Source organism: Adiantum capillus-veneris, chromosome 16 (genome assembly GCF_014529385.1).
Source record: "Adiantum capillus-veneris isolate H3 chromosome 16, ASM1452938v2, whole genome shotgun sequence".
Classification (NCBI taxonomy): Eukaryota; Viridiplantae; Streptophyta; class Polypodiopsida; order Polypodiales; family Pteridaceae; genus Adiantum; species Adiantum capillus-veneris.
Window position 1 is genome coordinate 49,358,020 of NC_140946.1, and position 72,089 is coordinate 49,430,108.

At 43.1% G+C, this 72,089-nt stretch overlaps 2 protein-coding genes across 3 annotated transcripts; both read right to left on the reverse strand.

Annotated features, from left to right (window-relative positions):
- Positions 1-9,191: 9,191 nt before the first annotated feature.
- LOC147439017 (uncharacterized) lies at positions 9,192-43,753 on the reverse strand. Of its 2 annotated transcripts, XM_086484974.1 has the most exons (5): positions 43,227-43,753; positions 42,930-43,073; positions 10,674-10,803; positions 10,324-10,462; positions 9,192-9,733 (listed from the first exon to the last, which is right to left on the reverse strand). In XM_086484974.1, the coding sequence occupies exons 1-5, from the start codon at positions 43,608-43,610 to the stop codon at positions 9,697-9,699; spliced, it is 834 nt and encodes a 277-aa protein (XP_086341100.1). In that variant the 5' UTR covers positions 43,611-43,753; the 3' UTR covers positions 9,192-9,696. The 2 variants fall into 2 exon arrangements, with proteins under 2 accessions (XP_086341100.1, XP_086341101.1); XM_086484975.1 differs by lacking the exon at positions 42,930-43,073.
- Positions 35,398-38,379, reverse strand: LOC147439018 (uncharacterized). The gene is made up of 4 exons (XM_086484973.1): positions 37,668-38,379; positions 36,966-37,573; positions 36,498-36,864; positions 35,398-36,331 (listed from the first exon to the last, which is right to left on the reverse strand). The coding sequence occupies exons 1-4, from the start codon at positions 38,265-38,267 to the stop codon at positions 36,119-36,121; spliced, it is 1,788 nt and encodes a 595-aa protein (XP_086341099.1). The 5' UTR covers positions 38,268-38,379; the 3' UTR covers positions 35,398-36,118.
- Positions 43,754-72,089: the final 28,336 nt, after the last annotated feature.

Sequence of the window (72,089 nt, forward strand, 5' to 3'; positions counted from 1 at the left end):
TCTAATTAGTTGCTTCCTTTTGATGGCCTTGCTTGCTTCGGTGGCTTTCAATGTTGTAGTAATCATCTGGCTTATAGCCCATCATCAATTTTGTACAAAATTAAGCAAATGTCAGAGTACTAACTCTAACAAATAAAAGTAAGATATAGAGGATTAACACATGCCAATTTTGATACCAAAAGTATTCGAGCAAGGGAGATCAACAAGGGAGAAAATCATAACGACAAAAGGAGAATAACTACAACTTGAGAGTTTATTGTGCAAAGGGCTCTCATAAAGGGTGGTGATATCACGGGGTAAAGGGTCTCAAAATATATCTGGTGCATGTCATTGAATCCTTTGTGGAATCTTCACATAGACATGATACTTTGATGGCTTTTGTTGAGCAAAGAGTCCTTGTGGCTAGGGGGAATGCACACACTAGGGGTATAGTCTTGGCTTACCACAATATAAATACGTGCATTTTGATATTTTGTGAAATTTGATAAAACAAACTTGGCCTTGGACTCCGTGTGCATGAAATAGATTCTTTCAAAAAACCTTGGCACATCTACAAATGAAAGGTTTTAGAGGGACATTTACCACTACAGGGAAGAACAATTAATGTATACTAAGTATGGACTTCGATAAGACATGTCATCTCTTTGGACTCATATGTTGGAGAGGGGGAATGGGAACACACCTGAAAACACAACACAGATGCCTCTCTATAGCCCGGGGTACTCACAACACCCCCATCCACTAGAAATCACCATCAGAACTGCACAACTCGGCAAGCACATCACTGTTTGCATGCAGACTAACACACACGCTTTACACCATCAACTAACAGCATACCACACCAATTTTGTTTGACTCCATTTATTTTACAACACAGACCTCTCTCTCTTTTTCTCTCACACACACAAATGGCCCGGGGGGGCACACATCCTCACACACACTGGCACCAAACACTTTGAGAAGAGCAAAGACAAGAAGGGGGGAAAGGGGGAAGAAACGGCACAGAATTCGGCTATGGTTTACTCCAATTATGACCAAAACATTTCTTACAAAACACCATAAGACCTGCTACCATTGGCTCCATTGGCACGAGCTCCAAAAATTTGATTTTGGCAGCCCTCGTTGGCGCACTTTGGGTCTTGGAGTCCTTCTCCTGCCTCACTGCAGAAGCTCACCAAGAGCTCCCCACCTTGCAGCTCTCCTTCTCCCAAAAAAGTCCAAAAAGACCTCCTTCAGTGAGTCCTTCTCCTACCTCACTATACGGGCGTGGGCAACCACCCTTTTTTTGTCGACCCTTTTTTTATTTTTGGCTCACTTTCTTGCATGAACATCCATAACTTGCACATCGTTGCTCCGTTTAAGGAGCCGTCTAGACCAGATCACATAGCACTTCAAGCTCCACATCCCAAAGCAAAAATCTAGCATTTTTAACACCTTTATTTACCATCCCATCTGGCCCATTTTGGAGCCCTTTTGGCCTATGAAATCACATCAGGCATACATTTCATCTACCACTTGCCTGCCTAGGTCCTTCACACATGCTTTAGCCCTTTGTCATGCACCTGTTAGCATACATAACCACTGCTTATGCCCTCTGCTATGGTCAACACACTTTGGCTGCACCAATGGCTCTTCGTATTCTCTAAAATAGAAATTGAAAATTACATACATCTCCACCTTTACAACCTCTATGCTAGGGATTTTTTAACCATAGGTTACTCAACCATATAATCTTTATACCTAGATGAATCAAGGATAAGCCTATATTCACCATGACTTAAGATATATGCTTTGGCATTGAAGGCATCTGGGTGTGTCTCCTTTGTTGAAGACGGTCAACAGTAAGAAGAATTGCTGACACAATTATATATTGATCAGGTTTGCACAACAATTTTCAATCAAGATCAGTCATCATTCATATGGTTCAATTGGTGAGACATGTAGGTCCGGCACTTCATCCATCACATGCAATGACAGTCATAACTGGATGCCATATGTATTCTACAGATTATATGGGTTTCTTGTAATGCCTATGGTGGATAGACCAATGAGGCATTCATGGTGGTAGTGAGAGTTTCATAATAATTAGGAGCAAACAAATTAGTGAGAGTGCACTCGATGAAAATAGACTTGCTTGATTGATTAGGATGAAAGAGCAAATTACAAGCTAAGCATTATGGCCTTATATAGGCTCAGAGTGAAGGTGTCATTTAATGCTAGAAAGTCATGTTCATCATGTGGGAAAAGGGTCAAATACCATGTGGATATAGTGAATAACATGTGACTATAAAGAAGCATATGATTAGGGAATATGCATACATACAAATAAAGGTGCATGGTTATGCTTGGCTTTAGGGGTTGTTCACGTATCGAGTGTAAGCTACATCTTACCCCAATAGAGACCTTGATAAGATGAAGCTTACACAAAGGATCATGGATTCTAATAAGGGAGACGAACATGGATTCTAATAAGGGAGACTAACATGGATTACATCAGATAACTTCATGGAGCTCATAAAGTGGAATTTGATGCAAGAGAGGGTAGGTCTTACCTCAAAAATTTGGGTTTGGGACAGTGTCTAAAACTCATTACAATACATCCTCGTAATAGAAAGTTTTGATATCCCCTTCTTCTTCTTCCACAATGTGTACTTTACCTTTGGAATCTCTAGGATTCTTTTGGTTCCTAGCAGTATCTTTGAGGAAACACCGGTTGGGTGCATGTCCTTTCTTGTTGCAATGAGGGCACACCTTTATGCGAAAGCAATCTTGTGATTTGTGAGCGAAGTCATCTTGTGATTAGATGATGAATTCATCTTCAAGTTTCGTGATGATGATTCCAAGTGCTTGCTCATCTTTGGCTTGTTGTTGAGCATTCAAGGTTTGTGTCGAGGCTTCCCCTCAACTGGATGGCGGTTTTACAATGCTCCAAATATAATTTTTCATAAGCACCCCCTTGACCTTTGTCTGCCAAGTGTGAAATGCGGCTCCGTTGAACTTGTTGATGTTTTTGTGGACAATGTGTGTAGGGAGGTCTTACCAATCAATTTGGCAGTGTCTTATCCCTTTCGACAACTTTGCAATGATTGCAAAGCCTAATAGCTTAAATAGTGCATACACAACGGTTAATGGTTATATTGACAATTGAGGGGATAACTTAGTCATTAAGACAAGTTGGATCCTTTGAACGTGTAAGGCCTTGGGTTTGTGAAAGGTGTTCAAAATCTCAATGAGGCAAGTTTTTAAATTTTTAATGCATGCTTAAAGCCCTTGGCTGCTTTGCGACGTTGTGAAGAAGGGCTTATAAGGGGCATCGAGTGCTTTTCAGGTCTTGGAGCAAAAGCTCAAGGCAATAGGTGCATACACAAGATCAAGTGGGAAGGGGGGACTAGTGGAGATGAAGCGGGCAAGTCGAAAAGCTATTTCGAGCAGCACGGGTAGGTTCGAACAAGTCTGCAGTATTTTGGGTAGGCTGCAGGCAATCGGGTAGTCAGGGGGTCTCTTTTAAGCAATGTGACTCAAAAGGGGAGGGTCCCACATGGCTTTTGGGGATCCTTTTTTTCCTTTTTGACTTCAACACATTGTTAATGAGTGTACACACACACACACACACACACACACACACACATAGACTTGCCCAGATCTAATGATAGAGATTATAAGAATAAAGTTACACTAATCTGATCCTAAAAGATTCATAGCTAGATTTTATGCATAGAGAGAGAGAGAGCTCTAAATCTAGCTTAGGGATCTAATTATCGTAATTAGGAGATATTAATTACTTACAAGTTGCGATACCACTTGTAATGCCCTTCGTGGATAGACCAACGAGGAATTCATGGTAGTGAGAGTTTCAGAATAATTAAGAGCAAACAAATTAGTGAGGGTGCACTCCATGAAAATAGACGTGCTTGATTGATTAGGATGAAAGAGCAAATTACAAGCTAAGCATTATGGCCTTATATAGGCTCAGACTAAAAGGTGGCATTTAAGGCTAGAAAGTGGGAAAAGGGTCAAATACCATGTGGCTATAGTGAATAGCATGTGATTATAAAGAAGCATATGATTAGGGAAATCTAAGTAGTGGGATGCATACATGCACGTAATGGTGTATGGTTGGTATGCTTGGTTTTAGGGGTTGGTCACGTATCAAGTGTAAGCTAAATGGCTTACCCCAACATTTCTTGATTTCCATTATAAATGGTTTCTCAACATCAACTAGAACTTTCTTGCTTCATTAATCTCTTGAGAGGAGATTATTGAAGCACTTTTTTTATGCAGGACAAGGACCACTATGTAGCTATGATTCACATCATTCTTTGTTTTTTCCCCAAACTTGAGCAATGAATAAATTAACCTAAGAAGAGATTAAAGCATTGAGATCTTGTATAGAGACTACACACATCAATTCACTCTTTTTTTTCACCAAACTTGAGCACATTCGTATATTATATGCAATGGTTTGATACGGAAGATGTCATCAAGCTTTGCCGCACTAATCCATATATCCATCTTGGCCATTTTCCAAATTACACATCGCGCATCCAAAGACACTACATCCTTGAGCATTCAATCACAAGAAGGTTTTTCCTAATCCCTACTTGAATTTCAAAGTACCGATCGCGAATAGGGCATGCCACCTTGTAGATGAAGGCTAAGAGAATGTCGGCGAGGATATTCCTAGGAAAAGCCCCTGACATCTCACGAGAGAAAGGGAAGGCACGGTTGACGGTATATTTGATCACCAATCAATTGATGTTCTACATTGTGTAAATCCCCATTTGACTACAAAACCAAGCCCATCCATAATCCCAAAAATGTTGCCCCTATCACTTTGGCTATGTGCTCATAAATGAAGGTAGTGACCGACTCGGACTCCTATATCCATGTCTCAAAAGGAGTATGTCCACGTCTCAAAACATGTGAGTTAAATTATGTAATAGGACTCCCCAATAGTGTCTTGTACTTCCACACAAGCAAACTATTTAAACACACACCATGAGGGAGACTAGCTAGTACTCTCCATTATGTTATGCCCGTATGAGCTTCCATGTGGGAGGGGACAAGAGGTTAGGAATTTCGTGAAAACTCATGGTTATACTCGCATAAATATGCCCTTTTTCTTGTCAAACTGTCAGTTCAGGATCACTAGAACATATTCTTGGTTAATGGTTAGATTGCTCTTATTAATTCATACCTTTTGTGATCTTAAAGTGATTAAGTTTCCTAGTGTTGTTATGTTGTTGGGGCAAGGTTATGTTTGATGACTATGGTATCACCATAGTGTCTTGATGAGTTGATAATGATTTGCCAATTTATAGTTTCAAATTTTGGATTGGAGGTCGATATGTTGTATATAGGAAGTGGTGTCTATTATCTAGGTTTACCCATCGAAGTGTGATTCTCCTCATCCATAAGGGAGTGTCTAGATGGGTGGCCCAATTGATCCTTGAATAGTTTTGAGGCTCCACTAGACAAATAGTCGCATATTTTCTTGCTTAATGTTTTTATTGTGTTAAAATGCTTTTATTTATTTTTCATTGAACTATAATTAAAATACTATGACTCCTTGAAAGAGTCATCTTGATATTTCATTGAGGGTTAGTATAGCTATGTTTTGAGCGATCACGCAGATCCTCCTTTAACGAGTAGATTACCATGGGAAGTAAGAATATCTACTCCATTTTAGTTTGATTTTTAAATGTCGTCTACTTTGCTTTTGAAGGAGAAAAAAATGTTGTCTGAAATTGTCTCTAAAATTACGGACTTTATTAAACTCTCTTTCATTCACCTTTATGATTTAAATGTGACATAATGGCAATATATGAGGCAATTTTCTCGAGGCTATTTAATGCGGTGCAATTTTTTTCCTCTTCTTCATATTACTCGGTCTATATATTACCATGATGTGCATTTTCTACCTTGGAAACCAAAATCTACAACCTTTTCCTCTTTGATGGACACCTAGTCTGATTCAATGCTAGCCAATGCCACTCAAGGACGCCTAAAATTTTTCCTCTTCACTGGGATGTAGTCCATAATGTTTTGACACCCAAGTAGAAGGCTTTGACTTGATACTCAAATCTAGCATCCTTGGATGTTTGGACGTCAATATATTTGGTGGAGTCATTTTGTCATTTCAATTTGACTTCCTCGGATCCTACGCATAGCATTTTGAATGCAACTAGGTTGGGCTCATTCAACACTGAGCTCAACTTGCTTGCACCCTTGAAATCAAGAGGTTTGAATTTTCTTGTAATGTTGTTCGATTTGGCAAGTGTCTCCATTGCGCAGAAGATTCAATCATCTTGCAATAGCAATTTGGCAAGTTTGACTATACCATCCATGTCTTCTTGAAATCCAATAGTGCAAGTCTAACCGTAGGCATGTTACCAAAAAGGTAACCAAAGCAAACTTCTTATTATGATAGGCAACTTGTTTTAAAATATGCCATTCTTGGATCATTAAAATTGCTCGCTTACATTGCTTAGCATGTTTATGAAGAAGTCCATGACTCACCCATAGTTATCAAGACTCAAGATGCATACCAAAAATCCAATTCCACTCTAATAGTTTTAGTATCGAGCAATAAAGAATTTACAAAGGCATTGAAAGATTAAACAATCACCAAAGACACATATTCACGGACATAATCCAAAAAATACATATTCAATCTGGCAAGCCAATCCATGTTTTTCTCACAGGAGGAGCACGAGCTAGAAAAACTTTCACCTTACTACTCCTAGTTGAAGGACTAATACGGATTTAGACCTAGAGTGATGCCCCCACCTAGAATATAACTAATTGCATACACAAGGGAAGCGGCTTACAACATAGAATGCACCACAATGCACTCTCTGCTCCACTTAACTTTTATAAGTATCTCAAAAAAATCGAGCGTTAGATGTACTTTCACTCTTGTATTTCAATCTCCAACTTGCTATCTTCAACAAGGCTTCTGATTGGTGTTTTTTTTTAAATCAATGGGTGACTTGTTACGAGCCATCAAGCGCACCCACAATAAGCCTTTCATGGTTTGGATATCATTCTATGTGGCGATTTATGACAAGCAAGCCTAGTATATATTTTGAAGACAACAAACTCTCCTTGAAACATTTTCTCCATCATATTGGCAAGAGTATCTAAAGTGCTATGCTCACAATTTTGAAATGCCAAAGGGACTTGAATTGAGTCAAATCTTAAAGATACGCCTTAAGTGATCTCAAATACATCAATGATAAGTAGGCATCCAAAAACCGTCAATATATATCCTGCTCTAATGAACAGAAAGACACTGAAAAATTCAAAATGATAATTAGTATCGCCCAAACTCTAACCGTCAATATATATCCTGCTCTAATGAACACAAAGACACTGAAAAATTCAAAATGTTTAAAGAGATACCTCATTTTTTTAAATTGTTTTGACAAACATAATAGTTTGTGCAATTAATTAAAGCATAGAAATCCCTATAAACCCCAAACTAATAACAAATTTACGCGAATCATTGAAGTGAAAGACGGGTATCATTGTCGAGATCTGTGCAAGCAACCTAAACATCCTAGACAATTTCGTTAATGATGCTAAAGAGGAGCAAACACAATTCTTTGGATTCGCTTCCCAAATCCTAATATAGGGAGCAAAATGCTATGGAAATCAAACACTTTACATGCCTCAAATTTCAAGAGCATGGACCGTGATTGTACAAGTAGTTAGTTCCAAGTGGGGAAAAAATTACCTAAGTATCATTTCAAGATCACAATTCGCAATCCAGGTTGTTGCACACAATATCTTACACTAAACATCCTTGTCGGTAAGGCTTGCCCTTTCTTGTATTTAAAACCCACGTAACTTATACCCCATAGGTTAGAACCTCAAGATATTTTCCAAGTGTCCACAATCCAAGACTCCACCATAGAACACATTTGGATCTAACTCTACAAATTTAGAACACATTATGGGCACCATCTATCTATGTTGGTCCAAGCACTCCACAACATACGTTTGATTCCATCTCTAAGGAACCGAGCTTATTTTGTAGGCCACCATGAACCCTCACCTAGTTTCAATATCTATTGTAGCCCTTTCTCCGTGGCATATCCTCCCTCCCCTTGTCTTCATCAACTTGGCTGAGCATCTTTTCTGACAGCTTTTTGGGGGCCACTTTGCGCAGGTGGATGGATGTTGTGAGATCTTGCGTCCTAGGTGACTTTCAATAGACTCCTTGACAATCATCCTATCCATTGTCGCTTCAGTGGCATCACATCTTTGTCTACTTTGAGGTGGTGATTTTTCAAGGCAACTTCTCACATCCTTGAAGAAATTTTTTTCCCCTACCTGCCTATTCCTACTTTTGATCCATTTCAAAGTTGTAGTAATCATCTAACTTACAGCCCGATGTCAATTTTGTACAAAATTAAGCAAAGATTAGAGTAGAACTAATTCTAATGAATAAAAGTAAGACGTGGAAGCTTAAGAGATGTCAACCTCTTATGAACTTTGATACCAAAAGTATTGGAGCTAGGGGGATCAACAAGGGAGCAATTCATAAAGAAAAACTGAGAATAACTACAACATGAGAGTTGAAGGGTGCATGTCATCAAATCCTATGTGAATCTTCGCATAGACATGATACTTGGATGGCTTTTGTTGAGCAAAGAGTCCTTGTGGCTAGGGGCAAATGCGCACACTAGGGGCATAAGCTTGGCTTACCACAACACAGATATATGTGGTTTGATTTTTGGCTTTGAAGATTAAAAACCATCCACTTTGTTCTGCTACATGGCTTGGACCCCATGAACTTTGGGCATACTTAAGAAAGACCTTCACAATTGTATGTTTGTGCCTTGGGATTACTCCCATTATGTCGTCCATATTTTTACCGATGCTGTAATGACTTAATGATGTATAGGTTTGAGGTGACACCTGGTTTTCTTGTGGAAGAGAGAGGGGCAACTACTCCATGGGACCAATCCATGCTGATTATGAGGCCTATGATTCAAATGCTGCTCCAACCAAGACACCACCTAAAGATGTTGAGGTATGACTGACGTGTTACTAAATGTTGAGATTTTGTTTCACCTAATCTACTTTTTATTATTCTTCAGCTGGTTTATGGTAAAGTGCAATGCACATTTCAATCTTTGGACCCTTTCAATGACTACGAAGATCACAGGAGCTCGATCAGGAAATGAACAAAATACGGATCTGCTTCATCAGCGTTGGCAAATCAAGGTACAATGAGCATAAGCCTGGTGCTTCTTCCAAGCTAACCACTCCAGCAAACAAACACAGGTTCACATAATACAAACAAATGCAGCTCCCTTTACAATAAGTATTTCTTCTCATGCCAATTCAACTAGGTCTACAAATTATAGCAGCCCTGGATTTTCATATCGGCATCTTGAGCTATATCAATTCGACAAGAGTTTTGCTGCAAGAAGACAACAGTGTCATTCACCTTGAGCATGCCTAGTTAACTGGTAGTCAGTTGAAAACAGGTCCACTCTGCGCTTGACTGTGTAGTAGTATTCATGCAAGCTCTCTGCCTCAGCTAAGGACACTCTCTAGATCAATGGACATAATGAGAGCCAAAAGCTTCTGATCTTATTTGTGGCAGACTTCAAAGAGGATCCAAGTATCGTATTTGACACTAGTGTTTGTGGTAATCTGATCGTGCACATGGCTACGGATCCGTTAATGCTTCTTCTGAAAAAGAACCCCGTCATTCACCCTGCAGATAAAACAAACCAGCCACGGTCAAGATGGCTGATGCAAGCACAAATGCTACACGAGCCACACATGCCTTCATGTGCTTCAGATTCATTGGATAATATAAAAGCACAAGAAACAACAAAACAAGGGAAAGACTGAGCAAACATGCAAAGCAGTAGTAGAGCCAATATGCCTAGGCAAGAAGGAAAGTTGTGGATCCAAAACATACACCACACAACTTCTCCGATCCTTACAAAAATGGTGCTTCCATATTATTTAGCCCGTAACTTGATAATGGCGAACCCATCTTATTTAGCCCTAGACTTGATATTATCCAAGCTGAAATGCTAATCCATGAGAATGGAATGCTCGGTTAATGAACATAGAAAAGAGACCCCTCCTTGAATCTAACATCGGTTCAAACAAAATTGCACTCTTTATACACCAATAGTTCCCGTGCAAAATGTAGGATGAGCCTTAATATATTGATAAATTGCTACCGTAGAAAGCATGTGAAAGATAGGTCTATACATGTTATACATCTGGCATGCAACAGTTCCACTATCACATCAACCAACAATAAAATACCCAGAGAGAGGTGAGTAATACCTGCTCACATATGACCAGCCATGCAGCTGCAAACTTTCAAGAGATAGAGAGAAGTTGGATATATTCGTTGTTTCCAAAATCCACAAGAAGAAACCTTTGTCCCTTAGCAGCCTATCTAATTGCCAAAACTTCCTTTCATCTACACAGAAACATCGAGCTAATTAAGAATTTGAAGCGTTAATGTTTCCTCATGTAAGTTGTGTATCTGTAAAGACAAATAAATCTAACAATGGAGTTTTGTTAGGAGCCCACTTTGTCTATACATGATCCATCTTCAAAGCTTTTAAAAAATTTCTGTAAGAATCTGTAGTGTAAACTGGAACCATGCATGTAAATTGCTAAAGCATTACCGTTAATGAATTCGAGCATGCTGCACTTCTCACAGATTATCAAATCAAAAATTGCCGGCATATCTAGAGCTTCCATACGAGGAGAATGTGATGAGAACTTCACAGGTCCCTGCCCAAGAAGACTCCTTTCCTGGATAAAAAACAACCAAACTCTCTTTGTCTCTCCCATTTACAATGTAATTTCTTGTATTGTCCCTCCCTTAATAGTTTAAATCCTGTTACACCTGAACCATATGGCATCCTGCCTAGGTTTAGGTCATCTTTTACTATCTTTTTCCTAAATATATACCTTCATAAGATCAGAATAATTTGAACTTACGAATTACAGGAGAGGATAAAACACTTACAAAAATACAAAAGCAAGGGACTCAAGAAAGCATAAAAAGGAAAAACTAAATCACTTTATTTGTTACTAAATAAAACTAGATGAAAGAAAACCATTATTCACTTAAAAATTCTTTTAGAGAAGGCATGAACAAAATAAAATAACAAAGCTTACTTGACTGAAACTTGAAACAAGTACTCACTTTAAACTAACAAGAATAAGACATGAGAAAGACTTAATCCTAGAAATTAAACTCAACACAATAACTTCTAAAAGAAGAAATTCGTAATCCTAATGTAGGCTAAATACTAGAGTTAAATACTACTATGAACCTACCTAGAAGATAACCAAAGAACTACGAAGTTCAAAACTTGACAATATGTGAACTTAACATCGTTGTTTGTCCAAACAAGAAGAGTATGATTATCACCTTTATCATGCATAGCCTAGACAACAACTATGGCATCCCTACTCACGTCATCAATGCCCAAGAGTAGGAGCGGGTTTGTATAGAGTTCATTCATGATTTTTACGTACTCTATAAAACCAGCAAACTGATTTTCTATCATCCTCTAGAGGTGGTCGACATACTAAGACATGATAAGCTTAGCATGTGTCAAGTAAGAGCTCCCCATTTTTATTGGATTTACTATTGATTGCCTTGACCATTTCAAAGGAAGAAACAAATATTTTTCATGAGACTTTTGAATGAGTATCCTTTCTCAAAGAGTAGAGAAATGAGATGGCACGACAGAACTAGAAAAGCACATTTACTTTTAGTCTAAATAGTTGAGAGCAAATGACACTGTATTTAGCAAAAAGAGAGATGTTCAAAGAAATGTGAAGCATACAGATGATACTTAGATTGGCATACTCTGGTTCAAGGCGTTTATCACAGATATCTACTTCCAAATCCGAGTTTGAAACATCTTAAAAGTCTAAAAAGGCACGACAATCACTATTTGTGGTACAATTAAGTTCATAAAATTCCTCAGGATAAATTCCTCCACCTAGAGAACTTGAATTCAAGTACATAAGATCTTGAACAGAAGAAAAGTCAGGAACAAAAAGATCATCTACAAAACATCTTACATTGCATAACTTGTGCAAAAATATTGGGCAACAGTTAGCAAGGACAAGACGCTCCATAAAATCAAACTCATACGTAAAAAGATAGAAATTGGCAAGAAAAAAAGCACAATTGGAGCCCATAGGGATACCATTTGTTTGCTTCAAAAGAGAGTCACCGACGGTTATATATAAATTATTCAAAAGAAAATCCAGACAAGTTATGATGTCAATGTCATCTACAATCTTGGTGAATCTCTTTCTCCCTTTGTTTCACTACATTCTTATTTTTAAAACATTAAAAGTCCGAGTGCAAGGCTGTCTTTTCTACTAGCAACGCATTATACCTATCCTTCTCAAACTTGTAATCTAAAACTTTTGAGACAAGAGACTTGACTCTCAATTTAAATTCCTCAAAATTCAACTTCGTAACATAAAGGAGATGATTTCTCAATTATGCTTCTTGAAGAGTTCAAAAACCTTATATGTATCACACATATGATGGCTATAACTTTTGGTCATATATTTGGGCTTTTGTATCTAGATGTTAATACTATACTTCACTTTCGGACGTCCATTCATTTCATTTCATCTCTCTCTCTCTCTCTCTCTCTCTCTCTCTCTCTCTCTCTCTCTCTCTCTCTCTCTCTCTCTCTCTCTCTCAATAAAAGCGGGGCTTTAACCCTTTGCAATACATAAAAATCGACCAGGTCCATATACAAGAAATATGGGAAATACCCTGAAAGATGTACAATGAGATCATGGGGAAAAATCCCCATAACAAAGCACAGGAAACATTTGGGTATAGAGATACTCTAATCAGGTGGTGAAATGCAGTTATCTGGATAGTGATCAAGTCTACACAAATCTGCCCAAAGCTCTATCCAGCGATGTTATAACCGGCCTATACAACGTAGAGGGCGGTACTATTTCAATTACCTGTTAACTTTACACAGAGCACTGAGAAGGGAAGAGAACACAGTTGCGTCCAGCGACTAGAATGTCACTGCGCACACGAGACCGACACCCTGTAGGCCCCAAAGACGGGCGCCCCTTTCGGTATTTCTTTATTCAAATTAAAGTAGACGATCCGACCACTTCCCACAAGCTTTCACAAAGCTGTCCAAACCTAGCGAGGGCTGAAAATGCAGCTTTTCGACCTGATTTTGGCAACATAACGGCGCAAAAACCCCTGTAGGTCAAAAACACCTGTCTAGGACGGATTCCCTCGATATCTGGAAGCTTTCTGGTGAGCTGTCACAGAAATTCAGCGGGCTGTAATTCTCTGTTTTTCACTGCCGGGAGCCCAAAAGCCTGTACACCCATCCCAAGGCTCTCACGAGGCTCCCCCGATGTTCCCTTGCAGTTTAGATGCGAAACCCTAAACCTGCAGAAAAACACAGCAGGCTGTAATTCCCTGTTTCGGATCGTTTTTAGCGGAGCGAACACGCCTACGCGTGTCCCAAGGGCTCCCGCACGCAATGGGACAGTTCCCTTGTGAATTGGACGAGTTTTCACGCGAGAAAACTCTCCAAACTCGCAATCTTTCGTGATGGAACTGTACGTACCTGTGGGGGATTAGCAATTAGCTAATCCGGTTCCTGTTCAGAAGGCTCTTGCCTTGGCAAACGCGCATAAACCCCCAGAACTATACATAGGTCAAATGAGAAGCCCACTAGTGGGGCATAACATACTGTACGTACGGGAGAAAGAGAGCAGTATGTAGCGTGCGGGGCATCACTCCCGTCACCATACTGTGCATTCCATAGCTTCTATACCTGCTACAATCCACTTGAGGCTGAAAATGGCGCCCCCTTTGTTGATATGCAGCTCGTTTTTGCCTCCCAGAGTGGCAGAATCGCTCACAGGCTGACACGTCGCCCAGTTTCCGAGTTTGGGCTTTCCCTGCTGAAAATATCTCAATTGGTGCGTCAGTTGACTTGGCAACAGAGCAATAAAATATTCCCCTTGTCATTCCAGAGCTAATGACACGAACACATTTTCTAGTCAAAAATAGCAGTTCCCTAAATTTTAGGAGATGCTTCCATGGCGTCCCTATCGGTCTCCTGACCATCATTGAAGACTACCATTTGACCAACATCTACAATGTGGGTTAATTTACTGGCCCCTTTCAACTTATAAAGTTGCAGTGACTTGACGAGTGGCCCAAATTCCAGTTTGGCGCACACGAGCTTCCATACTCATCAGAATTCAGTGCTAACTGGCCCGGGCAGTCCCTGTCTGACCGACCTAGATCCCCGATGTGAGAAACCCATTTGGCTGCAGCCGTTTCACACTGGCCATGCAATGTCCACTTGCACCTTTTCAAGGGTTTTGGGACAAACAAGTAAAAATAAAATAAATATATCTAATACTTATTTACGGAAGGCAACAGGAAAAACACACCTCCTGGTGACACACCCCACCCTTGAAATACTGCAAGCGACCTCGCTTGCATGCCAGTAATACATGCAGATATCTCCTAATATCACATATATTCTATGATGGGAATCCAAGATATACATGCTTCCGGAAATGTAGCGTTGGACGATTAAACAATCCCACCAACCTGGCTACGACACATATATCAAGCATAGAAGTCTTCTAGTGTACTCTTGAGCACAAACTTCTCTAGCTAAATTCTGTATGGAAAGAGTAGATACAATTGCTTAACTACTCTCTTGAGCATCATGAACCATGCTCTTGCCTTGCTCCAAAAAGGCTGCATCAAGTCACTGTGGGTTCCATTTGAAAGGCTTCAAGATACAATTGCAATAGCTGAGGTGAATCAAGCAATTCAGACTCTTCCATCCATTTGGCATCTAATGATGGATAGTTCTTGAACTTCACCAAATAGCGTCTTGCAACCTTTCCTCTAACCTTTCTTTCTTTATGTGCCAATATCTGTTCAGGAACAAGGATTTCATCCAATTCTTCCACTTCGGGTTGTTCCTCATCAAGCATATTCTCTGGCACATCACCAACAAAGGGCCTTAGAAGGCTGACATGAAAAGCATTATGTATTTTCCAGCCTTCTGGTAGCTTTAACCTGTAAGCTACATCACTGATCTTTTCTGAAATCTGAAAAGGACCATAATATCGCATACTGAGCTTAGGAAACAAGCGTTCCTTGCCTTTCCTTTTCCTTAACCTGGCCTTTTCAAAGCACAAAAGTACCCAATCACCAAGTGAAAATACAAGTTCACGACGGTGACGATCAGCAGCTTTCTTTTGCTTAGCCTGAGTCTTCTCAAGAGCAATCTTTATCTTCTTGTATGTTTCATCCATATCTTGCACATACTTGTCTGCCTCAAATATCTTGTCCTTAGTCTGCAAAATGGGCGGGACTTTCTTTCCTCCTTCCACTATCTCAAATGGTGCCTTACCTGTTGACGTATGCACAGTGTTATTGTAAGCATATTCAACCAATGGGAGATGGTGTTCCCAAGTTGCCTTGTGCTCTGAGACATAACATTTGAGCAGGTCCAAGACAATAGAATTTGCCTCTTCTGACTGTCCATCAGTTTGCGGATGAAACGAAGAAGAGAACTTGAGCGTAGTGCCCATGTTCTCAAACCATGCCTTCCAGAAAAGACTCGTCATACGTGGATCCCTGTCACTGACAATTGACTGAGGCATCCCATGATATTTAAAGATATTGCTCATGAATATCTTGACGATGTGTTCTGGCTTTATCTTCTTCCTAACAGGAATGAAATGGGCCTGCTTACTGAACCTACAAATGATAGTCCAAATCCCATCATTTCCTGTTTGCGTCCTTGGAAGATCAAAGATAAAGTCCATTGCTATACTTTCCCATGGCCTATCAGGGATCGGCAATGGCTGCAACAATCCCGGTTGCTTTTGTCTGTCAAATTTGACTTTTTGGCATACTAAGCATGATCTTACAAATGTGTCAACATCTTGACGCAAAGCTGGCCAATAGAAGAATGCCTCAACCCCTTTCACTGTCGCATCAATTCCACGATGCCCAGCATAAGGTGGAGTATGACTTTCCATCAAAATCTTTGGCCGTAACTGTTTAGTAACGCATAACTTTCCATGCATCATGAGAAAGTCATTCTTAAGCATATAGTGCTCATGATGTTGCCCATCAACAAGCTGGTCATAGATCCTTGCAAAATTTGAATCTTCAGCATATTGTCTTCATTTCGTCTAGTTCACAATGGTACGGAATTGACACTGCTGAAATTTGGGGCTTGACCTTGGTTCAACAATGCGGTCCCCCATTGAAGCGCATTCCCTTTCAAGAAAGTGGCAGCCTTGCGTATCTTTGAAGATTCCGTGAAGTTGCCTCCAGAATAAGCTGCATCGAACTGCTGTATGAAGGTCAAAGCCTTTAATTGGTCCTCAGTTCCTCTGAAAGTTTCAAACTTCACTCCCTGCCCACCTTCCTTGTAATCCTTAGGCTGACTCAAAGGAGCCACATTATCATAAACAGGTGCCTGTAACAGTGGTGCTCCATGAGTGTTCATTCCAGCACTCGCATCAACTGTTTTCCCTGTCATATCTGCATTTTGTACGTATGGCTGCGAAAAACCAGCCATACCAAATTGTGTTCCAGGCACTCGAAACTAGCCATAGGCACCCTGAAAACCAGGTTGGACACCCATGTTCGCGTACATAGGGTTACCCATGCCTGTTTGCATTGTCCCGAACACATTCCTTGGCATATAACCTGTGGAAGGTCCAGCCATAGCTTGAAACACTGAACCACCTCCAAAATAACCAGGATAAGTATTAGGTAATGGAAGGGTCTGACGCATAGCCTGTTCATTGCTCCCTTGACCATTCACAAACGGTTCCTGTCCAGCTAAAGCAAGTTGCTTTGGATCATTGGACACCGCTAGTTGCTCAACCACATGGGCTTTCCCTCGAGCATCATGAGTCCTCTGCGCATTGGAAATCTCCTTTTCCTGCAACGGCTCAGTCATGCCCTGTGTAGGAGGCTGAAAACCCTGTGTCGGAGCCTGTAAGAATTCCTGCATCCTTCGGTTGTTAGCCAACTACTGAAACATGTCCATGCAACAACGCAGTTGAGTTCTAAACAACCTGTCCTCTTCTTGAAGAGTTGAAGGAATTTTCTCTGTGCCATGTGAGGAAGATCCCTCTTCAGGTACTTGGTCTCTCTTCTCTGCCATATCAACAAGCTCTGTGTTGCTTTCACCCACAACAATCCACGCTACACTTTTTGAAGAAAAAGTGACTATCCCGTCGATGGAACCATATAACCGGCCTATACAACGTAGAGGGCGGTACTATTTCAATTACCTGTTAACTTTACACAGAGCACTGAGAAGGGAAGAGAACACAGTTGCGTCCAGCGACTAGAATGTCACTGCGCACACGAGACCGACACCCTGTAGGCCCCAAAGACTGGCGCCCCTTTCGGTATTTCTTTATTCAAATTAAAGTAGACGATCCGACCACTTCGCACAAGCTTTCACAAAGCTGTCCAAACCTGGCGAGGGCTGAAAATGCAGCTTTTCGACCTGATTTTGGCAACATAACGGCGCAAAAACCCCTGTAGGTCAAAAACACCTGTCTAGGACGGATTCCCTCGATATCTGGAAGCTTTCGGGTGAGCTGTCACAGAAATTCAGCGGGCTGTAATTCTCTGTTTTTCACTGCCGGGAGCCCAAAAGCCTGTACACGCATCCCAAGGCTCTCACGAGGCTCCCCCGATGTTCCCTTGCAGTTTAGGTGCGAAACCCTAAACCTGCAGAAAAACACAGCAGGCTGTAATTACCTGTTTCGGATCGTTTTTAGCGGAGCGAACACGCCTACGCGTGTCCCAAGGGCTCCCGCACGCAATGGGACAGTTCCCCTGTGAATTGGACGAGTTTTCACGCGAGAAAACTCTCCAAACTCGCAATCTTTCGTGATGGAACTGTACGTACCTGTGGGGGATTAGCAATTAGCTAATCCGGTTCCTGTTCAGAAGGCTCTTGCCTTGGCAAACGCGCATAAACCCCCAGAATTGTACATAGGTCAAATGAGAAGCCCACTAGTGGGGCATAACATATTGTACGTAGGGGAGAAAGAGAGCAGTATGTAGCGTGCGGGGCATCACTCCCGTCACCATACTGTGCATAGAGGGCAAGGTAAGCATTCCATAGCTTCTGTACCTGCTACAATCCACCTGAGGCTGAAAATGGCGCCCCCTTTGTTGATATGCAGCTCGTTTTTGCCTCCCAGAGTGGCAGAATCGCTCACAGGCTGACACGTCGCCCAGTTTCCGAGTTTGGGCTTTCCCTGCTGAAAATATCTCAACTGGTGCGTCAGTTGACTTGGCAACAGAGCAATAAAATGTTCCCCTTGTCATTCCAGAGCTAATGACGCGAACACATTTTCTAGTCAAAAATAGCAGTTCCCTAAATTTTAGGAGATGCTTCCATGGCGTCCCTATCGGTCTCCTGACCATCATTGAAGACTACCATTTGACCAACATCTACAATGTGGGTTAATTTACTGGCCCCTTTCAGCTTATAAAGTTGCAGTGACTTGACGAGTGGCCCAAATTCCAGTTTGGCGCACACGAGCTTCCATACTCATCAGAATTCAGTGCTAACTGGCCCGGGCAATCCCTGTCTGACCGACCTAGATCCCCGATGTGAGAAACCCATTTGGCTACAGCCGTTTCACACTGGCCATGCAATGTCCACTTGCACCTTTTCAAGGGTTTTGGGACAAACAAGTAAAAATAAAATAAATATATCTAATACTTATTTACGGAAGGCAACAGGAAAAATACACCTCCTAGTGACAGATGTAGTGAAAACCACAAGGTCCAGTGTTGTATATCTGATTGATATAAAGCATCTGTTGTAAAAACCTCTCGTAGGAGCTCACAAGCGTCAAGGGACTGTGAAGTCCCGTAGTCGTGCCTCCAAAATCGCATCCACTCTAACATTTCTTCATGATTTTTACCAGAAAAACGATGCAGATCTACGGCACAACCAAACTATAAAGGTACCAAGATGCACATCTCTTTGACCAAACCAGCTTCCCTAAGGCCTCTCTAAACTGACTCTTAAACAAATTTGCAAACTGTCTAATATCCGTAAAGTAATTGGTCTCAACCATTGTATGCTCCTAAATGATATCACAACCTCCCTCGTCCAAAAGGATCCATCATGTAAAACCTGCACTCTAACTTTGATCATGTAAGCTCTCTTTGGACCAAGGAAAATGTGACGTGCTCCTGACAATTGCAAGATAAACATGTCTACACATAGTGGCTCACTCCTAAAAGAGACATCTTGAGATCTCTAAGCAAAGAACTCAGCAGGAAAGATCTCAGAAACTGGGACATCTGCTAGAGATGTAAAGCCTCCTGAATAGTCAAAATCCTCTACAAACTGTGAAGACTCACTCTCTTGCTCCCCCTGAAGAGGGCCTATTGTGAGAGACACCTGCGACTGAATCTCCAAGAGATCCAAGGTCTGTTGGGACTGGCCTAACCTAGGGCAACTCGAGCTGCTCCTCGATTGCCATCGACAGCTGCTCCTCCTCTATCTCTTTGTCCAACTGCCTTATTACCTCCTCTCAATCCTGATCTGGTATCCTCTCCTCGGGAGGTCTATCTGGGGCTTGCTCTTCCTCTACCAACCTCTGTCTCACTACTTGTTTGTAGACAAGGATATGTTGTGCTTGTACCTGTATGCATGCATGTCGTTATCTCCGCCTCTAAGTCTGATAGACACCGTGTTGTTGTTGTTGTTGAGCACTATGCTGGGCAAGGCCTTGCTATTGTGAAAAACTTTGTTGGAACTGCTATGGCTATGAGGGTTCCCTCCTCTTGTGACCAATCTGTCTCTGTAGTTTCCCTCTAGGGCAATCCCTCACCAAGTGCCCCATCTCATGGCATCTAAGGCACTGGTTCGGTCTGCTCGTAACCCCAATCCTCTCTGAGTGTAGCACCCCTTTCCACTCAAAAGTGATGGTATTTGGGATAATTGTGTAAGGGAGAGTAGCCACCTTTATACATGGCACAGATGTCTAGATCTGCATTGAACCCATAAATGGTATGCAAAGGTAAACCTCATCTACGTCAACATGTCTGGCAACCAAATCTGTGCAGACAGCTCTGGAAAAGCTAAATTTACTGGATACTTCCACACCTGATATCTATCCTCAAAAGCAGCTAACGTAAAATCCTCATACCACGGATGCAAAAAAAACAATCTATCTGCGAAGCCGGGAGGAGTGCGGCTAATGACCCTAGACGCAAGTTCCTTTGATTAAAAAATTGTGAATACGCTTCTTTCGTGTTTGAAATTTGAAACACGCCTTCAACCACCCCTTTAAAAGAGCATGACGGTGTATCCCCATGATACCCTTAAGCGGATGATGGAGTCGGCAATCATTGCTGAGGATCTACATTCCACTAGTACTCCCAGACAGATAGAACATAGCATGTATCATGCAAGGCAAAGAGCCGTTTATGATGACCATAGCACCAAGAAAAAAAAAGTAAGGGAATTTTTGGTTTGCCAAAAAATCAAGTATGATCGGCATAAGACGTCCCAAAGACCCAGACTAGAAATGATGCGATCTTGACCAATGTGGACAGATTTAGCAAGCAAGCTCACTTCATTCCACTCAGGAAAACGATCAAAGCAGATCATATGACTAGGATTTTTCTAGCACAAATTTTCAAGCATCATGGGATGCACAAATCTATTGTGAATGATCAAGATCCTCGCATGACATTTTTGGCGTGCTTTGTTTGATAACCTTGACACGAAGTTGAATTTTTCTTCTGCATATCATCCTAACAGATGGGCATAGTGAGATCGCCAATTCCACATTGTTTGATGTTGAAATCTTACGTGTCGGATAGACAATCTGAGCGGGAGAAGTATTTGCCCCTAATCGAGTACGCGTACGTACATTCGTCTATGGGGAAGGCCTTTTGAGATTCTTTATGGTAAGCCTTTGCTTCTACCGCTCCTTTTGACTAAGGATAAGATATTTGCAACGGATGAGTTTGTTTGGAATATGGACATGGCCTACAGGCAAGTGAAGAGAGTAGTTTTACGTTCTTAGGAAAAACACAAGAAAGCTATGGAAAAGCAAAGAAGGAATTTAGACTTAACAATCGGTCAATTGGTCTTACTCAAGTTTGAGAAGGCAAGACTAAAGAAACAAGCGACTCATGAGGGGAAAGTGGTAAAACTTTCCAATCGTTATTATGGGCCGTTAAAGATAATTGACCAAGTGAACGATGTGATATTCCGATTAGAGCTACCGCCTAATTGGAGGATCCATGATGCTTTCCATGTTAGTTTACTCCAGCCATATGTGAAACCGCCACCAAGTCTACCTATTGTTGAGGAACCTCCCAAGGTTGAGGAACAAAAGAAATACTCCAACCATGCAGATCATTCATCATCAAGAGCGGCCACTAAAGTCCAAAAAGATTACATGGAAGTATTTGGTAAAGTTTAAGAATTAATCTACTTTAAATGCTCAGTGGATGACCCAGCAGGAATTAGCATCTTATCCCGAGATTCTGGAAGGATATATACAAGCACAACAGTTGAGGACAACTGTTTAGAAGCCAAGAGAGATGTTGCTAGATGGACTATTTTCTTATTTTTTTGAGTAATTTCTATTTATTGAAATTAGGATATTTAAATGTGTGCACTTAAAGTTAAACCGTAAAGGATAGGAACGGTAGATGTACTAGAATTGATAAAAGCCATCAGGAACAGACAACTCTGATGTGTCATATGATGGGTGACATTAAGCATCACGAAAAAGTTGTACCGTTAGTTCGGTGGAAGACACTGGGAAGGGGATATTCCTAATGCATCACGTGATGGGTGACGGGAGTATCAAACAAGGAATATTCTATTCATTTGGCAGGAAATTCGAACTATAAAAGGACAACGCGTGAAGACGCAAGCACAAGAATAAAGATGGATTCTGAGAAGCTTTTTCTTAAAAGCGGAAAATATTTTTAAGTGATTTCCAAGAAAAGCAAATGCTTTCGAATCTGTGTTTGCATTGCATCTGTGCCTGAGAACTCCATCCAGGGACGCCTAAGAAGTATTGTGTGGCATCAGATTTCAGCTCATTGAGTTTTATTGAGTTTTTGAACACATTCACATAAATTTAAAAAACTGACCGGCTAAAGATTAAAATTAAAGTAAGGCTTTTAATAAAAAGACCAACGCTGACCTTCCGGCTGAAAAAGTGTGCGATGTCTCTCTCTCTCCTCTCGCCAAAAACAGCCACCAGCTTCGTCCCTCTTCACCGCTACTTGTACAGCTATTACTGTCGGTTTCTTACCTAATGCCTATAAAATCAGCCAACTTTCTTCTTCTTGGAGGATCTGCCGGCAGGAATCTGCAAGCGAACGAGCGAAGCCAACGTGCGAAGGTCGTTTTTCCGCACTTGGAGCCACAGGTACCGATTGTGAATACGCTCTACAAGTGTTGTTTCGTGCTTGTGCGTTTGCAAGTACTCCGTCACGAAGGCGGACCAAAGAGGCCTCGGCCTATGCTCAAGGATTCCACAAATGGAATTAGGAACGGTCTGTGGAGCTTCACACTCAAGGTACACGCGGAAACGAAATTGAGAGCTTGTCTCTCAGAATTTCCCGCACGGGAAGGAATTAACCATCGAGTCTGAGATTTAGAACAGAGGGGTCACTCTACTTCTTGGGCTTGTAAAAAGATTCTCCCTAATAAAGATTCTCTTGGGGGGGGGGGGGGCATCCCATATTTTGGTCCCCAATATTGTGTCAATTTTCTCCCTCCTCTCTTTTGGTTGAAAGTCTATTCATTTTCAGCTTATTGATTATTCGTCTACAACAGGAGAGGTATGTGACAAAGCATGATGCAAAAACTGTTTCCAAAGCTCTGCATCCTCCCTCCTCTCTAGGCAAAATGATTGTATCCTAATGGACTCGTGGTCAAGTGTCAGTAGAGCCATCCATGCCACCCAACAGAAAGTTGCGTACAAGGCGCCTTAAACGCGACATGATGCCCGAGTGAAGAGTCATGCAGGATGTGGTGAACCAAGCTATCGCAAGAAGAACACGATTCACCACAAGGGCTCTTCCAGCCATAGATAAATGCAAGGATGACCAATGGCAAAGTTTCTTCTTGATGGACTGTAGCACGAGCGCAAACTGCTACTCAACAGATACATCAATCCCGACATGGAAACATCTGCAAGTATGCCCTTAGGTAGCCAAGTGAAATTATCCTGTGCACCCCAGTGACAATCTTCATCTACTCCTACTAGAAAGCCAAAAGACTTGTGCCAGTTGATGAGAGCACCACTGGTCATGCAAGAGGTAGCAAGAGAATCCCGTAGACTGTCCAAGGTGGGTGTGTCATATCGAACAAAGAGCATAGTGTCATCATCAGCATATTCCTGATCCAACAAATCTGGCCGGTCAACCAATGGCATAGCAAGACCTCTCAATTGTGGGGTTTTGTGGTGCAAGAAGAGAGACATGACCTCCGCAAAAAATAGAAAGTAGGTAGCCAGGGGACATCCTTGGTGAACTGAAGGAGAGAGGAAAACGGCGTCCAATGTGACCCCTATTTGTGACAGCGTTGGGAGCTGTACGATATAATGCAGAGGCACTTCTGATCCACTACAAGGGAAAACCTATCCTCTGAATAGTGCCCTCCAAAGAAACCCCAATCTACTCTATCATAAGCCTTCTCAAAATCAAGAAGCATGAAAGCTATAGGTTGATCTCTCTGACGAGCCCACTCGATTGCTTCATGGAAAGTGGAGTTATCTAAGATCCAGCGGTCCTGCACAAAACCTGTTTGTGAAGCATGGATGAGATCGGGCATTAAGGGTTTCAAGCGCATACTAATCATGCAAGCGAAGATCTTATACACAAAAGACATGAGGGTGACCAGTCTCCACTATCGGAGGGAGGATCCATCTCCGCCTTTTGGTATAAGAGAAATAAGTCCTTAACACAAAGAGGCAGGCATCTCTTCTGTGTCAAATATGTGTTGCAAACCTGAAAGCATAAGGGGGTTGAGAGCATCCCACAACCTCAAAAAGGACAGTCTAGTCAACCTGTCCTCTCCAGGACAGGAGGCACTATCCAAGCCAACCATTGCATCATGCATCTTCCGCATAGAGAAAGGGGCTAGTAACGTAAGGCACATAGCCACTGTAACCACGAGTTGTACATGAGACCAAACCTCTTCTCTAGCACGCAAAATATCATATGTAGCCTGATCAACAGTAAACAAATGCTCAAAACAATCTAACGCTGTCCACGACCCTGTGAGGATCCGTATGTAGTCTGTCTGCAGGATCACGTAAGGCTCTAATAGAAGTCCCCTTGGGACGCTCTTGAAAGTGGGCAAAGAAATTTTTATTCATCCTATCTGTTTTGGATATCCATGTTGAGAACGAAGCATGATAGGCGAATTCCCATTTCTCAGTCTAAATGTGAAAAAGCGTCTCTCTAGTGTCAACCTCACGCTCACCCAAGAGCTGATCTCCTGGAAACTCCTGAAGCAACTCAAGCGGACCTATAGGTCACGCTCCTTGCGAAACAGGCGTCGTTGCCGCTTTGCAGTGGTTTGTCTGCAAGCCTCAGAAGACGCACTGATGCATGTAGGCAGATGGGATGTTGGATCTGAAGAAGCAGTGCGTGTCCAAACATCATAAATCAGTTGAGACAATGTCACGTGCACATGGCTCTGTGTGCCACGTGGACATGCTTCATCGACTTCCAGAGCCAGTTTTCCCCTTCTTCCTAGATAGGAGTGTCTAGAATCCTAGGAGGATTAGTACCGACAATTTTGAGAGCCTATTCGTAGGACTTGCATGTCCGAACGAGTCCATTAGATTAGGTTTCCAGTTTTGGAATCCTCTTGCATAAATGGTTTGTACACGCGTTTTGACAAATGTTCTGACACTATGGTGGGCATCTCGCATGACGTTTATGGGACTTGGGATGAAACTACCCAAACCACTACGCCCACTCTACCCAAAAGCCTGAAAGCCTCTCTCTCTCCCCCCTCTTTGCCTTATTTCCGTTGTCAGAGAACCTATGCACTCTTGCGATCTGATACTTTAATTATTGAAATTTATGGCACCTCGATTACTCCACATGCATAATCGAGTAGTTGAGATTCATGAATCTGATCCTAGATGGAGTCGCACGGATTCTTATATACAAGCCTCACCTAGGCATGCTCTGTATAAATCCTTCTTGGACTCCTCACACCTTTATACACACTAAAGAAGAGACGAGATTAAAAGTTTTGGCTTTCTCACAAAGCCTTATACATGATAAACAACTAATAAAATCAAAAGCAACACTGTGAGTCCATAACATATCTGCATGGCGAGATTGGCATCCTCTCTTTTCAAGGCGAACCTACCCTAGGGGAGGCTCCTCTCAGCCTCCAAGTTAACCACCCCTAATCTTCTCTTGAGCACTCTCATCCATAGCTGATGTCGATCATGTTGTCTTTCAAATTACCACTCCGACCACAGTTGTATTGTACACGCAGACATCCCGCGTTCTTTCATACAACTTGGCCCCTCTCTCCCTTCACGTCCACTTGCAGAGCATCGGCCACCAACACCTTTTTTGGGCTCCCTCTTTACAACGCTTTGAGCTTCAACCATCTCTAATTCTCTCTCTGTGTTGGCTGCTCCTGCACAGCTCTCATCACACCTTTCTTATCTGACAGATGGCCCCTTGATAGACAACTTCGCCTCCTCTCTTGCTCGTCTTCTCTGAGCTCGGGCCCCTCCTCATGTAGCTAAGCTTGGCTCTTCCTTTCCACTCGAGGCTTGCCTCCCTCTTTCTACAAACGGCTCCAGGAGGCTCGCCACCCCTCTTTGCTTTACCCTTGAATGGCGTCCCCCCTTTCTAACTTCCTCTCAACCACCACCCTCAAACAGCGATGCTCCCTCTCTCAGCTTCTCTTTACAGTGTCCCCTTCTTTTGAGCCTGTGGCCTCTCTGTCACTGCTCTCAGAGTCCACCCTTCGTTCAAGCCCTCTGTAAGGCACCCTCTGCGCTTGGGAGCTCCCATTTCAAATTCTCTATCCCTCTAATCTGTTCCTAGCCCCCTCTACAACTTGCCTTTTGTACGCTCTCCGAGCCCACCACTTCTCTGAAATTGGCGGCCTTGTGCCCAATATGGCTCTCTTGTGAGCACGCTGCAAAGCTCCCGCTGCTTGGCGCTCTCGGGAGCAGAAAGAGAAAGAGGGGGCCGTTGATTCTAGAAAGGGGTCAAGAGGTAGCCAAAGATTTTTGCAACGATCTAGCTTGGTGGCCTCCAGACCCTTCCAGCATGGCGGTGTCACAAGACGGGCACCACATGCCAATAGAAAAGAACAGACTGAACAAACTTTTAACACTTCAATAACAACTGAACTGAAAGAGAGAGACAACACGTGACACGGAGTGGCGAAATTCCACCCTAGAGAGTATTGGCCCCAAACCTTGGCGCCCCTTTCGGTATTTCTTTATATTCCATCAACTCAGTACCAGCCGGTACTCCAGACTCTGCACCTTCTCCAAGAAGCATGCCAAAGAATGAGCCCTTTGCACATATTTAAAGGCCCTTGGCCTATGAAAAGCAATTTACATGAAAAGCCTTCAAACTCAAAAGCTTCTCGTCCAAGAGCAATGCCAAAAAGCTGCAAGCGTAAATCACGGAATTTTGTACAACTGCCACGTCACCATTGTCACCGCGTTTTGCAGAAATCTGCCACATCAGCACTCTCAGCGAAAAATCCGAAAACTGCCAAGTCATGAGCTGCTACGCATGTCATGCTTTATTTTAATCCTTTATGTCACTTGGGGCCCCATCGGACAAGGTCCCCATAAGTTGGTAGGACTTCTTCTTTTGTTTCTTGTTCTTCTTAGGGTTTAGGCCCCTCGGCCGGGACTTGCAAGTTGTCTCCATTCTTTAGGGCTTTGACACGTCAACAATTTGTGACATCCCCCCTTCTTGAAAGAGATTAATCGTCCACGATTACAGCATATCTGCAAAACAACTCAAGTTAGCTCAAAAAATTTCGAGGGACAATCAGTTTGCTATTCTTTTTGTTAAGGAGTTGGCTTCTCCTTTCGTCCAGATCGGAACTCCTGATAGTCCGACGTAGCAAAATTAGCCATCACACCCAAACCGCACTGATCTTCCACGGGTGTCTTGATGTACTAAAATTACATACCCAAGAAATCTCATCCAATTAGACATATTCAGTGGTTGGCACATCACAATGCAACACAAATGCTCACATATGCATGTTACAAGACAAAGAAATATAAAGTCACCGATGAACGCTCTTCCCGCATAACCTAAGAAGGTCCAGGCCGGGGGATATTCAACGACTCCCTCATCACTCCTCCCTCGTAACCTAAAAAAGGTCTGGGCCGGGAGATATAGAGGCCTTTTACAACCAAACGTCCCCCAGACCCGAGTCTGCGTCGCTTGGAGGTGCTGAGAGTAACCACTGCTCAGACTTCTTAATACTCCTCCCACATAACCATCCAGGTCCGGGCCGGGAGTCACAACAACAATTATTTTACAACCAGGCGCTCCCCAGGCATCAGCCTGCGTCGTTCGGAGGTTTTCAGCAAACAACGAAACGCTCCCCAGGCATCGGCACTTCTCCACCCGCGAGGAAAATAACCAATCAATGAAACCAGTATAAAACCAGAGTCAAACATTTCAAATCGGCACCAAAACAGGTTCAAAATAGATACCATCCATTTCAAACAAATTCCAACAAGATCACCAAACAAGTTCTCAAATAGATTTCAAACTTAAAAAAGCAATCTCGACATCAATCGAGCTCGAAAAGTCGATTGGCTTTCCATCCTGAAACCTACACCAAAAATTAGGGTTAGGTTCATTCCATAAGGTCGTAGCCGAGCACAGCATGGTCCGTCGGCTCTTGGACAGACAGTGTTTTTTTTGGTGGCGATGGTAGTCCGAAGATAGCAATCGCACTGGACCTCCAAGGTCATTTGCTCGTGAAGAGACATCTACTGAGAGATATCGAGCAATTTCAAGTTAAAATCTGCTAGGGTTTCCATGGCAAGCATTTCAGGATACCCCACTCTGCCAAAAGTTGCACTCCAAAGGAAGATGTCAAAAACCATATAACTTCGGGCAAAATTTTTCTTGAAAGCTTGCCAAGTCCTTGGAGTGTGCGTCTTGGTAGCTATAGAGATCAACAGCTGCATGGCACTGCTTTTGAGAAAAACAGTAACTCGAAACAAATCTTGGATCCTTCTCTTGCAAGTGATCTTTATGGCTTATGCCCTTTAAGACATGAGCGGTGAAGACGGGAGCACGCCGGATGCGCGATGAAGTAAGGGTGGGAGTGGCTAATAAGTCCGGGGTCGGGGCCGAAAGATACTTCCAAGTCAAATTCCAATAGCAATGTCTGCTCTTTTGTATGACAGTTATGCTTTCAGAAAAGCACACACCTGATACTCTGATACCAGTGTCACAAGACGAGCACCACATGCCAATAGAAAAGAACACACTGAACAGACTTTTAGCACTTCAATAACAACTGAACTGAGAGAGCGAGAGACGACACACAACACGAAGTGGCGGAATTCCACCCCAAAGAGTATTGGCCCCAAACCTTGGCGCCCCTTTCGGTATTTCTTTATATTGCATCAACTCAGTACAAGCCGATACGCCAAACTCTGCACCTTCTCCAGGAAGCATGTCAGAGAATGAGCCCTTTGCACATATTTAAAGGCCCTTGGCCTATGAAAAGCAGTTTACAAGAAAAGCCTTCAAACTCAAAAGCTTCTGGTCCAAAAGAATGGCCAAAAAGCTACCAGCATAAATCACGGAATTCCATTCAACTGCCACGTGAACATTGTCAGCACGTTTTACGAAAATTTGCCACGTCATCACTGTCATCGTAAAATCCGAAAACTGCTACGTCATCAACTCCTACGCATGTGTGCGGGTCCTGTTGTATTTTAATCCTTTAAGTCACTTGGGGCCCCATCAGACAGTAAGTTGGTAGGACTTCTTCTGTTTCTTGTTCTTCTTAGGGTTTAGCCCCCTCGGCCGGGATTTGCAAGATGTCTCCATTCTTCAGGGCTTTGACACGTCAGCAGTTTTTGTGACAGGCGGTCCATGCTCACTACATTCCCTTTCTTCTACTCTTTGGCACCCCTCCTCCATGGCGGCTCTTCACATGCAGCCCACGTCCCCAATCATTGCAGGCGACTTAAAAAGCTTTTCATTTTGCTATGAATAATTTCAACAGGGTGTGGTTCCCACCAGAAATCTCGAACTGCTTTTAGCCAGACCCCAACTCACTTAACTTACTCCACCGCAGGGAGTGCCACTGCCCATAAGCATACCAATATAGTTCTAGCTTAGCATAACCTAAATAACCCCACTCTCTAAGTCAACTCTGCAAGACAATCGATGGACACAGACGATGGATTGTGATATCGAGGTAGACTCTCCCCATTGAGGCCTTGTATAAAGATTGCTCATAATGCTCAATCCTTCATACTCTAAGGCTTTGTCGACATAGACGCCCACCAAGTGCATCAATTGAGTCCGATGAACTCAACTCCTGAAGCTTCCACTAATATATGGCTCGAAACGGCTTTAACATTTGCACAATCATTATGGAAGTGGTTGACCATGGGATTATCTTGCTCTCGGATGCATTGGCCAAGGAAAATCTAGAATCCATCAACGTGAATGTAGTTTTAGGTTAGAGGAATCCAACAAGCCATTCCCCGCGTCGATCGGATTCCCGCGTGGGCGGATGTGCCCTACCTAGAGCCCTTAGCAGATTTATTAGCCCCATTCCTCACCTATAAAGGAAGCAGTAGACCCCTCATTGAAGCAAGTTGCAAATAGCATTACAAGTCCAGCCAACGGTTTGCAGAACCAGCCTTAGCGTTTTGCAAAACTCAGCCCCTAGCGTTTTCAACCAAATCTGCCAGCGTTTTTGGTTTTCAGCCCTAGCGCCTACACAGAGACCAGCCAGATCTACCATCATTTTTTTATTTTCAGCTCTAGCGCAACACTTCCCAGCAGATCAGCCAGCGTTTTCAGATTTCAGCCCATCTCCCTCACCGGAAAGCGGCCTCAATCTAGCTTCGTGTGTTTCCCGTTGCGGTCCGGTATTTCAACAGCCCATCAAGCCTCCCCTCGGCCATTCCCTCGCAGGCATCAAGTGCTCCATTGCTGTCCACCATCGGCGTCGTCGAGGTCTCCGTTTTCAGCCCTTCATTCCTCTCACATCGGGAGTCCAAATCAGCCCCAGATCTACCCTTGGTGGCCACATCCGCAATCCCACATCGAGAAGGATCCAAAGGTGCATCAAATCAGCCCCCCAAAGGTGTCTCGTATTGAGGAGTTACCGCGGCGACAGTCATCATTCGAGTCAATAGAGTCTGCAATTGAGGTATTGCATGTGTGTACATTCCATTTATGCAATCTAAAGCAAATATCACATCGGCAACGGTGTGAGGGGCCCTTGAGAGGTTGGTTGCGACCCCACCGGGTGTCATTCTCCTCTTCTCTTTCTCTCACTCTCCCTCTACACATCTCTACCTCTCTCTCGCATTCCCTCTCTTCAAGGAAAAGTAAAAGGAACCATCATTCCAGCTAAAAGGAATCACTAACGCAAGGAAAAGAAGCAAAGGATTTGTCACGTGCACATCTAACCCTATGTGCATGTGGACAAGCTACTTCATGACCAGGTTAGGAAGTGTTATGGCACTTTTGTGAGTCTGTTTGCAGACCGTGCATGACCAAGCACTTCGAGTAGATGCATATCCTCTGGTTGCACACAGCATGATCATCAACATTACCATCACATTCCATCAGGAGCATTTTACAGTGCAGAAAACCTATTTTCCCTCTTTTAGTCATTTTTCACTTATTATTTTAAATGACTTTTGTTGGGAACTGGGTAGGGCAATTTGACTCAGCTTGTATAAAAGAAAACCAAGTGCTAGTGGATTCTGGCAGAAGAAGAAGGAAGTGCACAGGCAGTGACATGCAGCAGGCACCCCTAGCAGGTTCTCAAGCAAGAACTCTTGAAGACCTCACGTTTTTCCATCAGATAAAAGCCAGCGTTTTCAGCAGCCATTTCTATCGCAAAGCAGCCCCTTGATCAACAGTTTTCAAGGCAGCAAACCAGCGTTTTTGCAGCCTGCCCTGGCGTTTTTGGACAGCCTGAAATTCAGCGCTTTCAGCAGCATAGACAGCAACAGATCCAGCATTTTCAGCAAACAAAGAACAGCCAACAGATAGCATTTTCAGCCAACCGTCATCGTCGCCACTCTCGTCGTCGCCGTCGTCTCCAACCTAGATTCACAGTGCATCATAGCCTCATGAACTCGCATCAGCATCCTGTACCAGATTTGTGCAATCAATAGCATAGACTTCTCTCGCCATCAAGAGAGGGGCCCTTGGAGGAGGGTTTGACAACTTGTCTCGTGTCGTATTCTTCTCTCTGTCTCTCAATCTCAGCACCTTCATTCACAGTGTTTACCCACTTTGTTTGTGATCACTTGCACTCTCTCACAAAAGGAACGGAAGGCTCTCCCTTCCGTAAGTAAAAGGAACCTTGAGCACAGTTCGGAGCACGGTTCGGAGCACTCATCTTGAGCAAAGTTCAACATTCACTTCCGTTGCACCTTACATTGGTATCAGAGCTTTGGTAGTGTTCTGTATCACTCAAGGAAAGAACCACATAATTTTTTTGGCTTGTTGCAGTTGCACGTAACCCAAGTCCTCTTGAGCGCGTCGATTCCTAATCGTGTTTTTGAAGAGTGACAGAAAACCCAAGAAAGAAGGGCTTGTCCAGCCTCCCCTTGTCTCTCTTTTCACTCATTGAGAGCGGACCGTGCACTTAGCGGCAGGCCAATCAACGTGAGTGGGAAAAAGCAACCTTAGTGTGAGCGCAACGCCGCCAAGGGGTGCGCCCGCGGGAAAGAGAAGATCCTTCTCTAACACAGATTGCAAGCGAAAGAAGAGCCTCAAGACCCTCAAGACTCAAGAACCCAAGTTCGTCGTGAACTTAAGAACCCAAGACTTCAGTGTATGGTGATTACGCGAAGCGCAATGGATACTTCGCATGGAGGTGATGAGCATGGCAGTGGCGAAGAAGAATTTTCCCCATAAGGAGGTTTTTCTGACCCTCCCCCTTCCCCATCTACGCCAAGGATTGCACAAGTCCTAGGTCAAATCGATGATGGACATGATGTTACACCAAGAAGCGCAACGCGAGACCTTGGAGCATGAGCGCCAAGAAAGACAGGACTCCATGGAACGGGACTGCCAAAAAAGACAGGCATCCTTGGATCACGAGCGTGAGCAAGCGTGCTTGGCGGCCGAGGAACGAAAAGAAAGAAAAGCAGAAAGAAAGGCAGCTATTGAGCGTGAGCGTGAGCAAGCGCGCTTGGCGGCCGAAGCAAGAAAAGAGGCGGCCGAAGAAAGACAGGCACATATTGAGCGTGAGCGTGAGCAAGCGCTTGGCGGCCGAAGCAAGAAAAGAGGCGGCCGAAGAGAGACGAGCGGCTTTGCAGGCAGAGCGTGAGGCACACAGAGACCAACGCGTGCAAGAGTTGGTCCGACAGGTTATCACCTCGAAACCCGAGCTAGCCAAAAATGTTGGTGGTTCCTCAAGTGGCGCAAGCCGAGATTCGGACTCCAACAACCCCGTCACCGAGAAGTTGACTTTCAGTAAGTATAACGGTAAGATGGATGCTACTATTATTCATTCTTGGTTGCATCAATTTAATGCTTACTTTGCGACAACTAAGAAGACAGAAAATAGCAAGGTTTTGACGGTAGCTATGTACCTTGCCGGGGATGCCATTAATTGGTACCACGCATGGCAACAGGCACAATTGACTGCGCACCTAGAGCAAGCCGAAGAAGGCACGCCCCCTTCCTTCAATTGGGTCGACTTCCAAGACAAGCTCAAGGCGCGGTTTATGCCCCCACAGTACCTAGCACGGTTGAAAGACGATTGGCGCGGTCTCAAGCAAAATGGTATGCCCGTTATGTCTTTCTCTAATCGTGTTTTGCAGCCCGGCACCCAATTACGCAAATCAGATGTTGAACACAAGGAGGCGTTCCTTTATGGATTGGACGAGTATATCAAGTTTGATGTCGAAGTACTTGATCCAATCGATCTCAACAAGGCAGTAGCGATTGCTCTCGCACAAGAAAAGAAGCACAATAAGGGAAAGCCTAAGGAAAACAAGACTTCTCAGAGTACGTCTCAGAACCCTCAGAACTGTAAGAATGGTAAGAATGGTAACTCTTCTAGCCCATCTTCCTCTAATCCTTCTGAAAAGAACTCTCAAAATAAATCTAAGGGTAAAGCTAAAGCACCTGCAAAATCTAAGCTAACCCCGGATGAAAAAGCCGCACAAGGAATTATAGGAGGATACATAACGGCTAAAGAACAAGTGATTTATGCTAAGGAAGGTAGATGTTATCAATGTCACGTCAAGGGTCACATTAAGAAGGCTTGTCCTAAGACAGCCCCACCTAAAGAACCTAAGGCACCCACAGCAACCACAAGCACTTTAATGAACCAAATTGAATCTTCTCATGTCTCTGACACACACATTGATGAGTCTCTCATGAAGTGTTATGATCATGTAAAGGGTCAACGTTTTATCACATTGTTTGATCAAGGCAGTATGCATGATGTGATTAGTGTCTCTCTTGTAGAGAGAGCCCGCCTAAAGGTTAGTCAGAAATCTCCTCTCAAGGTGTCTGGCTTCGCTCCCGGTATGGACTCTCTCATCACGTAAGAGTGCCGTGATGTGTTGTTTACAGTTCAACAAGCTGCTTTCCGTAGAAAATTTGTCGTGTCTCCTCTCTCAGGATGTGATATGCTTTTGGGCATTAGATGGTTTCGTGAGCATAACCCTCTTTATGATTGGAAGGACGACACTCTCACATTAAATGCCAAGCCTCTCTAGTTTCCGCAAGCTCTCGCTTGAGGGCTGAGACTTCTTCCCGGAGCGCTTGGACTTCTGCCTGAAAGTCTTCTTTCTCCTTTTTCCATTGCTTGCCCTCGTTGAAGACCATTTGGATGAGGTTGGCCTTTTCTTTCCACTCTTTCATGTCTTTTTTCACCTATGTTATTCTCTTGTTCGTGACCATGAATGTTGCCTTCGTTACCGTCGAGGGAGACTTGCAGACGGGTGAGTTGCTCTTGGTCTCCATTTCTAGAGAGAGAGACTCTAAAACAACCAAAATATATAAGAAACCCTAGAAAACAACAAGAAATGACTGTGAAACCCTAAAAAACAATGAAATTCAGCTTCGAAACTCTTAAAAACAGTAAAATACATAATTGAAACCCTTAAAAAACAACCAAAAACAATGGCAAAACCTTAAAAAACAATTACAAAACCCTAAAAAATAGCAAGAAACAATGACGAAACACTAATAAACAGAAAAAACAATGACGAAACCCTAAAAAGCAGCAAAAAAAACATATTCGAAACCCTAAAAATAGTGACAAAACCCTCAAAACAGGCCAAAAGCAATTTTGAAACCCTAAAATAGTAAAAAAGTGGTGACGAAACCCTAAAAACAGTGAGAGAGTTCAAACCCGAGAGAGAGAGAGAGAGAGAGAGAGAGAGAGAGAAGATCGACACATACTGGGGACCAAACGATGGGCTGGTCCCCCCCCCACACACACACACACACAAAAGAGTATCTTTATTACTACAGAGAAGTCGTCATGCACGTACTTGAACCTGACGTACTCTCACGTCCGTTCTAGATCTCAGACTGGATGGAACTTGAAAGCCTCTACTTCCTAATCTCAGGGCAAAACCCTAATCCTAGGAACCTCTCTTCTTTACTCAGAACCCTTGAGCACCAAGGCTCTCACCTCTAGAACTCACTATCCAGTCTTAAGGCATGACATCCCTATAACTTTGTTCCGACTATACACCCACATTCCTCCTCCGCAGAAATTTTAGTATCTACCTTTCTTAGACACGAAGTCCCTCCTCAAGAATCTCTACTCCCTGATACCAACTCAAGAGTTTACCCCTCTCTCATAGTTAACACGTACGGTCACGCACGATGGTTACACGTACGAAGACGTGCGGTACTAATCGAACTAAAAAAAATTAGACGTACGTTGAAGTAACATACGATGCAAAAAAATAAATCATATATTTTTCAGAGCTTTTACTCTATTATGAGTAACTACTTAGTATTAAGTACATACAACTTAAAGGAGATGTCTTACAAGTAAGAAAATTAAAGATTTGGCCATGGACATTGGAAACGGCAATGTTCGAAAAAAGATGATCATGATTGCATTTGATTTCATAATTCATTACATAAGTAGAGAGTCGAGGCTCGAGAGATACAAGTGACAAAAAGTAGTACAAAAATGTAGTGACACAACTCATAGTCTCATGGCCCATGGGTGCAAACTTTAAAGCATAAAGAGAGAGTTCTAAGTGCTCATATCGCTCTCATCAATGGAGTTGTGGTCCGAGCTTGAGCTAGAGGTAGCTGCATCATCCTCATACTACTTGCATCAGATGCACTAGATGCAAGACCATAATCTCCCTCACTAAGGATGTTGCCCTCATCATCAAACTCTGGCTCTCTAGGATCTGCAAACCTAGAAATGGACACATTCTCCAAAGTGGTGTCCGCCATAGTAGATCCGGTGCTCGAGCCTCGCCACACATAGGTCCTGGGTGTCCGTGCCGACGCTCTTCCACTCCCACGAGCAACCGAAGTGGAAGCTCCTCTACCTGTAGTTGCCAAAGCTCGCACAACCACCTTCTTGCGGGACCGTGTGCGAGAGACACAGCGATCAATCTCCTCCAACTCCAAGTAGAGGTCTCGAAATATTTGCTCCTCCTTTGGATCGCGATCTTTGTTGAGACTCTTAAGAGTCTCAATGGAGAGCTTGCATTCATCTACATTCACCTATTTGTCATTTACAACATGCAAGAAGATTAATGGAGTTAGCAATTTGGCATGCCAAAAATATGAGCACATGATACATCATACATGTGAAAGCATAAATAAAGAGTATGATGTAGCCAACTCAATTACCTGCCTAGCCATTGGCATCTCATGCATGGACCTCAACATGCGTAAATTGGAGCGACAATAGATAAGCCGCTCCAATTGCTTCGTAAAAAGCTTGTTGCGGATCTTGGTGTGTATAAGAGAATACGCCGACCAATTCCGCTCACATGCACCCGATGAGCAATCCTAGAGCACATAGATGATAGAAGAGAGGCATGAGATTTGAATTGTGGGAATTGAGAGGTGACTTATGTCACATGAATGATGAATGTCAAATGATGACATGATTGAGATTATAAATTTATAATTTATGGTATGGTATTATGTATAATTATTAATATATATGATATACCTGTCCAAGAACCCTCAATGCCACCCTTTGAAGGTGAGGCAATTGATAGCCAAAACACTCCCACCAAAAAAGAGGCTTCACTAACGAATCCCTCTTCCAACACACCGAGGAAGCGAATGCCGTGCCTCTTTGGTCTCCATAGTTGATGAGCTCTTGGAGAAACTCTCCATGGTGTTCTTCATTGAGTATCTTTGGAAGGTACTTGTCGCGCTCCTCTTGAAGTGCTTGATCCGCAAAGATGGATGGCTTTTTGAAAGCCGGATGCAAGAGGGCGGCAAAGCCATGGATTGGTCGCCTCATCCAATCCCACCGCTTTTTAACAAGGAAGAGAATGTCATCTCTCTTTGGAGAGTCCTCCAACACATCACTACAAAGAGAGAGAGAAAGATAGTCAAGCATGGAAGGGTAGAACCGTAGATGGAAAAAGACAACTTACAATGTACATAAATCATAAGGTGAAATGTTTACCGTGAACCATCGGGTGCTCCATCAAGAATGGTGGATCTCTCAATCTCCTTGTAAGCCTCCTCCATGAAGTGGTAAAGGAGACCTATGGTAGACCCTTCCATGTCGGTCATCCGAAGCACCTTATACAATGGCAATACCACCATGACAAGACCCTTGACCTCTTGCCAAAACTCCTCCTTCAAGCAAAGCCATTGTATGGCCTTTGCATCTTGTTGGGATGATTGGGTCTCTTCTTCAATCCATGCTTTGAACTCATCCGAGACCATTGTCTTTTGCAAGTTGGTTTGCACATCATAGAGGCACTCAAGGAGGAGCCACATAGCGGCAAAGCGTGTTGCGGAAGGCTTCTTCAACTCCAAGCCGGAGTAAGTGCGATATATCGCAAGTACTCTCACCTTTTTGTTGATGAAGTTGACGATGGAGAGGGCTTGGGATAGAATGTCCTTCACCCAAGGTACGTCGCCAATGTTCTCCAAGAGGAGGTCAATGCAATGTGATGCACATGGAGTCCATACTATGTGTGGATACTCCGCCTCTAGCTTTTTGGCCATGGAAGCACAATTGGAGGCATTGTCGGTGATTACTTGAATGACGTTGCTTGGACCGATCTACATATGGAGAAAGAAGGGAAAGTGAGAAGAGCCAAGGCAAAAGACAAAATTGAAAATAGTAGATACTTGAGAGTGGAATCAAAAATTTTACCTCTTTTATGGCTTGACGAATGTGGCGGTAAATGAAGGCACCCGTGACCTTTTCCCCCCTTGCTCCCGCATCAACCGCTTGCAAGAAGTAGGTGCAAAGAGGGCATGAGACAAGGATATTAATGATTCCCCTCTTCTTGCGGTCACTCCATCCATCGGTGAGAATAGAGCAACCATACTTTACCCATCCGGCACGCACAGGGTCAAGAGACTTGTCGATTCGTGCCCTCTCTTCATCAAGCTTCTTGGTGCGCATGTCATGGTATGACACTCCCGTCCACCCTTCACATGGACCAACCGCGGCAATAGCCTTCACCATGTGTTTCCAACGATCCATGCGAAGAATATGAAAAGAGAGATTGCACTCAATGATGGTACGTGCAATCTCTATCTCCGCTTGTCGTTGCCTCTCTTTGAGGAAAGACAATGGACCGGAAGTTCCACCCACCGTTTGTGCAAGAGTAGCTTGCTTTGGAGGCCGCCCACCATGACTTCTTGCTCTTCTTTGAGACGCTACCACCCTCGGTGGAGGCCATGGTAGCGGCGCCGGATGCAACGGACATTGATGGAGAAGCATCCTCTCCCGAATCGGAGAGATCATGGTCAGGCGGAACCACCTCCTCCGATGCCTTTGCAACCCCCTTGCGTGTCTTCAAGGGGAGATACTTTGCTTTGCACTCTTGGAGAATGTCGTCGGGGATATTCGGACAAGGACCCGCTTCCCCTCCCATCTTGGTCAAGTGGATGATAAGGCGGATGGAGCTTGAGGTCATGGTCTTCGGGCAATATTTGCAATACCATTTGCAAACATTTTGCTTGTTCTTCACCCTTTCAAAGTAGCGGCAATGCTTGTTGAAGGCTTCATGAAGAGCGGGCGGCATTATGGAGAGCTTGAGGGATGGGGAGTGATGAGAGAACTTTAGAGTAATGGAGAGCTTGAAGGAGATGGATGGAGATGAAGGGAGCTTAAGGAATAATGGAGAGCTTGAAGGAGATGAAGAGAGCTTGAAGGAACAATGGAGAGCTTGAAGGAATAATGGAGAGCTTGAAGGAGATGAAGGGAGCTTGAAGCCTTGATGGAGTGCCAAAGCTTGAAGCCTTGGCCCTTGATGAATGGAGAGAGCTTGAGGGAGCTTGAGTAGGGAAGGAGATGAATGAGAGAGCTTGAGGGATATATGGAGAAGAAGAGAGGGTGGGCAACCTCCTTATAGGTTTTGAGGAGAGAGGGAGAAGAGGGTTAAAGAGAGAGCATGCTTCAAAATTCAAATTCCATGTGCCATGGCCATGGTCCATGTGGCTTTGTGTGTGTGTGGATGTTGGAACTTGGGGGGGGGGGGGGGGGTATGGCACATTGGCTTATGATGCCCCAAGGGCCAAGGCTCCAAGGCCCCCAACGTTCAAGTTTCAGCGTTCAAAAACTGCCAGCACTAGGCGCTACAAAACCGGTGTGAAAACGGTCAAAAAATTCCGCCAACGGTCGTTTTTTTTATCGGACGGAACCCGGACGGGACGGGACGGAACGGACGGATCGTTCCGTTCGACGGACGTGGACAACCCTGCCCTCTCTTATCTGCGGATCTACTCCCAATCTTAGGGTACCCTTTGGGCTAATTTGGCTCTCTTTCCACATAGTGCTTTTCTCTTGCAAAGGCTCTTGCCTTCCTTTGCTCCTATTGCCTCGTGCGAAGGGAGAATACCTACCAAAAAACACTCATAGATCATACAATCTAAACATGAAAAGCATCACCTGGGAAGACTCGTGACTCATAAAGCAACTCCTCAGAAGAGATTTCTGTGCAGAGGACTCTTCCAGATCTACAGACCGGAACAGCGTGCTCCTCATAGATCAGCCCCGTCTACGACGTAATTGGGCTGAAAACAGAGAAAATCAGTAACTTATCGCGATGGAAACAATCTCTCGAAGGTACTTCGCGATGGTACTCATCTACTTGGTCCTGGCAATGTTTGGTACACTTAGGGCAGCCATAGGTTTTGTTGGCAACATCACCGTCATGGCTCAAATCTGCAGCAGCCTGAAAGAGTCTATGGCATCTTTCTTTTTCTGGTGCAACTGCCTAAACTACAGCTCTAGGCTGCTTTTATAGTGGCTACTGGCTGGCAGGAAAAGAGAGGTGTATCTGCCAAGGATAGAGGAAGGGAGGGCGTCAAGAGAGAGAGGGAGCTTGGCTTGCTGCTCACGCCAAAAAGAGGAGAGAGAGAGAGAGGTCGCCTATTGCTAGAAATAGCCAAGAAGAGGGGGCGCCAAGATTTTGGCTCTTTATTTACAGATGGCTGCCCACATATTAAGTGGGTGGCTAGACAATTTTAAAATGGTCTCAACCTACCAAAAACTTTGTAAAACTTAGAAGTTGAAAAGTATGCTTACACAAACATAACCCACGCGTCCTTGATTGCAATCTCATGCACAAATGCCATGCCAACATAGACTCCAAGCATCTGCTTTCCCGGAAAACAACTCGCTTTTTCAGAAAGCAACTGCACTTTATATCTAAGCTTCTTAGGACCCATCGTCACTCAAGAATTGTCTCTCGTTTCTTGTGCACAATCTAAGTCAGTTCGAAACCTATTTTGACTATGGACTACAGAATATTCTCTATCTGATGCTCACCATGTGACGCATCAAGAATACCCATCATTTAGTCCTTACTCACCAAACTTATGGAACGACTCCTTCGCGATGCTCTATGTCACCCATCCCATGGCGCATCATGGATGTCTATTCCAAATGGTCGAATACTTTTTCTCGATTCTCTTTGTCACCCATCCACTGTGACGCATCAAAGGTATCCATTCTTGTTGGCCTAACAGATATTACCGTTCATAGTGCTCTTGTCATCATAGTCACAAGGGACGCATTCCGGGACGGGGAACAGGGGACGGGGAACGGGGCTCAAATGGATTTTTAGTGTAAAAAAGAGGACGGGACGGCAAGTGGGGACGGAAAAGTGGGGACGGGAAGCCCGAAAAAGGGCATCCCCTATTACTATGCTTGTCATTCCTCTAAATGACACATTAGAAATATCTGTACTCGGATGTCTCAAGCAAGAACACCCTGTCACTTATGGATCCAATTATTTCCAATAATTAATTTAGATATATATTTCTTCGAGATAATTGCACACAACTTCAATCTACCCCTTGATGGCACTTTGGACATATCTTGTGTAATGCAAGCCCATCAGTCAAGCCTTGAAACATACCACTAGCAGATTTGACAAGTAACCACTCACCCTGTTGAGAGAATTGCCACAGCATATGTTTTCCTAAGTCTTACAAAATGCACCAAACAGAAAAAGTGATAGCTAAAGAGACTCATGACCAGGAGTGCACAAGACGCAAACCTGGGAAACTACCTGCATTCCCTTGTCTAAATGCCTTTTCAATGACACTTTTGCTCTTTGCTCCCCTTTCAAGGCCTAGGAAAGCATGGTGACCCATTTGGCAATGTGCTCATTTAAAAGGAGAGTCAAGATTAGAAGTAGGACAAGGATGATGATTAGGGAAAAACTTTTGCTCCTTTAAAATGACTCCAATTGTTAAGGTTCTTCTCCCCTCAATCTTTTTGAGCTTCAAGAATGGTCAAGGCAAGAGGAACTCCTTGTAACCAAGATTGTCCTTGCTTAGAGTAGCACCTAGCCTACATCCACATAGTAGATCAGGACGTACATATGATGGATGGAGATCCATGGAGACACCACTTGTATCCATGAACCCTAGGCTCATCCAGGCGAAAGCCTCAATGCCACATGAGATCGTCAGATCTCAGATGACCGCACCACCAATTGTAGTGGAGGCTCTTGCTAGATCAGTGTCTTTTTATTCATAGCACATGGGAGCTTCCACGCAACACATATGCACGACTAGCGCTTGAGTCATTGCAACAGTCGGCCAGTCAAGGTGATACTTCATGTTGGTTTGCACAGATATCATCTTGGTTTGAGCTACATGGCTGCCCCCTTTTCAGTATTCCCTGGATGCTCCATCCCTCACCCTCACATTCAAAGATCAGCAGGATTATCAGACATGATCTCATTCAGCTGGATACTAGGAAGGCTTGGCTGTCTCCGTCACATAAGTTGGGGTAGAAGATGGCTTTTTATGGAGACCACCTCTGCATGACAGATGATGGGTTTATCTCATGCCCCAGGTATGGACACCCACCAATCTCATGGCATTAGATGTGGTATTGGTCAGTGATGTGCCTCATCTCACAAGTTGGAAGAGACTAGCCGATACAGAGGTGTACCCCCAGAGGGGAGATTATGCCAGGTTTGCCAAAGAGAGACAGAGACAAAGAAGCATTATGGTCAGTGATGTGCCTCATCTCACCAGTTGGGAGAGACTAGCCGATACAGAGGTGTACCCCCAGAGGAGAGATTATGCCAGGTTTGCCAAAGAGAGCCAGAGACAAAGAAGCATTAAATCTGCTATTGCACAGCATAACATGAGATCAAAGAGGGCTTTGGCCCCTTATCCCGCAACATGGATTACTATGATCAAAGGTGCCTAGGTCTCTTCTTGACGGAGATCCGTAGACATAGAAAGACTACCCTCAGGAGCAGAGGACCTACGTATAGAGGATGCATACAGAGGCGGATCACTACTTTTAACAGGTGTAGTGCTCGCCACCACAGGTTACCCAATCACATCAAAGGGAGACCCTCCCACATGCACAGCCTCGAATGTCGGCAACTGCCATAAGGAACAGCAGGTCGACACATCACCGTTTGCCCATAGAATTAACCACCCAAATGGGCTACCATCCAGTAGTGTTCCCATCAAAGTTTGTGAGAATGGCAACAAATATCAAGGGCAACATCTGAAACTGCCCCACACAGCATATTGCCACAGCGTGCCACAGAAGATTTGCATCTTCACCCAAAAAATCCAACCAGGCAGCTGTATCTCTCCCTACCAGAAGAGGCGTTAGTCAGCAGGAATAGCATCCTCAATCTCTGCACTGCAAGTGGCCATCCCACGATGATACTGGCAAATAAAATCTGCATCAAGGAACCGTGTCCATGTCCATCCAACAAAGAAGATGAGGGAAAGCGGCAACAACTGTCACAGCCAATAATAAAGCAGCCCATGCAAGAGTTCCCTAGACGATCTAGCTCTATCATTCACCCTATTTTCAGGTTAGGCAAGCTAGCATCCCAACTCTTGCTATTACTTTTTGTCAAATGTCCAAGCAAACAGGTAGTTCAAAAATCAAGAAAAAGAGTATAAGCCCCTCACATACCTTACACCCTAAACCTGGTAAGGAGATTGGGGACCAAGAGGAAGGGTACCGAGTTAAGTTATTTCCTGTGCAGCCGAAAATAAGAACTCTTTCAATTGTATTGTCATCAAGTAAAAGTTTCATCAAGGGGGTCGAATCTGTGTGCTGATGAGAAGACAGGAAAGTTAAGTTTAGAGACTGCCAAAATAACAAGTTAGCTTTGCAGAAGACATAATCCCCTCAAAGTTCTGGTCTAGTATAGCAGAAACTCCATTTTCATATGCCTTTGTTCACGGAGAAAGAACTCCAGATCCTCACCGTTGGGTCTTCCACATAGTTTTGAATCACTGGCTCAAATGTTGATTCTCGGACCTTTAGGAGCATTCTTCTGGACTTATGACCATGAGATGTTTTAACCTTGGACTTCTTCAAACGGCAGAGGGCTTCATCCTTCCCGATCAGGCCCGAACAATTGTCTGCCCCAAGTTTAATTGCAAAATACAAATAGACTGTACATAGAAACATCAACAAGGCAAGGGTGAGCAGAAGAAATCTGTGCCGTCTGAACAAAGCCACCCAAGACAGGTCAGGCTCCTCCCGCGGGAAGGTTGATGACCTTCTGAAAAAAGAAGATGATGGGGAGACCGGATTTTGATTTCTCCTATGTGCTGGTGACATGACAGTGTGATTTTCATGGCCCATCGCTGCAATTATTGTGTTGTCTTGCCAAGCCTTGTGCAAACCTAGAAGTTCAGCCCTTGAAATAGAAGACTGCAATAGTCATAATCACTTCAAAAGTGTTAAGGTTGGAAAGTAGCATTCTGAAAACTCGAACTATTGCTGTGGAAAGGCGTGAAGAATCCTTTCATCAATACTGGGACTTGTCTGACAGTTAATTCAAGGTTGTCAAAAACAGGGTGATGACCACCTATATGCACAATAAGGTTGCTGCTATCGCCCCTGGTACCAAACAAGGTCAGAGTCAAACCAAAAAGCACAACGATTTACACCTGGAGACTCTAGATTGGCAGCGAAAACTAATGTAGACCCGAGATGCAACCAGAGTAGTTCTCAGGAAGTAAAGCAAAACAAACCAACTGGCAATCGCCCACAAAGAAAATTGAAACAATGAGCACACAAGAATTGAATATAAAGTCATTTAAACAGACAACTAGCCAGGTTTAGCAAGACCAGAAATAAAGCACTCATAGCACCATAAAAATATGAAACTTTTCCTACCTTACCTAAGTTTTGAAACTACTATAAATTTCAATTATTAATGCCCGCATCAACCCCATTACTTTGAATTTTTTATTGTTAAGTTTGGCCTAGTATGATATCAATTTTTTCAAACGGGTATGAAAACAATTTTTCGTGAAGGTATAATTCAACTACTCCACAACAAAACAGAAATAGCCATTCTTGGCTACAGCTATGACAAATTTCAGCCAATCGGCTCATGAACACATGCATTTTTATGCATCAGAATAGACTCTGGGACAAGAAACAATGCAAACTATTCCGGTTCACGTGTTTGTAAAAGTTCAGAAAATCTTCTCAGAAGGGGGGGAGCATTCGCTCATCCCTAGTGTTGTGTTCTATTTCTGCTTTATTTTTTCAGTATTATCCTGTGCGGAATCATCTGTGGAATAGTTAAATTAACTCTAAAGTATTCAAGTGCACACTTCCGTTTCTGTGGCAACGGTATCAGAGCAAGGTCCTCTCTATTCCTTTCCTAAGAAGAGACGATTCTTGGCAGAAACATACCCGTCATGGCAGTACAACTAGAAGAGATTGAGCGCCTCATGAAGCAGATGGCAGAACTACAAGCCTTCTTGCTCAACCAGAAGCAACAAGTGATTAAGAGCCTAAAGAAAGGGAAAGCAAAGATGGTGGAGGAGCCACCTCAAAATCCCCAGAGCCAACTCAGGAAATACCGTAGACTAGGGCTCGAGTACAAACCCAAAGGGATCCTGGAGTGGAAACTTTCCATCAGCATGAATCAGATCAGCCCAAAGGCCAAGAACAGAAGGCAGAGGGAGCTAAGCAAAGCCAGTACTTGACTCCCTCTCAATTGAAGACCTACATGGAAGAGTAAAAATGTTTCTTTTGTGGTGAGAAAGGCCACAAAAACCAGATTGCCCACATCTAAAGAAAGAGTCTCCGGCCCCTGCCTCAAATTTAGTACCTGACGTACACCACAAGGAAGGAGAAAGGAAAAAGACAGCTCCTCAAGAGGTGGGGCAATTTGAATGGGCAGAGAGTCTTGATCCAGTTTCATCCAGGCTCTCAACGGACAACTTCATCTCGCTGGACACCTCAAAATCTCTCGGTCTCACTCCCGAGAGGTTGGTAACTCCAATTAGTTCTCGTTTAGCCTTCGAGGGTTTGACCACTCATGTGCAAGCCTCAAGGGCATTTGAATCTAAAGATCGGAAAGTAATCTAATCGAGTCTTTCCTAGCTACTCCAATACGAGAATGTGATGTAATTTTAGGAATACCTTGGTATTACAAAATTCATCCTATCCCAGATTATGTAAATAAGAAACTCTCCTTTTCTTTCAAAGGGCAATAGTATGATGTAGATGCAAGTGCTAGTCATTGGCTATACCCATGGTCAGTCACATCACTATTAAAAGAGAAATAAAGAAATGTCTTTCTGCTACTTGATTTTTGTCAAAGAGAGAGAGAGAGAGAGAGAGAGAGAGATGAGTGGTAAAAATGTTTTGTCAAAATTGGATAAAGATCACCTAACTTTTCTTAATCAATATCAAAATTGATTTACTAACACTCTCCAGATGAATTACCTCCTGAAAGACTGGAAGATCATCGAATCAATCTAATTCCAGACAGTTCACCCCAAAATCAGCCACCTTATATAGTTAGTCTATTACAACAAGAAGAAATTCTTAAACAAGTAAATGAGCTTTTGGAGAAGGGTCTTGTTCGACCTAATACTTCTCCTTCTTGTTCACCACTTTTGCTTATTCCGAAAAAAGACGACACTTTTCGAATGTGCATCGATTATCGTCCTCTAAACAAGATTACGGTCAAAAATAGATTTCCGATTCCTTGACTCGATGATATATTAAACAAGCTACAAGGGGCACAAATTTTCAACCGCATAGACCTCAAGAGCAGCTATCATCATATTCGTATTGCTCCACAGACATACTGCTTATATACAACCGATTGTACGAGTTTTTAGGAATGCCTTTCGGCCGTACTAATGCTCCAGCAACTTTCAATCGAATGATGAATCGAATCTTTCGTCCTCATTGACAATTCACAAGAACTTTCTTTGGTGTCATTCTGGTCTTCTCTCACACAGAGAAAGAGCATAAACAACACTTGCGGATTGTGTTCAAAGAATTGTAGCAGCATAAACTTCAAGTTAATGATAAGAAGAGTGAATTTTTCTTAACAGAGATTTCACTATCTGGGACACATAGTCTCCCATAATCAAGTACGCGTGGACCCCGCAAGATTCAAGCTATTTCAGATTGGCCACAGCTTGTTTCGATTCATGATGTCCGGAGTTTCCTTGGACTCTGTTCTTTATACATACGATTTATTCGCACATGTCGCTCCACCTCTCTATGATCTCACGAAGAAAAAGATATCCTTTGTATGTGGGGGCTAAACAAAAGAAAGCTTTTGAAAACCTTAAGTGCCTTCTCACCCATGGACCAATCCTCATTGTACTTGATCTTCAAAAACCATTTGAAATACAATGTGATGCTTCATGCGATTGCACTGGCTCAATTCTTAGCCAAGAAGAACACGAAATAGCTTATGAAAGTAGACGACTTTGTGATTATAAGCTTCATGCTTCCATCTATGAGAAGGAACTCATGGTAGTTATTTCTGCTCCCTCAATTTGGAAGCACTGCCTTCTGGGAGCGGACTTAATGATCATGATTAACTATCAAAGTCTTCGGTACTTTCTCTCTCAACGTAAGTTGTCTGAGAAACGGATGAGATGGCCAATTCCCTCTCCATGTTTCACTTCCAAATACTACTAGTGTACACACTTTTGGAAGTAAGAATGTAATTGCCAATGCTCTTTCTCGACGGCCCCAAGTAAATGCTATGACGAGCATACATCATCAGGAGTTGCAATCTCTACCCGTGATGTATCCTAACAACTCCGACTTCAATGAAATTTGGCAACAGCTACAAACTGACAATGAAATTTTTCCCTACTCTATTAAGGATGGATATCTTTATTTTCATCAGGCTCTTTGTGTGGCACGTCCACTTAGAACAAAGGTGATGGATGAAGCACATGCTTCTCTTTAGGCAAGACACAAAGGCATGATGTCTACAACACAGGCCCTAGAAAAATATTTTTATTAACCGACACTACGAGCTGACATAGATGAGGACATCAAAGAATGTGTACCATTCCAAAGACCAAGTATGATCGCCATAAAACTCCTCGCTTACTTTAGCCCCTACCGGTACCTTAGGTACCTTGGGAGAATATTGCCATGGATTTTATAATGGATTTGCCATGAACTCCAAATGGAAATGATGGAATTTGGATTATTATAGACAGATTCAGTAAGCAAGCTCACTTCATTCCAATAAGAAAGACCATTAAAGCTAATCACATGGCCAAGGTCTTTTTGGCCCAAATTTTTAAGCATCGTGGTATGCCTAAAATGATTATCACTGATCGCGATTCACAAATGACCAGTAATTTGTAGCGAGAACTTTTTACGAGCATAGAAATTAAGCTGAAATTTTCTTCAGCTTATCATCCTCAAACAAATGGACAAAGCGAAATCCCTAATTTTACAGTCTTAAAGTGCCATGCCTCAAATAACCAACGAGAATGGGAGAAGTATCTACTTCTCGCAAAATTTGCCGATAATAACATTGTACATTCCTCTATAGGAAAAGCTCCTTTCGAGGTTATTTACGGCAAACCACATCTTCCCCCAATCCTTCTCACACGCAAGTGAAACGCGCTATTCTTAGATCTCAAGAAAAGCATAAGAAAGCAACAAATAGACATAGTCGTGATCTCAAGGTAGTTGAAGGACAATTTGTTCTTCTCGAGTTTGACAAAGCCAGACTTAAGAAACAGGCCAACGAGAAAGAAAAGTTGTAAAACTTTCCAACAGATATTATAGCCCATTCACAATTACAAAACAAATAAACGAAGTTGCATTTAGACTAGATCTTCCACAAACTTGGAAAATCCATAATGCTTTTAACATGAGCCTTCTTCGACCTTTTGTTGGAGAACCTCCTGCAGATCTAGTTACAGGAGATCCTCCTGAGCTAGATGAAATTGAAGAAATACTTCTTCCAAAAAAGATTATACATCGTCAAGAGTGCCAGCCAAAGTCTGGAAGAACTCATCGTAAGTACTTAGTAAAGTTCAGGAAATACTCCCCTCTAGATGCTCAGTGGATGGCACAATCAGAATTGAAAGAGTTTCTAGACATCCTGCATAAGTTTCTTGAAGCCCTACAGTTGAGAACAATTGTTTAGAAGCCAAAGGGATGTAATACTTTTAGCTAAGGCTACAGATAAATGAAATGATTTTTGTGCACACAAAACCGATTTATGAATTTATTGGTACCAATTAATAATTTAAATAAACAAGTAAATTTTCAAGGATGCAATGTGCCATTTGGAGATTTATCCGTGTTCGAATAGTATGATATGTAGAATAGTAGCTCGACGGATCAAAACAAGCACATGAATAAGATTGTCCCCAATTCGCTCAAAAAAGTTACGATTTCATATTTTACGATGGTCGCCCAAGAAAGTGGGCGGTCGGACACAATGTAAATACGTCTCGACGGAACCAAACAGATTGAGTCAGGAGGCATGGAAACAGTAGAGCTAATTATGCTCCAAATCGATCAGAAAGACGAGTTTTAACGCTCGTTCTTAAGTGTAAGGTTTAAAGCCTTTTGAAATGAGTGGTTGGGCCAATCTGAACGCGGCCAAATTTGATAAACATCAAAAAAACTCAAACTATAGCGTGAAATTTTTGGGAAACGTCCAACGTGGGCAGTTTTGAGAGCTCTCTCTCTCTCTCTCTCTCCCCACATGCAGCACCATCTAGCACAGAAAATCCCACGCTATGCAATAAGAAGGGTAGCCCTACCAATTTGCAAGCCTCTGCAGCTATTTACACACAACCAGAGTTTCCTCTCTCAGCGCTCAGTTCAGCCCTCTTTCCCTCTCTTCAGCCATTACAAGCTCAAGTTCTCTGGAAGGTCGTATAGGGGCTACAAAGTGCGCGGCAATGATGACGGACAGCCATAGAAGCTTGTGTGCGTCTCCGCAGGGAATAGTTGTACTCAGACGAGCATAATATTGGTTGTCCGCTCAGTTTTTCCGCACTCTGTCCAATTCGAGTCGTAGATTTCAACCAAAGCGCTCCCATTCGGATACACCATACGTCATCAAGCAGCAGTAGAGATCACTCTCGCCAAGAAAACTCCAAAACGAAACAGAAATAGTTGTTCTCCGCTACAGGTATGACAAATTTCAGCCATGAACACATGCATTTTTATGCATCAGAATAGACTCTGGGACAAGAAACAACGCAAAATATTCCGGTTCACGTGTTTGTAAAAGTTCAGAATTAATAGAAAATCTTCTCAAGGGGGGGGGACCAGCCTATCTTCTGGTCCCTAGTGCTATGTTCTTTTTCTACATTGGTTTCTAAGTATTATTCTATGTGGAATCCTACGTGGAATAGTTAAATTAACTCTAAAGTATTTAAGTGCACGCTTTCGTTTCTATGACACATATCCTTTTTTGTAGTCTCGGTCAATGCAGTGAGGTACCCCCCCAAGGTAGGATCCATACGTACGCACGGACCTGTACAGTACGGTACGTCCGTACCGTACGGTACCGTACCGTATGGATTCGTAGTGTACGGGGTTTTTTTTTTTTTTAATAATAAATGTTTGGGCGCAGTGTTGTGGGTAATATGTGGAAATAAACCCTATTTTGGTAGGAATTTTTGGTTTGCCCTTCTTTAGCCTTATCCCAGCACCTAGTTTTGTAGACATTTCGACACAACTTGCATTTGTAGGGCACACACGAACGTCATTGCGGTGGTGAATATAGGAGGGCAAGCACGATCAGGAACTCGTATGAAAGCTCTACCTTGGTTTATAGAATAGTGAACTAACATCCTTGGAGAGATACTTATGAATTTTTTATCAAGTGCAAACCGTATTGTAGGTTTTTGGCATTTAAAAAAAAAAACCTACGAATTTTACGTACCTAACAACTCTATCCATTCGGTACTACGTACAGGTCGTACCGAATACGTACCGTACCTTACGTACCTTACCACCTTGTACCCCCCAATCGTGGGTGTCTGGATCTCCCTAGCTCAGTAATATCTATCGATCAACGTACCTTTGGTGTGGGTGATATCTAGGCTCTGTTGTTGAGTGATCTACCCCTTTGTCTGCCTAGTAGGTGGTCTAAAGAAATTTGTGATCTACTTCTAAAACTATCTCTCTACTGGTGTTCGCAATAGGCTCTCTCTGTGTCTGTGTCGCTTGAGTAAAAATAACCCAAGACATCTCTGATCTTGATATCTCATGACCGTAGATAGTGTTAAAGTTATATAGCATCTCAAGTGAATGTCCCAATGTGATCCCAATATTTATTTTGGCTTTGAGTATTTATTTTACTTATTTGTCAAATCTTGGGTAGGACAATTTGCTAAGGTGAGTATATAAGCACCACCATGCCCCCATTGTACATCAAAGTGTACAGCTATTGGAGTGTCCATGGTAGCTTCTACATCGACTTGGTCTTCGTACATATATCCACTAGGAGCTGCAGAGAGGTGTTAAAAGTATAGCATCTCAAGTGAATGGCCCAATGTGATCTCAATATTTATTTTGGTTTAGTTATAGGTATTTATTTATTTGTCAAATCTTGGGTAAGGCAATTTGCTTAGGTGAGTATATAAGAACCACCTTGCCCACATTGTAAATCATCAATTCATTGCCAAGGTTTGTTCAGCAGTCTCTCTTTCTCTCTCGCGTGTATTCTCTTGTCACAAAGTGGTGATGTGGCATACTCATTTGGAAGGAAAAGAGGACAAGGAGAAATTGATCCCGGAAAGAACTTGTAGAAGTTTTGGACGTAAGGCCTAAAATTAAAGAGAAGGATGGGTTTTTAAGCCTAGTTCCCACCCAATTTATGGAGCATCGGCCAAGGGGCCTAAACCCTAAAAACCAGAAGCTTGAACTTTGAGGCTGATTTTTGTAAATCGCACTAACATGCTGGAGTAGCAAATCGTACGGACGTTGGCGTGGCAAGGCTATACGAATTTCCCACGTTTTGCGCTAGCTGTGCCTTGTGGCAAGCTGTACAGATTTTTGCAATTTTTGCTAGCTGTTTTTGGTAGTTTCTCTGCTAGATTTTGGTGATCAGATGCTTTTCGAGTTAGTGCTTTGGTTCTTTTGGGGCTCTCCTTTTGAGCAACCCTTGTACTGTTTATAAGAGCCCCTAGGGCCTCACTCTCCAGTGCATATGGACGCAGAGTCTGAGAGCAAAAGACCCTCAAGAGTTGTATTGTTGCAGCGAGAAATAATAAAGATGTCAGGTGCAACATAAGTGTTTAAGGATTTAGCTCGGATCTAGTACTCCACACTAACACAAGGGTTACTTTCCTCACTTGAGAGAGAAATTGAAACTGAAAACAATGAATGAGAGAGACGCAAACAGAGAGAGGAAGAGACGACACGACATATCGGGTCCCAACCACCCTCAAAGGCCCCCTTGCTTTGTTGCCAAAGCAAATTCTTACTTCATTTCTTGCACAAAAATGCTTATATAATGATGCTAAATGATGAGATGCTCAGATGCTAACGGGTACTTGATGCAGATGCTTGGTATTGCTAAGATACTAAAGGGTACTACGAGTACTCGGTGCTTGGTACTGCAGGTTCTTGGTACTTGGTACTGCAGGGTACTTTGGGTACTGAAGGTACTTGGAGTGTTAAGAATATGGAGGTCTTGATGATCCCTACAATGAGCTAGGCAGGAGCCAAGCCAAAACGCAAGGGGTGCTAGATGATGGGGTACTGCGTCGACGATGATGACGATGACGACTGTAATGGAAATGGCCTATTAACTTTGAAAATAGCGGAAATTAGAGAAAGTACTTTTGGGAAATTACTTTGAGAGCATAGCGGGTGAACTTAGTTGATGGTACCAACAAAACATAGCATTTAGTTAACTTGGCATGAACAATACGTTTGCAGGAGAGAGAGTTTAAAGAACATGACAACAGTTGAGGACCAGATTTATGTGAAGCCGGTCTCCCCTCCAATAGGCATTTGTATTATAGTTTCTCCCATCAAGAGAGACTTGTTACAATACAATCTTTGTGTTCCTTGTGACCTAGGTGATGCAATGAAGATGGAAAGCTTCATGCATCACCAGCATAACATAAACTTGAGGAAAGTATTAACTTTACCAAGCCTCAGTCCCAAGACCTCAAACACCTTCGAAGGTGGAGAGAGCTAGCAGGAAATGAGAGTAGGGAAGAGGAAGAAGAAACATTTCATAAGAGAAAGAATTAGTTCCTCGCTTATCATCACTCTTCTTGCTAGCATACATAATAGCATAGTAATGAAGATGGAGAAGATGGCAAGCTTAAGCATTGAAGCATGGCTCTTGGTTGGATTTGCATTCCATAGCCAAGAGTGTTGGTGTAGACTCTCAACCTCTCTACTTGCTTGGAGAAGGAGAGGGAGCTCTTGCACTTTGCACAATGCACAATCAGAGTGTGTGTGAGTGTGTGTGGGAGAGTATACCCCTCAAGCATGCCCCCCACTTGCTTTGGTCGACCCCCCCTTGTAGCTCATGCTTGAAGCTCGTTAGATCCCTCAGGCCTAGCCAATCACAAGCAAGAGTCATACCAAGCAACAAGGGTAGTCTTGGGACAAGTGTCCCCCTTTTCCCTTTGAGAGAGAGGGCTGGATAAATGCTAAAACAATTAATTAATTCCACTAAATTATCATTGGATCCCTTGGAAGACCAATCAATAGGCTTTAGGCACACCATGAGGGTAACCTAGCTAGGAGCTTGACATGTGTCCTATTTGTCTCTTGGGCAACGGGTGCCCTTTGGGAGAGAGAGTGGTCAAGCAACCACCTCCCCCTTCTTGCATGGCTCGTCCCCTCCTTGTAGAGATTTGCTTTGACTTTTGTGCCACCTCAAGTCCCTCAATCTTGGCCCAGTTCTCACCACAAGCAGAGACTTTAAGCAGCTCAAGCTTGAGCTTGGTTCCCACCTCAAGTACAACCCTAGTATCTCAAGCATCTCAAGCACCTCAAGCATCTCAATCATCAAGCACTTCAAGCATCATAGTCATCATGCATGACAAGCACCTCAAGCTTGGGCCGGGTTCCCACCTCAAGCACAGCCCTAGCTTACCTAAGGTCAAAGTACTTTCAACACTAACTATTGGAGGTCTTCAATGAAGCTAACCCTAAGGTCTTTATGCTCCATTGGTTAGCCTTGCTCTTTGACAGACCATCTCTCATTTGGGCCCCTTTACCATTGGCCTCGTGTTGAGATAGATCTATAAGCACATGTCTATATCCTAACCCTTGTTCCCGTTTATTCTCCCACATTAAATAATCAGTTTAATATGAGAAAATCATTTGGGTTGGTTAGATCTTAGATTTTATAACATTACCTCTTTCTTGAAATCATAGTCATCTTCGACTATGAGAGAAGAGATAAAGCCTAAGTCATGATCAGTTTAATATGAGAAAATCATTTGGGTTGGTTAGATATTAGATTTTATGACATTACCTCTCTCTTGAAATCATAGTCATCTTCGACTATGAGAGAAGAGATAAAGCCTAAGTCATTAGTCAATCTTACTTAGCAGGTAGAGGATCCCTTTTTACCCTACGACATCTTTCCAAGATGAATGACTAATCCATTTGGTGCTTGGGAGACATAGCTACCGCAAGCATGTCTGCTCTTTAGTCCATTTCATTCTCGCAAATAGAGTGACAAATTCTACTTGGTGTTTGAGAGACGTCGTCATCACAAACACGATTCTAAGCATGCATACTATTTAAATTTGTGCACAATAAAAAGAGAATTAGTCTTATAAGACAAAAACATTGGTCATTCAAAAGAAATTTGTACATTTGCTTACTCTAGTGTGGCATTGTAAGCATTGACAAGGTTCATACTATCCTTAAGATGTATTCCTTGCAGCCATCTAGCATCTTCAAAAGGATAATTTTTGAACTTAATAAGGTACCGTTGGATAATCTTACCATGTTGTAGTACCTTGTCTTCATGCCGAAGGATAGCTTCAGGTTGTAGCACCTCTTCTTGGTCTTCAACTTCTGGAGGGTCTTCAACAATTGGTTCACTTGGTGGATTTCCTTTGTAGGGCTTAAGTAGGCTAACATGAAAAGCATTTTGTACGAGCCAATGGTTGGGCTTGAGTTGGTAAGCCATCTCATTGATGGGCTTCGCGATTTGGAAAGGACTATAGTATCTTTTTGCTAGCTTAGCATAATACTTTTGATACCCGTAGAGATTTTGGCCGTCGATTGTCTCAATCGAGCCTTAGGAAACTTAAGTAAGACCCAATCATTTTCTTTGAGCGTTAAAGCCCTTTTGTGCTTATCAACAGCAGCTTTTTGCCTTTGTTGAGAGATGGATATAGCCTCCTTAATCTTTTGAAAAGATTCTTGTAGGTCACGGCTATACTCATCGGCAACAAAGATCTTCCCATGTACTTAAAGTAGCAAAGGACTTTTAGGTCTTTCCTCAATTATTTCAAAAGGTGCTTTTCTCGTAGAAGTATGTACAGTATTATTGTAGGCATACTCTACAAGAGGTAAGTACTTTTCCCATTGTGAGCTTGATCTACTTCTATAACATAAATCTTTAGTAGATCGAGTATCGTAAGACTGGCTATCTCACTTTGGCCATCCATTTGTGGCAGTGTGACATGAAACGTTTCGGGGTTTCGTGCGTTTCGGGGTTTCGAGGTTTCTGAAACGTTTCGTTTCAGAACTCAAAGAAAGCGAAACACAGGTTTCGTTTTATATGTATGCTCGTATAATTATACATTGAATATACATACAAATTCATTTGTAAAGACATGAAATACCAAAATCTAGATGTGAGACTTAAGTCACGAGTGAACAAGGTAAGTCGGCAGCCAGCTGCAACAACGTGGAGGTAAAAGCGAGAAGGCCATGCTGACGTGTAAGGTTGAGAGAGAGAGAGAGAGAGAGAGAGAGACATTATTCGATGTGCATAAGGGTCAAAAAATCTATCGATTTTTTGAGGCGGCCTTTGTGCTTAGCTTTAAAAATCCCCGAAGGGATGGTTGGAGGTTAACTGGTCAAAAGGAGGCAAAAAAGAAAAAACCAACTCATTTCACCGTTTCAGGGTTTCAGAGGGCTGAAACGGGTTTTTATGTCACTATGGTTTGTGGATGATAAGCCGAAGAGAAATTCAATCTTGTTCCTAGATTTTTAAAGAGACATTTCCAAAAATTACAGGTCATTCTAGGATCTCATTTGACACGATGGATGTTGGTAATCCATGGTGTTTGAAAATTTGTGATATGAACAAAGTTGCCATTTGGTGTGCCTTAATAGTCTTTTTGACAGGGATAAAGTGTACTTGATTGCTAGACCTGTCGACTATTGTCCATATTCCCATATTTCCATGGATAGACTTGGGTAATCCAAAGATAAAATCCATGGATATACTCTCCCATGGTGAATTTGGATAGTCAACGGCTGGAGTAATCCCAGTTGCTTCTCTCTATCATACTTGGTCTTTTGGCATACTACACGTTTTGAAACATACTCTTGTATGTTCACTTTAATGGTAGGCCAATAGAAGTAAGTTTCTACTCCTCGGAGAGTAGGTTGAATGTCTCTATGCCCCGCATAGGAAGGAGCATGGGATTCATACATGACTTTCTCATGAAGGGAGTGGGTAACACATAGCCTATTGCCGTGGAGAAGATAATCATCCTGCAAGGTGAATGGCTCCTCTTTCTTCCCCAAAGCAAGGGCTGACATTATATCTCTAGAGTCAGGGTCAGTAGCATACTCATCTATCATAGAAGATAGATCATTGTGAGTAGCTATAGACAGCGCATTAACTTTTGGTCGTCGAGAAAGTGCATCAACCACTTGATTGTGCTTACCATCAATGTGAGCAATATGGAAATTAAATTGCAAAAGAAAATTTCCCGACCTCATTTGTTTGTCGGAAAGCTTGGTTTGCGTCATGAAGTACTTGAGGCTTTGATTGTCTATTCGTAGAATGAATGGAGTCCCCAATAAGTAGTGCTTTCATGTGTTTAGGACATGTAGAACAACTAAAAGCTCTTTCTCATAAATGCTCAAGGCCCGTTCATCCGTATTGAGCCTTCGGCTCTCATATGCTATGGCATGCCCTTCTTGAAGCAAGACTGCTCCAAGGCAATCACCACAAACATCGCATTGGACCTCAAATGGCTTTGAGAGATCCGGAAGCATGAGGACTGATTGGGAGGTAAGCTTCTCTTTGAGCTTGTCAAAAGCATTTTGCTCCTTAGCAGTCCATAAATACTTACATTCTTCTTGGTTAAGTCATGTAATGGTCCTACTATAGTATGCATACATACCAATAAAGCTTCTTAGCTCATGTAGATTCCTTGGATTAGACCATGCTTTTATTACCTCTAACTTCGATAGATCCATACGGATACCATCTTGAGAGATAATATGACCTAGGTATTGAATCTCTTGAAGAAAAAATTCGCTTTTCTTTTGATTGAGAAAAAGCTTGTTCTCCCTCAATGCTTGAAAAATCACTTGGAGATGTTGCTTATGTTCCTCCAAAGACTTGGAGTAGATGATGATATCATCAAAGAACACTCCAATGAATTTGCGGTAGGGTCTGAAGATTTTCTCCATTAGACAATTGAACGTGGCCGGTGCATTAGTCGAGCCAAAAGGCATAACTAGATATTCATAAAGACCAAACATTGTGCGAAACCCGGTCTTTAGGATATCTTCATCCACTATCCTTATTTGATGATAGCCACTTTTAAGGTCAATCCTACTGAAGTAGATAGAGCCTTGTGTAACTTATCAAACAGATCTTCTATCCGAGGCACGGGAAATCTGTTTTTGATAGTGATATGGTTTAGTGCTCCATAGTCCACACACATACGGTATGTATCATCTTTCTTTTGCACTAAAAGGACTGGAGAACAGAAGGGAGAGGAGCTAGGCCTCACGATCCCTTTGTCTACCAATTCCTGTCCTTGCCTCATGATCTCCTTTTGTTGAGCTTGAGAAATTTGATAAGGAGGCTTGCTGGGTGGTGAGCTTCCTGGAAGGAGCTCAATGCGATGGTCATCATCCCCTCGTTTTGGAGGTAAGTCCATAGGGATATCATTGATGAATACATCCTCGAATCGTTTTAGAAAATTAGACAAGTCTAACTCTTCTTGAAGGCATCATGCTCTCTTACCTTTCCCCAAGCATAGAAAAAAGATAATCCTTTGCAATGAGCATCCTCTTTTGAAGCTTCGATGGTGGAAGCCCTAGGAGTCTCATTGCGAACATTTTTCTTGGGGCAAGAACGATAGCCATGTCCTTGCTCGCCACACTTAAAACACTTATGGTCCTTGCGAAAAGCTTCGAGCTCTTCATGAGAGAGTTTGTTTTTGCCTTTGTAAACTCCCTTCCCCTTGGACCGATTGTTGTTGTTATTGTTGGAAGTGCCTTGGAAAGAATTTTGGGCATTGGTTTTCCCCTTTGCATCAATTTTGTCTTTGTTTTCCATGGGCTTGACATTCCGTCTAGCCTCTTGTTGGAAATTGATGCGTAACGCAACCATGGTGTGATGGATTACTTCGGTGATAGAACCAGGCCGTTGAGAGTTGACGTATTCGGCCATCTCTTCAGGTAATCCCGCACAAAATTGTTGCTTTTGCTCGGCAAAGTCTATCTTTTGGAAGACAGTAGCCTTGAGATATAAATCCCAAAACTTGTCTACATATTTGTGGATAGACTCATGAGAGAGAAGCTTCAAACTGCGCCATTCGGTGAGCACTTTGTCCTTTGCATCGCTTGCAAGGAATTGCTTCATGATGGAAACTCGTAGAGTTTTCCATGTCTTTGGGGCTTCGCCGTTGCCACGAAGGCTAGCCCACCATTGACGAGCCGATTTATGGAAGTGCATAGCTACATGGCGTAGCTTGGAGGACTCCGTGAAGCCCTCTTCTCCAAAGGCCGCATCAAATTGTTGGATGAAGGCCAACAGTGCCATCATAGGTGAGAAAAGAGACACTCTTTACTCCCTCCTTGAACTTCTTGAAGATGGAGAAGTTGACAAGCTTAAGCATTGAAGCATGGCTCTTGGTTGGATTTGCATTCCATAGCCAACATTGTTGGTGTAGGCTCTCAACCTCTCTACTTACTTGGAGAAGGAGAGGGAGCTCTTGCACTTTGCACAATGAACAATCAGAGTGTATGTGAGTGTGTGTGGGAGAGTATACCCCTCAAGCATGCCCCCCACTTGCTTTGGTCGACCCCCCCTTGTAGCTCATGCTTGAAGCTCATTGGACCCCTCAAGCCTAGCCAATCACAAGCAAGAGTCATACCAAGCAACAAGTGTAGTCTTGGGACAAGTGTCCCTGTCAGGTGACACATCGAACCCTATGTGTCCATGGACAAGCTACAGCATAACCAGGGTTCAGTTCAGTCAAGTCAGTCTAGAATAGGAAGTGATCTAGCACTTTTGTGAGTCTGTTCGCAGACCGTGCATGTCCAGACACTTAAATTAGATGCATATCCTCTGGTTGCACACAGCATGATCATCAGATTTCCATCAGAACCCCTCGGGAGCATTTTTACAGTGCATAGACCTATTTTCCCTATTTTTCACTTATTATTTTTAAATGACTTTTGTTGGAAACTAGGTAGGGTAATTTTGCTAAGTTTGTATAAATAGAAACCTAGAACTAGCACTTTCTGGCAGAAGAGGCAGCAGGAGCACTTGCTCAACAGCCAACTTCTCAGCAGGACCTCGCAAGGCTAGCGTTTTCCATCAAGAACTCAGATCAGCCAGCGTTTTTGCATCTGCATCAGCCCAGCGACAGCAAGAAGACAAATCAGCCCTAGCGTTAGCAGATTCCCCAGCAGACAAGAATCAGCCCTAGCGGTTTTGCATCAGCCTGGCACCTCAACATTTTTTCAAATCTTCACGACAGAACCAACAAGCAGACCAGCGTTTTCAGTTTTCAGCATAGACATTCCGCAGAACAACCCCCGAACCTCGCAGATCTCACCTTCCCGCAGCAAATCCTCGCCGCACGGTCAGATCCAGCGAAGTTCGCAGTTTCAGCCCGGAAAACGCAGATTTCAGCATCTGCGTTTTCAGTGCATCGTCGTCGTACCGTCGTCACCGACATAGTGAGAATTCAGCAGATAAAGATTTGCAAATTTCAGCCATTAGCGTCTTCAGACTTCAGCCAGTCTCGTCGTCGTCCTCATCGTCGTCAAGTCCAAGCATTGTAGAGATTTGTGCAATCAATAGTAGACCGCTCTCGCCATAGAGAGTGGGGCCTTCGGAGGAGGGTTTGACAACATTTTGGTGTCGTATTCTTCTCTCTCTATCTCTCTAAAGGAACACAAGGCTCTCCCTTCCCTAAGTAAAAGGAACCTTGAGCACAATTCGGAGCCTCATCTTGAGCAAAGTTCAACATTCACTTCCGCTGCACCTTACATTGGTATCACAGCTTTGGCAGTGTTCTGTATCACTCAAGGAAAGAACCACATAATTTTTTTTGCTTGTTGAGGTCGCACGTAACCCAAGTCCTCTTGGGAGTGTCGATTCCTAATCGTGTTTTTGAAGAGTGACAGGAAACCCAAGAAAGAAGGGCTTGTCCAGCCTCCCCTTGTTCTCTTTTCACTCATTGAGAGCGGACCGTGCACTTAGCGGCCGGCCAATCGACGTGAGGTGGGAAAAAGCAACCTTGGTGTGAGCGAAGAAGAATTGTAAGGTGCAGCAGAAGTGAATGTTGAACTTTGCTCAAGATGAGTGCTTCGAACTGTGCTCAAGGGTTCCTTTTACTTATGGAAGGGAGAGCCTTCCCTTCCTTTAGTGAGAGAGTGCAATGGACACAAACAAAGTGATGAACACTGTGAATGAAGGTGCATGAGACTGAGAGGTAGAGAGAGAAAAATACGACACCAGAATGTTGTCAAACCCTCCTCCGAAGGCCCCACTCTCTATGGCAAGAGTGTCTACTATTGATTGCACAAATCTCTACAATGCTTTGGATTTGCCGACGACGACGAGACGGGCTGAAATCTGAAAACGCTAAGGGCTGAAATCTGCAAATCTTTATCTGCTGAATTTTGACTCTATGTTGGTGACGATGTCAATGACGATGGTACGACGACGACGACGCTCTGAAAACGCAGATGCTGAAATCTGCGTTTTTTGGGCTGAAACTGCAAACTACGCTGGATCTAACCGTGCGGCGAGGATCTGCTGGGGGAAGGTGAGATCTGCAAGGTTTGGGGGTCGTTCTGCTGTGCCTAAATGCTGAAAACTGAAAACGCTGATGCTTCTTGGTGTTCCGTCGCGGAGAATCTGCAAAACGCTGGACTGCCACGCTGATGCAAAAACGCTAGGGCTGAAAATGATCTTCTGCTGCAAAAACGCTAAGGTTCCTGCTGTCTTGCGGTGGCCGAGGCTGATCTGCTGAACAAAAACGCCAAGGCTGGTCTTGATCCAAAAACGCCAGGTGTTACAGTTTGCAAAATGCTAGGTCTCTGTGGTGGTCTTGCTGAGAAGTTGCATGTTGAGCAAGGTGCTCTTGCTGCCTCTTCTGCCAAAAAGTGATAGCGCTAGGTTTCTATATATACAAACTTCGCAAAATTGCCCTACCTAGTTTCAACAAAAGTTACTTAAAAATAATAAGTGAAAAATGTCAAAAATAGGTAAAATAGGTCTATGCACTGTAAAAATGCTCCTAATGGGTTCTTATGGAAATCTGATGATCATGCTATGTGCAACCAGAGGATATGCATCTATGCTAAGTGTCTGGACATGCACGGTCTACGAACAGACTCACAAAAGTGCCAGAACGCTTCCTATTCTAGACTGACTTGACTGAACTAAACCCTGGTCATGATGTAGCTTGTCCACGGACACATAGGGTTGGATGTGTCACGTGACATACCCTCCTCTTCAAAGTGAGGTACTGATACCGAACTGTATGGCGTCGAGGGAGATCGCCAATAACATCCGGAATCCTGGCAAGAACTCTTCATCAGCCCACTCTGATGTGTGGGTCGTGCGATACTTGAACTTCATAAAGGTCTGCAACCCTCGCCGAAAGCAACACAAAGTCATCTGAGGCTCCTTCGATGATTCAACTTTGTCGATAGTCATGCGTCTACCGTCTTCAAGAATCTCCGAGACTAAAAATTCCTGAAACCACTTCCAACACAAAAACATGAACATACCCATTCCATGTAAAGTGATTGGAAAAATTTTAGTCGTCTTTAAAGACTATGCATACAATGGAGATGAACATAGAGAAGGAGTGTCAAACCGTTCATCAAACACACGCAAACAATGGATTCGAAACTTGACTTGCCGATCTAAATCAATCAACCGTGGCAAATCACAATCGACATGCCGAGGCTTGACGCTCAATTCTTCTTGTGACTTTCTACAACTATGTCATGCCAAGGAAGAGACATGGAATGTAAATTCCTTGAATACAAACATTTCATCGTTTCATGAGAAATCTGCATACATCCGTGCTCATTCATGAGTGAATCGTGCTCATTGAACAATATGCCATGCCTGTGAACAGGGATCACGTACGGACGGTGACTAAAATACAGGAAAGCATCACGAATGAAACACTCGAACAATGTGTGCTGACTAATCATTCGTACACAATACTTCCTGTAAGGGTTCTTTGGACCTAGGCTCGAGAGCCAAGATCGGTTCTTCGTGAAGGATCGAAACTTCCTAAGCGGGTTCTTTGGGCCTCGACTCGAGAGCAAAGATCGGTTCTTCGTGATTGATCGAATCTGCAATGAGATTAACTTCACTAGAAAAAGTATCAACTAACCCATCATTCTTGTGAACAATCACATCATGGTCATACAAATCATCATGCTCGTGAGAAATCACATCTTGATCATCATGCAAATCATCATGCTTGTCCTTATCATCCAAATCATCATGCTTGTCATTGTCATTCAAATCATCATGCTCATCATTATCATGCAATTCATCAAGCTTATCATCATGCAAATCCTGTGTGTCATGCTTTGGAGAAGAAGAGACTGAGAGAGCCTCCTTTTCCCGAATCTCTTGCATACGTGCTTGAACTTGAGAAAAGAGTCGCAACATCTCTTGCATTCTTGCTTTGTTCTCGCGATCAAATTTTGCTTCTCTTTCGTCGCGCTCACGCACTATGGCTATCATTCTGTCTTGGTACTTACGCTCAATCTCTGCTTTTCTTGCTTCACGTTCTAACTTCCTTGCTTCGCGTTCTATCTTGTTGTCCATAAACATCTACTTTAACTTCTCCATAGGAGTTAGTGCAATCCTTGGCATAGATGGGGAAGGGGGAGGGTTGGAAAAACCTCCTGGTGGGGAAAATTCTTCTTCACCTCTCTCATGCTCATCACCTCCAAGCGAAGTATCCATTCCGCTTCGAGTGATGACCATCCACTGAAGTAGTGAGTTCTTGTGGTCTTTGGTTCTTAAGTTCACGAGGAACTTGGGTTCTTGGGGTTCTTGAGGGTCTTGAGAGACTTGAGGTTCTTGAGGTTCTTGAGATTCGTGCGGTTCTTGAGATTCTTGCGGTTCTTCTTTCACTTGCAATTTGTGTTAGAGAAGGATCTTCTCTTCACCCGAGTTCTACTCTTTTCCCCGCGCGCACCCCTTGGCGGCCTTGCGCTCACACCAAGGTTGCTTTTTCCCACCTCACGTCGATTGGCCGGCCACTAAGTGCACGGTCTGCTCTCAATGAGTGAAAAGAGGCACAAGGGGAGGCTGGACAAGCCCTTCTTTCTTGGCTTTCCTGTCACTCTTCAAAAACACGATTAGAAATCGACACGCCCAAGAGGACTTGGGTTACGTGCGACCTCAACAAGTTAAAAAAATTCTATGGTTCTTTCCTTGAGTGATACAGAACATTGCCAAAGCTCTGATACCAATGTAAGCTGCAACGGAAGTGAATGTTGAACTTTGCTCAAGATGAGTGCTCCGAACTGTGCTCAAGGGTTCCTTTTACTTATGGAAGGGAGAGCCTTCCGTTCCTTTAGTGAGAGAGTGCAATGGACACAAACAAAGTGATGAACACTGTGAATGAAGGTGCATGAGACTGAGAGATAGAGAGAGAAAAATACGACACCAGAATGTTGTCAAACCCTCCTCCGAAGGCCCACTCTATGGCGAGAGCGGTCTACTATTGATTGCACAAATCTCTACATGCTTTGGACTTGCCGACGATGTCGACGACGATGAGGACGACGACGAGACGGGCTGAAATCTGAAAACGCTAAGGGCTGAAATCTGCAAATCTTTATCTACTGAATTCTGACCCTATGTTGGTGACGATGTCGATGACCACGGTACGACGACGACGCGCTGAAAACGCAGATGCTGAAATCTGCGTTTTCCGGGCTGAATCTGCAAACTACGCTGGATCTGACCGTGCGGCGAGAATCTGCTACGGGAAGGTGAGATCTGCGAGGTTTGGGGGTCGTTCTGCTGTGCCTAAATGCTGAAAACTGAAAACGTGGATGCTTCTTGGTGTTCCGTCACGGTGAATCTGCAGAACGCTAGACTCTCAGGCTGATCCAAAAACGCTAGGGCTGAAAATGATCTTTTGCTGCAAAAACGCTAAGGTTCCTGTTGTCTTGCAGTAGCCGAGGCTGATCTGCTGAACAAAAACGCCAAGGCTGGTCTTGATCCAAAAAACGCTAGGTGTTGCAGTTTGCAAAACGCTAGGTCTCTGTGGTGGTCCTGCTGAGAAGTTGCCTGTTGAGCAAGGTGCTCCTGCTGCCTCTTCTGCCAGAAAGTGCTAGCGCTAGGTTTCTATATATACAAACGTAGCAGAATTGCCCTACCTAGTTTCCAACAAAAGTCACTTAAAAATAATAAGTCAAAAATGTCAAAAATAGGGAAATAAGTCTATGCACTATAAAAATGCTCCTGATGGGTTCTGATGGAAATCTGATGATCATGCTATGTGCAACCAGAGGATATGCATCTACACTAAGTGTCTGGACATGCACGGTCTGCGAACAAACTCACAAAAGTGCCAAAACACTTCCTATTCTAGACTGACTTGACTGAACTGAACCCTGGTCATGTTGTAGCTTGTCCACGGACATATAGGGTTGGATGTGTCACGTGACAAGAATTTTCCCCACCAAGAGGTTTTTCCGACCCTCTCCCTTCCACATCTACGCCAAAGATTGCACCGGATCCTATGGAGGCTTTCGACATGATGATGATGGACATGAAGTTAGAACATGAAGCAAGACAAGCAGAAAGAAAGGCAGACTTTGAGCGTGAGCGTGAGCAAGCGCGCTTGGCAGCCGAATAGAGAGCCCAACAGATGCAAGAGTTGTTCCGACTCTCTTCTAGTGTGCAGGCACAGATTGCAAAGGATCGGGAAACGGAGACTCTCTCAGTCTCTTCTTTTCCAAAGCACGAAACACAGGATTTGCATGATGATAAGCAGGCACAGATTGCAAAGGATCGGGAAACGGAGACTCTCTCAGTCTCTTCTTTTCCAAAGCACGAAACACAGGATTTGCATGATGATAAGCATAATGATTTGAATGATAATGACAAGCATGATGAATTGCATGATAATGATGAGCATGATGATTTGTCTGATGAAGATGTGATTTTTTACAAGCATGATGATTTGTATGATCACGATGTGATTGTTCACAAGGATGATGGGTTAGTTGATGCTTTTTCTAGGGAAGCTAACCTCATTGCAGATTCGATCAATCACGAAGAACCGATCTTGACTCTCAAGTCGAGGTCCACAGAACCCCCACAGGAAGATTCGATCAAACAGGAAGAACCGATCTTGGCTCTCAAGCCTAGGTCCAAAGAACCCTCACAGGAAGTACTATGTGTTCGTATGATTAGTCAAAACGCATTGTTCGAGTGTTTCATTCGTGATCGTTTCCTATATTTTAGTCAACATCTTTATGTGATCCTTTCCAAAGGCATGCGATATTGTACGTTGAGCACGATTCACTCATGAATGAGCACGTTGTATGCAGATTTCTCATGAAAAGCTGAAAAGTATGCATTCAAGGAAGTCACATTCAATGTCTCTTCCTTGGCATGACACAGTCGTAGAAAGAGCACGAGAAGAATTGAGCATCAAGCATCGGCATGTCCATTGTGATTTGCCACAGTTGATTAATTTAGATCAGAAAGACGAGTTTGGATTCCATGTTTTGCATGTGTTTGATGAACGGTTTGCCGCTCTGTCTCTTGTTTCATCTACATTGTATGCACAGTCTTTTAGGAAGATTAGATTTTTTCCATTCACTTTACATGGAATGGGTATGTTCATGTTCTTGTGTTGGAAGTGGTTTCAAGAATTTTCAACCTTGGAGATTCTTGAAGAAGATGGACCTACGTTCATAGACAAAGTTGAAGCATTGAAGGAGACTCAAACGACTTTGTGTCGCTTTCAGCGCGGCCCAAAGAAGACGACTTTGCAGACCTTTATGAAGTTCAAGTATCGCACAATCCACACCTCAGAGTGGGCCGGCGAAGAGTCCTTTAGAGGATTCCGGATGTTGTTGGTGATCTCCATCGATGCCATACAGTTCGGTACAAGTACCTCACTTTGAAAAGGAGGGGATGTTAAGTGACACATCGAACCCTATGTGTCCGTGGATAAGCTACAGCATGACCATGGTTCAATTCAGTCAAGTCAGTCTAGAATAGGAAGTGATATGGCACTTTTGTGAGTCTGTTCGCAGACCGTGCATGTCCAGACACTTAGATTAGATGCATATCCTCTGGTTGCACAGAGCATGATCATCAGATTTCCATCAGAACCCCTTAGGAGCATTTTTACAGTGCATAGACCTATTTTCCCTATTTTTGACATTTTTCACTTATTATTTTTAAGTGACTTTTGTTGGAAACTAGGTAGGGTAATTTTGCTAAGTTTGTATAAGCAGAAACCTAGCACTAGCACTTTCTGGCAGAAGAGGCAGCAGGAGCACTTGCTCAACAGCCAACTTCTCAGCAGAACCCAACAAGGCTAGCGTTTTCCATCAAGAACTCAGATCGGCCAGCGTTTTTGCATCTGCATCAGCCTGGCACCTCAACGTTTTTGCAGATCTTCGCGACAGAACCAACAAGAAGACTACGTTTTCAGTTTTCAGCATAGACATTCTGCAGAACAACCCCCGAACCTCGCAGATCTCACCTTCCCGCAGCAGATCCTCGCCGCACGGTCAAATCCAACGAAGTTCGCAGTTTCAGCCCGGAAAACACAGATTTCAGCATCTGCGTTTTCAGTGCGTCGTCGTTGTACCGTCGTCATCGACATCGTCACCGACATAGAGTCAGAATTCAGCAGATAAAGATTTGCAAATTTCAGCCATTAGCATTTTCAGATTTCAGCCCCGTCTCATCGTCGTCCTCAGCATCGTCAACATCGTCGGCAAGTCCAAGCACTGTAGAGATTTGTGCAATCAATAGTAGACCGCTCTCGACATAGAGAGATATCTCCACCCCATCAGAACCACTCCATCCTCAAAGATTAATCCTAGAGTATGCACCTTCGGTGGCATACCAGATGACTAACAACTGACTGTTGCAACTATTGCAAGTTCTGAATAGATTGCTGCAAGTGTGACACGGCAAGCTTTGGTGTAAAGAAACTAAGAAGTCTTACTGTGGAACTAAGGACAAGGCAGGTGTTCAACAACAAAATAAGAGATCCAACGAGTTTTTGATATGTAGCATCAGTTACACCTAAGAGGTCGTACAGGGAAAACTTTGGTTGGGATCCATAGAGGTAGAGTTAGCCTTTACAATTGGTCATAGCCAAAGCCTGCAATAGGCTCTCTAAAAATGTATAACCAAGGGTGTGTAGAAGAACGATGAAAGATGTGTCGTAAGAAGAAATGTCACGGGAACAAAATAATAGAGATAGATAGCAAAAGGTAGAGAAAGAGATCTTTGTATTGATGAATCTTTCTAGACTTTTGATACAATAGAGGAGCAATTGAATATGGGCGTACTCCGTTGTACGGAGCTCGAACCTCCCGACCACCCCCGAGCTTTATTTCGCTTGCATGCAGCGTCTCACTCGCACTCGCACTCACACTCGCAGAAGAAGAGATCTATGAATGATCCCCAAACGCACCACTCGTCGTACTTTTATCCTTCTTTTTCTCCAAAAGCCTGCGACTTCTCAAAATAGCCGCTTTTCAGGCGTTCAATCAACTCGATTTTCGCACCAAGTATACCTGCGATAATAAGATAAGAACGTGATCGCTAAGCGATCCGTAAAGGTTAGATTTTTATTATGACACTTTGCACAGATCCTGTTTCACACATTGATTTCTGCATCGCCTACAAAATAGCCAAAAGAATATACTCGTGCAACCAATTCAACATGATAATCAAAGTGAAAAAACATAATTATGTACCTTCATAATCTCAATTGCAATAGACTACCATGAAGAAACAAATCCACTTCTTGGTTGATAGCAGGAAGAGCTGTATGATGTTGTATGTTTGCCTGTCCCTGTGTATACTACACTGGTGCTGCCTTCTATTTGTTTTCATCATAACTTTTACAAACGAACTCAGAACAGAGCAATCCAGGTACTCAAAACGACGGGAATAGGTCTGGTCTACAAGGCAACGTGGACAGAATTGCGAAAAACGTCTCTGTTTGGCTAAAAACACAACTTTTAGGTCGCGGCTCATAAAACCTCTATTTTTGGGTCTCCACTACTTTTACAACTTATTTTAAGTCTACCCATGCATTTTAAGCTAAAACACATAAATATAAAATATTGATATTAATAAAAATCTCAATTTTACTGTTCATAGACAGACTATCTATTATTCATTAATCTTTATCAAATACGTCTTTAGTGTATTATTTAAAAAAAGAATATATGTTCTCTCTTAATATCTCAAACTCATTCATATAAGCTCTATTTAATAGACTATTCAACAATCTTTCAAATCGTGCTAAACGAAAGATATGCCCTGCTACATTCTTTTCGACTTTAAGAACTTCAAAGATTAGTCCTACTACTCGTGGAGGGTATGACTCGATCTTTGTGGTGGTAGATAGACTTACAAAACAAGCTCACTTCTTTCCTGTAAAAATAATTGATACTGCTTTGACCATTGCACGCTTGTTTGTGAAAGAGATATTTCGTTTGCATGGCATGCCCAAGAGCATAGTGTCTGACAGAGATTCTAAGTTCACTTCTCATTTCTGGAGAGCGACTTTTGACTCTATAGGTACCCAGTTACGCATGTCTACTGCTTTCCATCCTCAAACAGATGGGGAAACGGAGAGAGTGAATCGTATTTTAGAAGATATGTTACGAATATATGTCAATGAAAACCAATCTAATTGAAATGAATATCTGTCTTTGGTTGAATTTGCATATAACAGTTCATATCATTCATCTATTAGGATGACTCCGTTTGAGACCATGTATGGCTACAACTGTCCAACACCTATTATTTTTCTTAACTCAAGGAATAAGGTAGAACTGTCACGTGAGATGCTTGAGAAAATGGATAGCGAGTTGGCCAAAATCAGGGGGAATATTAGAGAAGCTCAAAAGAGACATAAATTGTATTATGACAAGAAACGTCGTATTGTGGAGTATGAAACTGGTGATATGGTTTTCTTAAAGGTTATTCCTGAGAAGTCTCATTTCATTCTTGGAAAGGATAAAAGATTGTCTTCACGATTTGCTGGGCCATTTAAAATTTTGAAGGGCATTGGTTCATTAGCTAAACATCTGAGAAATAAAGACATTGTAGAAGTTTTGGTTAAGTGGCAGAACTATCCAGTAGAGGATGCATCATGGGTTGATCTTAGTGTTTTGCAAAGAGAATTTTTCTCTCTTTCCAACTCTGAGGACAGAGTTAATTTTGATAAGGGGAGAATGTAATAGGACTAATCTTTGAAGTTCTTAAAGTCGAAAAGAATGTAGCAGGGCATATCTTTCGTTTAGCACGATTTGAAAGATTGTTGAATAGTCTATTAAATAGAGCTTATATGAATGAGTTTGAGATATTAAGAGAGAACATATATTCTTTTTTTAAATAATACACTAAAGACGTATTTGATAAAGATTAATGAATAATAGATAGTCTGTCTATGAACAGTAAAATTGAGAGTTTTATTAATATCAATATTTTATATTTATGTGTTTTAGCTTAAAATGCATGGGTAGACTTAAAATAAGTTGTAAAAGTAGTGGAGACCCAAAAATAGAGGTTTTATGAGCCGCGACCTAAAAGTTGTGTTTTTAGCCAAACAGAGACGTTTTTCGCAATTCTGTCCACGTTGCCTTGTAGACCAGACCTATTCCCGTCGTTTTGAGTACCTGGATTGCTCTGTTCTGAGTTCGTTTGTAAAAGTTATGATGAAAACAAATAGAAGGCAGCACCAGTGTAGTATACACAGGGACAGGCAAACATACAACATCATACAGCTCTTCCTGCTATCAACCAAGAAGTGGATTTGTTTCTTCATGGTAGTCTATTGCAATTGAGATTATGAAGGTACATAATTATGTTTTTTCACTTTGATTATCATGTTGAATTGGTTGCACGAGTATATTCTTTTGGCTATTTTGTAGGCGATGCAGAAATCAATGTGTGAAACAGGATCTGTGCAAAGTGTCATAATAAAAATCTAACCTTTACGGATCGCTTAGCGATCACGTTCTTATCTTATTATCGTAGGTATACTTGGTGCGAAAATCGAGTTGATTGAACGCCTGAAAAGCGGCTATTTTGAGAAGTCGCAGGCTTTTGGAGAAAAAGAAGGATAAAAGTACGACGAGTGGTGCGTTTGGGGATCATTCATAGATCTCTTCTTCTGCGAGTGTGAGTGCGAGTGCGAGTGAGACGCTGCATGCAAGCGAAATAAAGCTCGGGGGTGGTCGGGAGGTTCGAGCTCCGTACAACGGAGTACGTCCATATTCAATTGCTCCTCTATTGTATCAAAAGTCTAGAAAGATTCATCAATACAAAGATCTCTTTCTCTACCTTTTGCTATCTATCTCTATTATTCTGTTCCCGTGACAAGAAAGCATCTATCTTTGGGTGCCAAGCACGAGGAGCTTGCATTAAGCCATATATCTTACAGAGAACGACAACATCAATCAAAAGATTGGAGAGTTTCATGGATCAAGTGGTATTTGGAGTGTTGTTCTTGTTAGATTTACACCACTCTGTTGCTTCACAGGTCTATACATGTACGGCTAGTGTGCCTCCAGCTGGCCGCTCTTTGCATACGCATACAAACTACACTATCCGGCCGTCCACTTTGTCGAGACGCCCTCATACTTCATTTATTTCTTGTTGGGTCGTGGGGGATTTTTCCAGGCATTGCCCTACCTCCCCTTGGGCACCTATTTATGGGGCCAAGGGGGTACCCACTTCCACACTATCTGGTTATTATGTATTGGGTCTTCTGCTCATGGTAGTCATGGGGGGCTGATCGCCCCCACTCTTCACCATATCTTGCGTTTGTGGTCTACTCTCTCTCTCTCTCTCTCTCTCTCTCTCTCTCTCTCTCTCTCTCTCTCTCTCTTCCGCACACGCGCACTCACAAGGTATCAATCGCCAGCGTTTCCACTGTGCAGGCCTAGCGCTAGCATCTTTGTCGACTTTCATGACACGAAAGTTACCCAGTTGCCTAGCATTCCTTTGCACCCATCAGCGTTTGTCGATCAGGCTGCCTTTTCTGACCTGCTTGCTGCGATCTGCTGTGATCTTTCTTGGCGCCCCCTCCCTGCAGAAAAACGTACTAACCGGCATCAAATCAGCCTTGCGTTTTTCTAGGCCAGATCTGCGATTTTCTGGCAGCCTTGCATTTTTGCCTTGCTGCTGCGTTTTCAGTAAAACGCTGAGCATTGGCATCGAAGGGAATCTCCAGATCTTGCCTTCCACACTGGCTTGTCATCCGATGCCTTGCCAGTCCATTAACCCTTGCTGTTTTCTCTGTTTTCAGCCCATCTGGGACAGTGACAATGATTCACCACCCTTCCCATACTCCTCTGCACCGCTTCGGACCCTTGCAGGAGCGTACAAGCACGTCGAAGTTTGCTGGACAGCAGCTTTTTCATCACCTCACAGTTGCATTTTTGGGTGGACAGCAGCCACATGGCTTGGGTTTTTCGTGGTCCGTGCAGTCTCTCAGTGAGTGCTGCAGTACACAGTATCTTCGACATCGGCTTGATCATCTACGGGCGTACGATCCTTGGGAGATCCATTCATTCCAGCCATCATTCGGCGGTTGCGCACTCCAGAGGGGGTGGTGACTCGTGGTTTTCTATGGACACACCTATGCACTCATCAAAGGAGTTCACACGAGATATGGCCATGCTCTTGGCATATGGGATTCCGACATTCCCAGAGAAGGCACCACCATCTTGGGTGGACAGACACTTACCACTTGACCTCAACACGTCAGATCACTTGCTTACACAAGAGCATCTACATGGACTTAGGGAGAGAATCTTGGATCTCTTCTTGGACAGGTTCATTGCTTGGATCTACAGATTGGAGTGGGACTTCAGTGCTTTCGACTCTCTTGGAGAGTTTACCCGCGAGATGCGGGAGATCACGCATCCCGTGACTACGTTTGGAGTCACACGGAGTTTGGCTTGGATGGTAGTGCGGTTGCTCTTCTACACTCCTTATCATATGGATTGCTACCTTCAGAGTTGCTTACACTCACCCTTGATAACCTTACAACAGACTTATCCCCCGACCTGGGCAGTAGGCCACTCCCAACTCATTCACATTGAGAGCCACACCGAGTTGTGGTTTGGTGGCGTTGTTGGCACGGATTCTGTTTTGGTTGACATCAGAGG

What these genes read in the sequence shown, in the direction of transcription:
- LOC147439018 (XM_086484973.1), bottom strand. Translation starts at nt 38,267, where the DNA reads ATGATCTCTCCGATTCGGGAGAGGATGCTTCTCCATCAATGTCCGTTG. An exon ending in GGAGCACCCGATGGTTCACG is followed by an intron (nt 36,865 to 36,965) that starts GTAAACATTTCA and finishes CTCTCTTTGTAG; the next exon opens with TGATGTGTTGGAGGACTCTC. An exon ending in CATTGAGGGTTCTTGGACAG is followed by an intron (nt 36,332 to 36,497) that starts GTATATCATATA and finishes TATGTGCTCTAG; the next exon opens with GATTGCTCATCGGGTGCATG.
- LOC147439017 (XM_086484974.1), bottom strand. Translation starts at nt 43,610, where the DNA reads ATGGGCCATGAAAATCACACTGTCATGTCACCAGCACATAGGAGAAAT. An exon ending in ACTATGTGGAAGACCCAACG is followed by an intron (nt 43,074 to 43,226) that starts GTGAGGATCTGG and finishes TCTTCTCATCAG; the next exon opens with CACACAGATTCGACCCCCTT. An exon ending in GGCTGGTCATATGTGAGCAG is followed by an intron (nt 9,734 to 10,323) that starts GTATTACTCACC and finishes TTTTATCTGCAG; the next exon opens with GGTGAATGACGGGGTTCTTT.